Source organism: Aphis gossypii, unplaced genomic scaffold (genome assembly GCF_020184175.1).
Source record: "Aphis gossypii isolate Hap1 unplaced genomic scaffold, ASM2018417v2 Contig00251, whole genome shotgun sequence".
NCBI classification, from domain to species: Eukaryota; Metazoa; Arthropoda; class Insecta; order Hemiptera; family Aphididae; genus Aphis; species Aphis gossypii.
Window position 1 is genome coordinate 155,534 of NW_026083040.1, and position 58,576 is coordinate 214,109.

Below are 58,576 nucleotides of genomic sequence, written 5' to 3' on the forward strand. Positions count from 1 at the left end.
AGACTTACATTAAATCTAAAATTAAACGACATTGAGAACGACCTTTCATAATATCACTTGATGGATGAATAAGATTAATGAATATAATATATATATGTTACCGTCATTGTCGGTAATTCCGGCAATAACGGTAATGCCTAGACAATGTCAGTAATGCCGGTGCATACCAGTCATCGTAGGCAATCGGTGTATATTTCCGTAATTGACTGGTAAGTTTAGTCAATGTTATATTATTGTCATTTATCGTTATTTTCCAAGGTGGTTATCGATTAGTTATCTTGATTTATCGCATTACCTGTTCCCTCTGACAAAATAATCGTACATAATTTTAGTCGTTTAATAGTATCGTACATACTTTCAGTCGTGTTACAGTATCGTTGTGAAGTGTGTGACCTTATAATATTTGATAATGGAGTTAGCCAATATGCGTGAAAAATTTAATAAATCAATTGATTTATTATTGCTTAAAAAGCATGACAACAAATCATTTTTAAGTGTCGAGGAATATAACAAACGGCAGCAAGAAGTAAAACATTCCAAAACTTCATTGAATACACCAGGTTTAAAGAAAATTCCTAAGGATTATAAGAATGTTCGTAAGTACGATGTAATAACAATAAGTGGAAAAGAGTATCTTATTAAAAGTGTAAAAGATACTGCATCTAAGGTAATTAACTATGTAACTAACGAGGATTTATTTGATATTCTAAATACATGTCATACTTCTATTGGTCATGGTGGTCGAGATAGGATGGTATATGAACTTAAACAAAAATATTGTAATATTACAAAAGAAGCCATTATGACGTATTTGAAACTTTGTATCCACTGCGAGAAAAAATCGTCTAATCCAAAAAGAGGACTAGTTTCCAAACCTATATTACATAAAGCATTTAATTCACGTGCGATGATCTCATAGACATGCAGTCACAAAGTTTTAATGATTTTCGTTACATTATGAATGTTTGATTTATTGTGTTTGAGGTATTACATCTTTATATAAACCAGAACCTCTCTTAACCTTTGGGGTTGCAGTAAAATTAAACATTTTTTCATTCTTTGGATCTGTAGTCATAGAACTGTTTGCTGTTGGACGAAATTCAAATGGATCATTTGGTATAGTTGTATTATTATGAATATTACTACGTTTAGTGTTAGATCTAGATAAATGATCGGTAATTTGTGCTAAACTTAATCGAGGATTTCTTGAGTTATTAATTTTATCTATTTCTTCGTTTAATTGCTTTTCCTCATTTTTCATTCTATCGTATAGAGGTTTTACAACATTCGTCCATTTATGAAACTTTGAGGTTTTAGGTTTCCCATCTGCTTTTAAATGAGCTCGTGAAGTTTTTAAAATGTCGTAATAAGATTCCATATCTTGTAGAGTTGTATTTTTTGGTTCTTTCTCACATAGTAAAGACCATAGTCCTTCAGTCCATGGATGGTATTTATTAAATAACTGTAAGTTACCATGACTAAAAGTTACAGAGTAGCCTCCTATTTTATATGAATCACTGGCTTTATCATAATACATACCATATGATTTATCATATCGTTTTGATGTAGGACGTTTATTGAAAAAATTTGAAAATGATGAATTTAATTCGTTATCATTATCATCATCACTAACGTCTGAAGTTTCCGGTTTTATTTCATCAGCCGGTTGTGTATTCTTTTCTGTTGGGTTGCTCAATGGTTCTATTATTGGTTTAAATGCTTCACGAAAATAGTTGTCGGAATCTATGATACCACGTTTCATTTTCATTATTTTTCGTTTTATATTTTTTTTTGAGGTTATTAAATTTTCCAATAAAACTTTTTCTTTAATCATTTCAAATAATAATGTGAATATAACTGTATCGTATGACTATTGACAACACAATGTATATCATTTCAGTTATACTTTATATTTATATTTATACTTACATTTATTTTATTTTAATAAAAGTATGAAAACCACATCTATATCTTCCTTCATTCATTTCCCGAGTTTTATCGATAACCATAAACCTATAATCACTATGATTCCAACATAAATGGGAAATTTTCCGAAATTCAATGAAATCCATATCTGTAGACGAATGATCATTGAATATATGTCGTAAATTTGTATCGTCTTGTTTTAGTATTATTAAAAAAATTGAGTTATCTCTTACTAACTGTTTTGGTATTTTAGAATATGTTTGTGCTAAATAAAATACTGAACTAGCACCTGAATGTCTACAAATTGAGAAATATTCTCTGATTACTGACTGCGGACGACATATAACGTCATCAAAAATTATAATGGAATTTTTTTTAGTTAAGTTTGGTTTTATAACTTTATCAGCACTTGTAAAAATGAAAAAAATAGCACCTTTTATATCATCTATTATTTTTTTTAACAAAACATATTTTTCTTGATTTGAGGTTTTAGAGTATAGATAAATATTTTCAAATCTTAACCCGTTTTCATGGGTAATTAAATTATACATTATATTTGTTTTTCCTGAACCACTAGGACCAACTAATATAGCACGTATGGTATCAGGTAATAATGATCCATGTTTTGATTTTTTTTTTCTATCTGAACATCAACATTTGTAATATCTAATTTATCTTTCTGCTCAATCAAGTTCATTTTTTCGTATAAATACTCATGCATTTTTACTTTATAATCAGTTATAAATGATACGTTCAACTCATAAGTGTAAATCAGGTAAGACTGGTAAAGGATTTGTAAACTCACTTATAAATAGTCATCCGTTTGAAGCTCGTATTTCAAACTATTAGTATTGTTGACATGGTGCAAAATTAAAAAAAGTGACTAGATTGTGTTGATAAAGGAATAAACCCGTTGGATACTGCATGTTACGGTCACGATATTTTGCATGCAACTAGAAAACATTTAGAAGATATACATAAAGTGTTAGAACTTCGGGCTTGGGAAAGATTTAAAGCAAAAGATACACCTAGAAATAGAAAATCGTTGCGTACACCGTAATAAACGCAATGAAAGCTAAAAGAAAAATAGGAATGGGTTGTAAACGTAAACGGAAACGTACTACAAAAATAAAAATAAATGGTATAATGTTAGCGAAGAAAAAAAAACGTTAAAAAAAAAAAATGTTGGTAAAAGGTTGATTTTAACACCAGGTCAGACAGGTGGTGCAATTCCCTTAATACCTATTTTTGCAGGATTATCAGCACTTGGTAGTTTAATGTCTGGAAGTGCCAGTGTGTATAATGCAATACAAAATTCAAAAAGAAAGAAAGGTAATGGATTATATTTAAATAATAATAGATCAAGGAAAAAAAACTGATGAATACGCTACCTAACAGACCACTAACTTCTAGAGATATTATAAAATACGTTACAAAGTTTAATATCAGTCATTTCCGCGGAGTATTTTCACGTGATAACTTACCTAAAAAACCTCTCGCAATCGAATGTGGTATATTAAACTTAGACGTATCTTCCGGTAATGGAAGTCATTGGGTAGCATTTTATAAAATTAAAGATAAGGTTGAATATTTTGATAGCTTCGGTGATTTACCTCCACCGATTGAACTACAAAACTATTTTAAAGGAAACAAAATTAAATATAACTACACAAATTATCAAGATTTTAATTCATTTAATTGTGGACATTTATGTCTTAAATTTTTACAATGCAAGAATCAGTTACTTTAAGTTTATCTGGTAATACAACCACATTATCTGTACATTATTGTCCACCAATTGATGTATACGATGACTCGGAAATTGCTTTGTTAAATTTACAAACATATAATACATTTGCAAACATAAACGAAACTAATAACAACTTCGATATATATTTAGAAAACCCCGATCGTTTACTAAATAATAATAAATTTCCAATCTGTTCTATCACACTGAAAAAGGGGTGTTACGATATTAAGGATATTAAAAATCAAATTTTGACCCAGATAGATGACTTTAATAATGATAACGATTACTTTAGAATAAAATCGACAGAGAAAATGACTTTTGATATCGGGATAGATCAAATAGATTTTAGAACAACCATATTCAGTAATGGTATAATACGTTTTAACGTAAAGAACAGTATAGGACCTTTATTGGGGTTTGAAAAAAAAAGTTATGAACCACACAATATGCACATTGAGGGTCATCGATCACAGAAAGTGACAAATTTAATCAGTGTTAACTCAATAAAAGTAATGTGTAATATAGCTCAAGGTTCATTCAACAACCACATGTCAAGTCATTCAATTTATGAGTTTTCCCCTAGTGAGATCATAGGGTCTAAGCTGATTCAAACACCAAATAACCTAATATATTACAAATTAAATAAAACAAATATCGATTCAATAACTATACAATTAGTTGATCAAGATCATAATCCGAAAAACAATTTAGGTGAGAAATTAATAATCAATCTACATATTAAACGTTACGGATCTTAATATGGGATTAAAATTTAATATAAGCCCATTACATAAAATAAATCTTGTTAGTCAAAAGACTAAAGCGGTACCGGTAACATCGAATAAAGTAAAAAAAATAACAATGAAAAATAAAACAATTTTAAAGGCTTTAGGTTATAAATTAAAGCAGAATGCCTGAAAGTGATATTTTAGATATAAGTTCGCCGTTTGAAACCGATTCTAAAATTACGAAAATCGAATATCATTCATATACACCGTATACAACTTCATTTAATAATAGCGATGAAATACGTATATCAATTCAACAAACAGATGTTTATCCATATCTGAATGAAAGCTTTATATATTTAGAAGGTCAAGTATCAGATGCTGGAAAAGTAAAACTTACTAATAACGGTTTTTCCTATCTCTTTGATCAAATACGACTTGAAATCAATGGAATAGAAGTAGATAGAACACGTGTACTTGGTATTACCAGTTCGTTAAAAGGTTATCTATCAGGTACACCTGATAATTATAATTGTTATGAAAATGCTGGTTGGATTTTTAAAAATAGTTCAAACCCAGCAAATAATAATGGAGAATTTAGTGCATGCATTCCGTTGAAATATTGGTTAGGTCTATTTGAAGACTTTAAAAAGATATTAGTTAATTCTAGATTAGAACTAATATTAACTCGATGTCATAACGATTTAAACGCTCTAAAGGTAATAACCAGTGCAAGTACAAATTCTGGAAAAGTTGATTTGAATAAAATAGTTTGGAAGGTTCCACATATTACTGTTGATGATGAAGAAAGGTTAAAATTATTAAAACTTATTGAAAAATAAAAAAGTTTGTTTATCCCGCTCAGATCTTTTGAAACTTTTGAATATCCTGAACTCGGAACCACAAAAAAAGTAGTGTGGAACTTGAAGACAGCATCAAAATTAGAAAAACCACGATTTATCATAATTGGATTACAAAAAGGACGTAAAAATTCGTTAGAAAAAGATTGTAGTATATTTGATCACTGTAATATAACAAACGTTAAAGTATTTCTTAACTCAATAGCTTATCCATATGATAATTTGAATTTAGATTTTACGAAAAATAATTTCACCTTATTATATGATATGTATACATCGTTTCAAGAATCGTACTATGAAAAAAATATACGAAACCCCTTATTAAGTCCCTCTACTTTTCTATCGAATGCACCAATTGTAGTTATCGATACTTCAAAACAGAACGATTCGGCTACAGCATCATCAGTAGATGTGCAATTGGAAATTGAAGCATCGGAATCTCTTACAGGTGTAACTGCTTATTGTTTATTAATTCATGATCGCATTGTTGAATATGTACCTTTTACTAGAGAAGTAAGAAAACTAGTGTGAATAATATTAAAAAACTGATTTATTTAAAATACTTGATGTTAAATACTATTAATTAATTTAAAATAAATAAACAAAATGATAATAAAATAAATGATTTTATTTATTTCAGAAATTTAAACGAAAATGATTCGTTTAACTAATAACTAATCATGTTTTATTTTCAGTAAAAGTAATAGGGAGATTTTTTATACTGAAAGAAGGACATTCCGCTTTAAACATTTTTTGTGTCCCTATAAAAATGGAGCCAAACGCCTCATGGTTTCCCTGAAACAACGTGGGGCGACTGACTCCATTTTACAGCGGGAATTTCTTACACTGCAAGGGGACCATACCCCCTCAAACTTTTTTCATCTCCGCTGAAAAATGGAGCCAGACGCCCCATATTTATACTACTGCCCATGTTTACAGAGCATGTTTAATGTTTATAGGCAACTGGCTTAAGTAAATTGAATATAATTAACATTAAAATACCACACACATTAATAAATCAAAAAGGTAAATATTTGTTTTAATTTGTTGAGAGTATAGTTGATAGTTAGAATTTTAATACAAAAAAATTATAGGTATTATGCATTTAACTAATCATACTAATACTTAAGAAAAACTAACCAAAATATGCCCTAAAGGTCTACTCAGAGCAGGATATAGTGTCATTAAATCTTGTTTTTTATGATGCCGATATTTAACTGTTTCTACCCAATATGTTTGTAGAGTTTGGCTTGGTTATGTATTATTTTTGAGCCATAGAATTTTATCCTCATAATCTATTAAAATTAATATTAAAAATTACAAAATTTATATAATTCAAAAATGTATTTAAATCAACCTGAATCTATAAAGTTTAAATTATCAACATCAGCAGAATCTGTAGTTACATTGTTGTTTGGGTTAATATTATTTTTTTTTAAGATTGCAATATTTATCATACAATTTTCCTTTCATAGGAATTATATTATTGCCATCCTTATAATATGGTGTGAAATAAGTTTCTTTTATTTCATTTGAAAACAATTTTTCAATACCTATATTATTAAATAAGTAGGTGTAATTAATGATAATACATAAATTAATTTTATATTTAATTTAATTTTAATCCTTAAGATTATGATTATTCAAATGAATACATACACCTTAACTTATTAATTGGAAATATTAATATTGACCAAAAATAGTTATAATACTAAAGTAAAGTAAAGATTTACAATCTTTGGTATTCCTATTAAACTATTTTCAATTTTGTATACCTTCAGCTAAAAGTAAAAACTTATTTTTTTCAATTTTTAAATTATTCTCGCATTTCTGGATTTCATGTTTTATAACTACTGAACTTAGAGTATTTCTCATAGATTGATTAAGAGTACCAACTGCTTCATAATATTTGAGAACCAACTTTCCATCAGAGTAATTGTTTAATATTGTAGTGATATAAATTTTTGATTGTGGATTCTACAATATTTTATTTATAAAAATAAGTAAGTATTAACATAAAATTACTACAACAGCGTTGATAAGCAACCAGTGGCTCGCAAGTTTATTTCAGTTTTATATAAAGTTAATTTAAAATTTAATGATTTAAAAATTGAACATAGATCTGTGATTTTAAAACGATTGCCAGCCACTATTTTACTTACAAATTATATTAGAAAAAATATTATTGACTACATACTAGCCCAAATCAGTGTATGACATGAAAAAGTAACAGGAATACAGGATGGACATAATTGAATACAAAATAAAGCTGATTATGACCTGTATACCTATATCAAACTATTGGAAGTGTTAAAATCTGTTAAATGGTTAAATGTTATAATTATTATGTTTAAGACTAGGAGTAACCCTTCTTTAGGGAACACCTATAATAATAATAAGTATAACATTGAATATTGTAGTGTAATGAATAATGATTGTCCATCAGATGCTACCTGGTAAGACTGGTAGCTCACATAAAGTGTAAGTTACAATAATTTAAAAAATAATTAGTATTCAATTTCCCTATGTATCATTTTTCTCAAGTCATGCACCCTTTCATACAAAAGCTATATTAAATTTCTACCTCTTCAGACTAAACCTCGGACTGAACTGTACGTACATAATTTATATTTTTCTCTGTTGAAATGTCTCTTTCTAAATATTAAACAATTTATAAAATTAGGTGATAAATATGTGTTGATAAAATATAAGAAATTGAAAGAATTTAGTGGTATCATATACCAGAGATGTCTGTTATATTATTTATTGAATTTCTTGTCGAATCTAGAATGTTTGATGTTCCTTCAAGAAACAAATTTTCATCAGAAAACAAATCGGCACTTGCAATAGGCTCTTGAATTTCAATTAGCATCTGATTTATGTCTTCATTGTAAGTTACTAAACATTTGTACAAAGTTAATTTAAAAAATAAAATTCTAATTTGAAGATTTAATAAAACTAAACACCATCCTGTTGATGTAATGTAGGAATGTATATTAACTCTTCGGAAATTCCCTAATGTAGATATAACAGTAAGTACCATGTAGAATACAGTTTGTAAATATAAGAATTTTATCATTAATAAATTTAGGCACTTGTTATTATTGAAATTACAATCAAATTAATACCTATATAATACAACAGATATTTAACCAAAATTAATCAACTCACTTGAGTTGTCCTTTTATACTCCTTCAATTTAGTAAAAAATTTTGATCTTTTTCCAATTTTAGGGAAAAGTTCTTTGATCATGTCTTCAGTTAAATTAAATAATTCAGTCTTACCAATTTCTTCATCTGGTACACGTGTCGTATGCTATCTACCGGCATATGCTATCTACAAAAAATTAACACTTGTGTCGTATGCTATCTACAAAAAAATAATACTAGTGTCGTATAGTATATTACTATCTACGTGAAAAAATGTATTCTCACCTTGCTTGTATAGTTTTACAGTTGTCAATGCAATTATAATAGGTTTATAAAAATGTATTTTTTATGTCTCTCAAAAAACTTTCGAAAGTATTGGTTGGATTGACTGAACGCCACCATTCTTCTTGTAATTGCCTGTCGAGTAGTTTTGTTGCACCACGTGATCTTATATTGTAGTTGACCTTTAGGTGTCTCCATAAACACTCAATTGTTTGAGTTTGAGCACCTGTATGCGGATTTATAAAGTTCTTACTATGATTAACAGTTTGGTGAAGAAAACCATAATTTTTTAAAGTGCTATAGGCTCTCCACTCATCTGAATGAACTGTTGATCCTGGTTCTATTTCTTGAATTATTATTGGTAATAATGTGTCTCGATCCCTCTTATTGACAATAAAAAAACGGTGTTCCAAAATTCCATCTTCACGTAAACAGCACATGCCAAACACCCAAGGTCCTTGAACTCGGCTACCATAATTTTTATTTTTATCGTTTTGATTTTCTTTGTTAGAATTATCCTCGGAAGAATCAGTAGTATTACCATCAGTATCTTCATTATCAACAGGTTTACAATCTCCAAGGCGAAGTCTTCCTCTGTTGTACTTACGTTTCCCTTGAAAAATAGATTCGTCTATTTGTACTATTAATCCTTTTCCACCCATTTTTCCACGTTTATTAAACTGTTCTGCCACCACGTCTCGACATAAATTGAACCAATCCGAGACTGTATGATGACCTCTGCCAGTTATTTTTTCGGTTTGTGCGACTTTAAATTTATTTACCCAGCACCAAACAAGTTCAATGATTTCACACAAACTCAAACCACTTTTATTTTTTCCATTTTTATCCATGTAGGTAAAAAATGGATTTTGAGAACGTATAGATTGCCATTTTTGACATCCTCTTGTTTGGCATCGCATGTATTTGGTTTTAACTAATTGGCCGTTTGCATCTCGTTTTCGACTATTTTTTAATGTTTCTTTCATGTCACCACCACACACTTCACCCGTAGCATTTAATTTAGTAGGTACATACATTTGAATTCGGTAATAACCCACGTTCTTTTAAAAATTTGACACAAGATTCGTCGTTAAAAATAATATTTCTGTAGGTATAAATCACCTAAATTACTCATTTTCATAAAACTCAAATAAATACAAAAATATAAATACGAACACGTTTATCGTTTATCAAGCACCAAACACATACTAGACGACACAATATATAAGGAATACAAACGTTTCGTAGTTGGTAACGTATTAAAAATAGGATGGGAAAATGTGTAGATAACTTTAATAATGTAGATAGCATACGACACCAATAAATCGACCGTAGATAGCATACGACACGTGTACCATTATAAATAATTATAAATAAAAAATAGTGCCATAATAAACTGTTCACATGTTTATGTATAATATATTGTTAAATAAATGTCCATATAGTATAAAATAATTTTATATACCTATATGTATAATGTGTATAGTACATTGTTATGTAAGACTTTATATTATATTAGGTTACTTATAATTGAGGGTTTTTCCGGTGATCGGTCTTATCGGCGACAAGCGTACGAACACTGTAACAGTGTCACTGTGTAGTGTGTTTTACTGTTTTAAATGTTTTAATATTTTAGTTGTCAGTTGTATTGTACGCATCTGGCAATCTGGCATCCCGACTAGACGACCGCCGTTGTCGCTCTCGTGATGGTAATGAATAATTAAGTTAGACATTAGTCAAAAAATCCAATCGTATTTTTTTATTAAACAGTGTCACTGCAGTTATAATATTAATAATAATATTATTATTAGTTATTTCTCAATGCTGTGTTTTCCATTATACACATAATAAAATTTGTATGGTTCCGTTTTGTAAATGTAGACTAAAGAAGCTTATTGTATATATATACAAAAAAAATCAAAAAAATTTACCATCCCCAAAAATATTGCGCCCGGGGCAAATGCCCTATTTGCCCCCCTCCCCTTTAATGCGCCCCTGACTTCACTGAATGTTTGTCGTGTATTCGGAAATCGACAGTCGACACTCGTGTACAATACAAATATTAACATAAAATAATATTTCTAATTTTACATAAATATTTAATATACTATTGTAGATATTATAAAATATAAATAGTTAACAACGATATGACATTATTAGTTTTATAATTTCTACCCGCAGCAAATTATTGTCAAAACGTATCTCGTATAACTTATTTTGATACGAGACATAAAGTTGAAGTACTGGACTCATGGACCATGGTCAATGTCAACGATTATTAAACTAATTGTAATTTATAAATATGATTCTAACAAATTCTATTTTTAAATCTTATAATAATATTATAATTTTATAAATAAAATAAACTGGTTTATTGATAACAGACATCTAAATTTAGAAATGGTCAATGATTAATTTTTAAAACGCGTCACAATGATACAAACAAATACCATAACGGGCATAACGTCTTCGACTCTCGACGACACTTGTGAGCACATTTAACATTTATAGTTTATACGATTTTATAAGTTCTATGCTTGTACAGACGATTTTTAAAGTATGGAACACGATGGTTATATTTATGATAATTTAGGTACCAAAAAAGGAATAACGTGAGTATATTTAAAAGCTTACCTATTTAAATATTTATGTATTTGTATTTAAGTCTTAAGAATAATTTTTTGTGAATATTCAACATTAATTTCCGATTCAAGTATCGAAACGGGCTTGTATTTGAAAAATAGAAAGCAGTTATGTAATGTTCCATAATTTCATAATACTGTGTTGAGGGTCTAAAATTGTGTGTAGGTACCTAGCGTAGTACCACAGACCACTTACCTAGTGGCTAGTACAGAATTATATACTTTAGTTAGTTTTTTTATGTGTAGGTAAATCCCCATTATTACATAGATAACTAATAATTACTTATTGTTCATTTTTTTTATTAAAGATATTACAGATGTGCAAGACGTGGTGGAAATTTTTGTTCAGGGTCATTGAAAAAATTGGCAGATGGCACAATTATTAATACTAAACCACATAATGGCCACCAAACTCGGAATGCTAATGAAACATTGGTCAGAGCATTCAGGGAAGTGCTTAAAAGAAGGGCTTCATCTGAAAATGCGACATTGAGGCATATTTATGATGAAGAAGCTAGAAGGTAAGTACATAATTTGGTAACTGTACAATAGGTACACAAACTAAAAATATTTTTTTTAGTCCACTTATGGGTACTTACCAATAACTTATAAATAAGTATGTGGGAGTTATGGGACTAAACACTAAAATCATAAGTATAAAAATATTAAAATTGTAAGTCGCAAAAAGTTTTTTTCAAAATAAAGCATGATATAGACAACATGACTCTTAATTTAATAGTTAAATATATTTATTTTTAAAAATGGCGCATCTTCTCTATATTAGATCAATAGTAAAAGGAAAAATGGTGGATATACTGCAGTGACCAAAACTATCTTGTTTTAAATTGGTTCTTTGTATGTCCATTACCCAAAATTTTACTTATTGTTTAACCTAATATGTAAAACATTAATAATTATTATTCATCTCGTACATTTTCAAGTATAAAATAAATTAGTAATACTCTTGTCTTTTTACTTATGAAAACAAGTACAGTGAAAACTGTATAACGAATGAAAGGACCAAGATATTTTTCTTTTGTTGAAGAAAGTTTTCGTAGTAGAGAGGGTTTAAAATAACAAAATTTTTGATAAAAATTACGTCAATAATAAAATGAACTTATTCAATATTGATAATAGTGGTATTATTCGGATATTAAGAGTAGATAATGAAAAAATGTAATCATTCTTAGAAATTTTAGCATTTTTGCCAATTACTATTTAAAATACTATAAAAGGTAAATTGTTTTATGAAACATAAAATATTGTTTCATTATTGAGAATGACTATACGTTATAAAAAATTAATTGACTTATGGATTATAATAAAGCAAACCAACCATTATTATGTAATGTTCACGTTATATAGAATTTTTTGTTGTAAAGAGTTTCGTTATAATGCATTTTCACTGTAAATAAATTTTAAAATATAAACAAACATTGATATTTTAAAAATTATAAGAAATCTTTATAAACACTATTTTATTTTTATAGAAATCCTGAAGCTTCTAACATTTATCCTTATTCGACTGCTGAAAGTATCATGCGAGTAGCCAGAAGATCTTCTCTGCCATCTCTACCCCATTCTCTGGCTGATTTGGCAAGTATTTTTGATGATGGACGTTTAAATCGGTACTCTTGCTGTGGCGAGATCATGTTTAAAAGTTGTTTACATGATGTTGATGGCCGAGCAAGCATGGTTTTTTCATGCACGTCATTATTGCAATTAGTTTTGGCTAATAATATTGAAGAAGTCCATGTAGATGCCACTTTTAAGGTTGTTCCGTTTAATATGGGAAGTCAGTTGTTAACTGTTCATTGTATGATTGACAATTACGTATGTATAATTTTAATATTATTGAAATTTTGTATTTTATAATCAAAATTACTAGGTAACTCAAAAATAAGAAACTATTTAAAATATGTATTACAATTATTCTGAATCTTTTTATTGCTAATATAATAAAATTACCATTTAAGTTATCCTTGTGTAAAATTATAAAATATATCATATAATAACCATAAAATATTACATTATCCTTTATATAGGCACCAAGACAGTAAAACTTGATACATTTTGTGTTTAGTCTATACCTATAGTATACTGCCTTATGGAATGTAAAACAAGAAACAGCTACAACTGCCTTTTCAACTTTTTAAAGACTAATCTGTTGGTCAACCTTAATCCATCTGTCATAATAACGGATTATGAAACAGCTCTAAGAGATACCCTCTCATTTATATTTCCAACTGCACGAATCACAGGTTGTTGGTTTCACCACAACCAAGTAAGTTCATTAATAATGTTATAATGAAGTAAAATAATATTTTGTAAAGACAAAAAAAAACTTAACTTAGTTTACTAATTTAAAAAAAAAAAACCATTTAAAGGCAGTTTGGCGAAATATGAAAAAAAGAGGGTTTTTAAGATTGGTTAATACAAATGAATTTGCTTCAAAAGCCCTACGGATGTTATTTGCATTACCATTGCTACCGCCTGGTGATATTCAACGAGCATTTGACACAGTAAGAATGTTTGCTGAGAATCATGAAATACCGATGGCAAGCTTATTTGATTACTATGAAAAGTAAGAATAAGTATATTTATAATATGTTGAAATTTGTAAAAATCTTAAACTAGATTCTTCATTTGAAAATATTTTATTTTGAAGTTTCTATTGTTATAGTAAACTAAAAAAATAGTAAATTACTACTATTTTATTATTATTGATACCTACTAATCAATTAAATACTTATTTTTAGCTATTGGCTCAGACAAGTGGGATCGAACGTTGTTTCAGTCAATGGATTACCTAGACGAACAAACAATCACCTTGAAAGTTTTCACAATACTCTGCGGAACAAATTCGCTGTAGCACACCCTAATTTATGGATATTTTTAGGTAAGCATATATATATTTTTACTGATAATATTGGATTAATGGTTATATTACAGATCACCTCTCTCACCTAAGTATGAGCTTCCACACAATTATGAATCAACTTAATAATAATTTACGGCCAACAAGAAACCATAGAATTAATTATAGAAATTTAAATTCTATTCAACATGCTTGCCAACAATATGCTCTTGGGCTGATATCTTTATGGCAGTTTCTTGAAAGAATGTCACATGCTACAACAGCATATGAACAGCAGCAACGAAATTGGGCGCTACATGTTGATAATGAACTGCCATTACTGCCAATAGTTCAACCAGCAGCACCAGTAGTCGCTGATCTAGTACCAGTAGCTGTTGATTTAGCACCAGTAGCCGCTGATCTAGTACCAGTAGCTGCTGATTTAGCACCAGTGGCCGCTGATCTAGTACCAATACCTGCTGATCTAGTACCAGTAGCCGCTGATCTAGTACCAGTAGCCGCCAATCTAGTACCAGTACCTGCTGATCTAGTACCAGTAGCCGCTGATCTAGTACCAGTAGCCGCCAATCTAGTACCAGTTGCCCCAGCAGAAGCAATTGTGTTAGCACCACTATTACATCAGAGGCTTCATGTTGAACTGCCTGACAATGAAAGGCAAATCGTTCGTGGTCATCCTTACCACCTACAAGGTAGCAATATAACTAAAAAAAATCATAATTAATACAATTTAAAAATTAAAATAGTACTTTCATTAAAAGACTTATTATTTATAAATATATTGAATTATGTCTGTATACTGTATAGTGTATGTATAGGAGCAATAAAGGAAGCTATATGGTATTTAGCACCCGCAAAAAGCACCATACATTTTTTATAGTACATATCAACTGAATGCTTGATATTTTATTATAGTGATGTTTAACATTAAAATTTTATTTAAAAATTATATAACAATAAATAAATAATCAATAAATAATAATAATAAATAATTTATGTGTAGAGAATGGGAGGCATAGACACCGGAGTCCAAGAGTAGAAAGACGTGGTAGAAGACAAAATGATATAATCCAAGCTTTTTATGCAGAACTCGAAAATGATGTAGAGCTACAACAAGAAAATGAAAGTATGATAAATTAAATTAATTTTTATTACGTATGGCATTTTTATAAATATTTGTTAACTTAAAACATTCTTTTTCAGTTCTTGAAATATGCATAATTTGCTATAATGGCATTTCCACTACTACAATAGTGCCCTGCCAACACCATTTCTGTAGGGTATGCATTGAAAGGTGGATGCGAGAAGGTAGAAGATGTTGTCCGCTATGTAGAACTGACATCATTATGCTACAATAGTAATTATTTAATTTGTTTAATTTTTATCATAACTATTTTTAATATATTGTGTTTTTTTTTTAAATAGTTTATCTCAAGAATAATAGTCAATCAGTACCCAAGAGTGCCCACCAGGTCAAAAAAATTGTTCATTTTATTTACTAAGATTGTAATGATTATTTATAATAAATTATAAGTTAACACTCAATCACTGGTTGTTTTCATGTTATAATACAATAACTAGATAGTTAAAAGAATTAAAGATAAAACGATATTTTTTGAGCATAATTATTTTTACTGTATAAAAAAAAAATATAATAAAACAAATAAAATTATTATTACCAATGTTTGAATATTTGATAGATTAGATACAGGTAAATAAAACAAGAGATAAAATGTTGGGTAAAAAATCTTAAAATTAAATAAAAGTCTCCTTATATACTGTTTTAACGGTAGATGAAAAATATTAAAACTGTAGTCAGAATATTTTTACTAAAAATGACGAAAATTTGCAAATTATTTTGAGTTAGAAATTATAGAAAAATCTTTAAATGTTTTTAACAGTAATATAGAAAATAATCACTTACAAGTTGTGGTTACACATTTCATGTATAATATATGATGTAAATAGTAATAAAAACATTATTTTTAGAATAATGAATCATATTTATATAAACTAAAATGAAAAAAATCAATCAATGTATGGTACATTTCAAAAAATTTTTAACACAATTAGATAAACTAGGTAGGTATTATAGATGGTATAGGGCAACTTTAAAAGTAATTTATTAATTTCTTATTTTAGTTATAAAGTAACTTAACTACCTACATTTAAGTTTAAGTTTACATTTCAGAAAAGTACCTAATAAGTAATTGTAATTTTATTACTTTTGAAGTATTTTGCTCAAGATTTGCTAGGTCTACACATTAATTTATTCAAGGTATAAATTGAAATTAATTAAAATACCTATATAATTTAGAAAACAAATGATAAACTGTGTACACCAAAAAAGTTTAATTTTTATATCTTTAGGTAATGGAAGTTTCTACTAAAACTGTATAAAAATAAACATTAAACAGCCACTAAAAATTTTCTTCAAAACAAATTTATTGTGAGCTTAAAAGTGAACAAACATTTTATAATATTAATATTGTATAGATAACTATGATATTACTTTAAATTTATACAAATTGATAAATATTGATTTCATAATAATACACTTAACAAATTTAATAATTTATTGTATTTGCTTAGTTATTTGAAATTAACTGTAAAAACATAAAAATAAAATATATTTACCTGTGGAATGAAATATCAGTTCTCCCTTCATGTTTCGATTTTGCAGAATAATTAACGCAAGTAGATACCGCGCAACCCGTATAATCTAATAACCTTGCAACCACAATACAATCTGTGGTACAACCGTAATCACTAATCTACCCCTATCTTTCTGGTGTTTTATGTTCTACTTTCTTTCTATTTTATAATTGTATATAATTTTCGGTAACCGGACATTTTCCCCCCGAAAAATGTTCCGATGCAGACATTTCCCCCCCATTTTTTTTTAGTTTATTATTTAGTAAGAAATTGATTTTTTTCATAAATATAATCAATTTATTATACTACAATTAACTTTATATATTTATACTATAAATTACATTTTTTTTTTTTCATAAATATAATAAAACGTTAAAAAAATTATATAAGTATAAAAGGTTAAAAATATCTATGAAATATAGTCTAAAAATTTCTACAAAAATGATATATTTTGTAAAAAACATTTAATTTCTGATACTTTTTTTATATCTAAGCACATATTTTGTAATCGTCTTTCATATTTATTTATTTATTTTTTTGTTAAAAAACCCGTACCAGTTTTAGTTTTTAATAGTTTATTAATTTTAGATACTAGCGAATAATGCAATATGCTAGTACTATTACTTTTTTATTTAGACAATCTTTTAAATATAATAGGTACTACTATTATTTTTATTGTTTCAAGTAGTTGAATTGGATCAAAAATATACATCTACTATAATAAGTAATTATAGTATAATTGATTATATTTATAAAAATAAAAATTATATTTTACTGGAAAAAAATAATTTCTAATTAAATACTAAATAATAAACTTAAAAAACAAATGGGGGGAAAATGTCCGCATCGAAAATATGTTGGGGGGAAAATGTTCTACTACGCCAAAAACAGTCGGGGGGAAATTGTCCGCCATTCATAATTTTCAGGTAAAATATTTTATACAAACATTTTTATGGATCATACCGTTCTTTAAAATTGTGTTCTATTATATTCCATTCTGGAATTATACACCCAGCGGAATTTCTGCAATATTATTTGCTGGATTTTTTCGTTCTACTGATATACATTCTTATCATTTTACATTCTATAACATTTATTTTTGATAATTTTATTTTCTGTTATAATATTTTCTGGGACTTTTACATTCTGGTAATTTTAAATTCTGCATTTTTATTTTCTGTAATTAAACACTCTGTCAATTTATATTCTGGCGGTTTTTTTTCTGGAACATTATATGCATCCAATGTTATAGTACCTACCTGTTCTTATTATACGTTGACTAGTTGGTTGTGAATGAGTTGCTGGTTGCAGCAGGCAGATATGTTAGCCAGCATAACGTATGCAGACATGCACCAATAAATAAGTCCATTTTTTTAAATCTGCTTCATCGGGGTTATAGAACCTGAAAATCTAGGTGAATTATGTTAATTAGTAAATTAAAGTAATTAGTTAGTCCAAGACAAATGTATCAACAATTGTAACTCGCAATGTATACCAATAAAGTTCTCACCAAAAAGAGTATAACAGTGTTAATAATACTTACCTATACATTGTGCTATTTCAATTATTGCATTGAAATGTCTTGTCTATAGTAAAGTTGTCCATACTCACATCGGTTGGAGTTGGAAATTCATTGGTCAAAATATATTCTATTCTGACAAAACAATTTCAATGAAAAAAATTAAATAAATCACACGTGCAGGCTACAATTAATATTCAACTCACAACCAGAAACCACTATTAAACTAATAAAACTTAAAAAAGTAAACATACCTTGACAAAACGAGAGAAACTCATTTTATTGGGCTTCGAATGCAAACAGTTTCGTTGATAAATTAAACTAATCACTACCTAGGTTATTCGATTACATTATATGCAATATGCAGGCATTAATATTACACTTAATATTCACCTATAACGAATAAGAATATAAAAAAGTCGGATCCTCTCGCGTTATCAGTGTCATTCATGATTTAAGATCTTAAATCATGGTGTCATCACATAGCTCTATCATACGTCGTTCACGTGGTTTCGAAGAAAAATATGGCACTAATTATTTAAACTATTATTCACAGCGCATCGTAATAATTTACATGGCAATATAATAATGTATAGCCGCACATTTTTATCCAACATTCAATACCAAAAAACCAAAGATAGCATGAAAAGATTCAAGCTGTAAGCACAAAATTAAGTAAATCTAGAAGCACAGATATATTGAATAATTATATTTATTCCATTCATTGATGTCTAATGTAGTAATGTCTATAAGTTTAAATATACCCATAGACTTATAATATAATATTATAAGTCTATGAATATACCATTACAATTTACAATTATGAATTAATTAAATGTTTTGATAATCACAATATAGGTACACTATACACATTACACGTCATTATACTATATACACCTATAATACAGTATACACTGTAATATACTTATATTATAACCATAAGCCGTAAAGGTTATTACTAATTTCAAATATCTATAAAAATAATTTGAGCATAGCGACTGTCAGTGAAATATCACGTATAAATGTATAATATAACGTGATTTTCGAAAATTTTAAATTACATATGGGTACCACTGTATAGATTATAATGTTCAGACACTGAGATAGATAAGAATATACTTATCTATCTCAGTGTGTTTAGACCATGAACTAAGATACTATGGACTGGAAACGACATGGTAATCGGTTGATAGGAGTGCGGCCAGTTTTTGTTACGGACATTTTATGGTGGGGGAAATTAACCGACTCTGCTGTACTCTGGTGGTGAATACCATGAACTTTAGATATACTTATTATAAACCTAAAAATAATCTAAACATAAATCTTGTTCTAACATGTAACATCATGCTAATACAATTAACACAATACATCAAGTATGTATTAGAATTTGATTCATTATATTTCACTCACCTTGCACAGTTGCATAATACGCAAGTCATACAATCGTAGGTACTAGGTACATAGGCAATTTACTACTTACATTTTTAAAATGTCAAGAAAATGTTCAATTATTAATTGCAAGAGTTTTGAAGGCGAATGTGCATTTTTTGGGGTTCCTAAAGCATCTGTAGATACTTGGACTAAGATTGTATCAACAATCAATGGTCATGACACTAAAATTAAATTTGTTTGTGAAAAACATTTTCTTCCTAAAGATATAATAAAAAATTATACTGCCGAAGTTAAAGTATGTATACATTTAATAATTGGGTTTTAAAAATTTCTTCAATTAAAAGAAATATAAACTATAAATTTAATAAATTTAGGACATAAATTTTCCAAATAGAGCTAGATTTAGTTTAGTTAAAGGTGCTATTCCTCAACTTCTTCAGCAAAATGTTGAAAAACATAATGAAAGTGATTTTTTTGTAACTGAGGTAAGCTACGACATGAATTAAAAATAGTAGTATTCAGCAATTGAATTATATAATATGATTTAAAAGGGTACCGCTAACCCACTGTGCAATTTAAGTTTTTAAACATCCTTAAAATGTTAATTTTAAGTTACAATAATAACATAATTTTATAACGTTTATTTTATATAATATATTTGTTAAAAAAAAACATCAATATTTATTACACGAAATAAACATTCAACGAATGTATGTATTTCCAAATATAAATACATCAAATAAACATAGCAGTAGAACGTTGTAAGAATATTTGATAATAATAAAAACGCCACCTATTTTAGAATATAATATATTATATCAATTTTATGTTCTTTTGATGTTGATAGCAATCCAAAAATATATTAAATTATTATGTACTCCGCCATAGATATGGGTTTTATTTTTAATTTATAAATAGCGGCTGAAAATAGTTTTATTATTATAAATTATCAACAATACCCAGAAAAACCACCGATAACCGTCGTCACTCGTGACTCGTCAGTCGTACGTTAATTATTATTTTTCTACAGCAGATATAACAGTAAATGTGTTTTTTTGATTGTGGACGAATGTTCACATTTCTCGTGACTCTTGTTTTCTACTTGCAATAGTACGACAATACAGCAGTAGATACATGATACATGTATCACGTATCCAGCTGATTAGTATCCTGTCATCGTTTTTAGATCGTTTTAAGACTTAAAGTGTATCATGGCAACTAGAAAGGTAAGATTCATTACTGTATACAATACCTACTTAGTAGTATATTATAACTATTATTAAAGTCAAAATGTGCATTTTCGGGCCATGCCCTTGTAGCACTGTCATCCGATATTTCTACCTCCATAATATGTATCTATATGGCTACATATTGATACTCGATATGTCAATATGTGACAACATACATGTGCATTAACCATTGATTATGTTTTAAGTTTTTATTTCGAACAATCAACAAATACAGTTCATGAATAACCAAGATGATAGTGATTATTTAGTTATGATTTTTTCCCCTATTTGTCCTAATGATTAAGTATATTATGTTCAAAGTTTCCTTCCAAAAACATTCCATTAAAAAAAATTCTTTCTGTCGTACCTATAATTTATTTTTATAACATATTTTTATTTATTATATATAATAGTTTAATTTATTTATTCTTTATTAAATTTAAATTTCTCATTAATTGTATTGCTTATTTTAGTTATAAATAGGGCTAGGATTTATATGCATTTGCATGTTTTTTTCCTTAAGTCCAAATTTAATGGTTGTCAGATTTGTCCACGATTTGGCTAATTCTCGTTTAAATAGAACCAATTTATTTTTGCATATTTTTGCATATTTTGAACACAATGCATATAATTGCATATTTATAGATTTTTGGAATTTTGACTTTTTTTAACTTAAATTTTCAAATTTTTATAATTTATTGTTAATTTTAAATGGTGTTTTTTTCATAAAATCGATAATTTTTGGTTTATCCGTCGAATTATTGTAAATATAAAGTATAAATATTATCTATCTAAGAAATCGATATTGATTAACTCCAGGATAAATCGCATTATTTAAAATATGCACCAATAACCTCGTGTGATGTGGAAAGGAGTTTTAGTCAGTATAAATCTATTTGACGTTCAAATCGCTGGATGTTTGTATTTGAAAATTATTGAAACAACACATTATAGTAGCATGTAATAATGATATAATATAAACTAATATTCAATATTTTAATGTAATAATAATACAATTTTGAATTATGATAAATAATAATACTCTAGAAATAATAAAAATTTGTTTTTGCATATTTTTGCATATTTTACAATTTTTTATTGCATATAAATCCTAGCCCTAGTTATAAATAATACAATTTTTTACCAGAAAATGTGTGTAATTGTTTCTATCTGATTCCTCTTCCATAACTTATAAATATCTATATTATTTCAGTAAATCAGAAAAACTAAAGTAACAATCATCCATCTAAACTCAATATTATTACAATAATGTTACAAAGAAAGTACCCATTTCTTTAAGATTGGAAAAATAAATATGCACCTAGCTATCAGTGGCATAGCCAGTTTCATATTTTTGCCTATAACAGTAGATATTACCTACCTAATAGGTGCCTTTAATTTTTTATCAAGTTTAGTCATTAGGTATTGCTACTATATTTCAGATTTCTAGTGCATAATAACTAAGGTAGTTGATACTCAACTAAAAAATAAATGTTGAATGTTTTTCCATTTTAGATTAAAGTTAGTTGGGTTATTGTGGTATTTGTGGATTCGAAGGATTACAGTGTAGTACCAACAAAGTGGCTAGTTCAAAATGACACAAATAATCTAGAAAATAGTAATGTAAGGTTATGTAAATGGCCACTTGGTCGAGTAACCAGTACTGACATTCATGACGCCCTAGATCCAGATCCAACTTGGTTTGAGTATGGTATTAAAATAGTTGGTGGCAATAAAACATATGGTATGTAAAATAAAATCTATTTAATAGTTTACAAAGTTTATATTTATTATTATTTTAAGTATGTAGTATGGAACCTGTATGTTATATTTTAAAAAATGTAAACACTTATTTTAAAAATTAAATTTATTTAATAATTATTTTGTTTTGTTATAATTTGTTCTAATCTAAAATTTACCAACATTTTAGATAATTTTAAAAAAGCTTGGCATGTAAGAGTTGAAAAAGAATCGGAAAATGAGGAGGTTCATTTGATGACCAAATGTAAACGTGCATCAACGATATTTGATGTATCAAGCAGTAGCAGTGATGAAGGTAATTAATAACCTCAATCTATCCTAATTATTACAGTAAGGTACCTAAAGGCTTAGTAAACTATGGGTTGTAATATGTGTAAGACTAAACATGTTGAAATTATTGTGTACAGATCATTCTGGGTACTGTATAATACCTGAATCTACTTCTGCATTTAAGTTGCCCAATAATGAAGAGCCTGTACACTATACAGAACTACAACCAGTGAATAGTCCACCCTTACTGAAACCATGCACAATGCAACCAAATGAAACATTCCCATCATTATTATCACATCAAATGAGTAAGCAATCATCTTCAGTGGGTCAACTACCATGCGTTCAATCAAGTTCAGTTTACCAACCACCTCAAGATGAACAAGTAATTTTAATTTTTTATAATTTAAGAGTATACCCTTAACTTAATACATTAAAGTTTAATATTTATAATTGATTTTACACATTTCATACAAATGGTCTATTAAACAATTAAAAATGTTGCTTTTAAATATCTATATATTATACTTAAATTTATACAGTATACAAGTGCACAGAATACACAGCAATTATATACCACTCCAAACACCAATACTTACGGTAACATTATTAAACTTAAAATCAAATGTTATGTAAATAAGAATAATTTTAATATTTCTGTTCATGCCTATTATTATTATCGGATCAGGGTTTTATGAAGATAAATTAGATACATTAAACAATAATATCTTACAAGGTCAAACTGCTACAAATTTGATGTTGAATCGCATATTTGCAAAAATTGAAGTAATAGAAGCCAATTTAAAAAATACTTCTCAAAGCATTGTTCCAACTGTGTACATTGATCCAATTTTTTTGAGTTACTTTCCTCTTAAAAATGCAGATGAGTTATTATCAATTGAAAATCTTATAAAAAATGAAACTGAGTTTGTTCTCAAACTGGTAATATAAAATCTTTTAATACCAAATCAATAACATATTATAACTGTTAGTTTTATTGTTAATAGGAATCGTTTATAAAAAGCATAGGTGGTAATTGTGCTGCAAATCATATTAAAAGAGTCATGAGCAAATTGTTCACTGATGAATACTGTATATATATTTCATGGACTGGACGTGGGTGGGCGAAGAATATGACTAAATTAAAAGAAACTGAACTTATCAAAATAGTGAAAAGTAATGATTAATTATAAATGTTTAATGATCTATGTGACTATGCGAGCAATATACCTTCCTAAACTCAAACTAAACCTCAATTTGAAAGTATTAAGTAATCATTAATGTACAAGTGTATATTATATTTTTACTCTTTATTAATAATATTAATTTAATAACCTATGTAGATAATCAACTGAATTCATGTTGAAAATGTAATATTCATCCAAGGTATATTAGTTGCCAAAAATAATTGTGTATTGAAGATTAATTAATTATAAATACACATTTTTCTTAATTTTTAGAGGTTATCCAACAATGTTCTTCGACGCTATTTAATGACTCACAGTTTGAAAAAGAAATAACTGAAAGACTTAGAACTGCAAACACCAGATTTAAAAGTACCCAAAATAGAACTCTTAATAAATAAGTTTTATTAATTATACATTATTTACATATTTTCAAAAATAAAATAAAGATTTTTTCATTTAAATTTTAATTGAGACAGTAAATTTTCTTCTATTAGTTTTTATTTAAACAAAAGTAATTTGATGATGGTATAGTGAACACTTGTATACATATAATTTTAAATGTAATTCAATATTTAAATTGTTTTATAAAAATTTAATTTAATGTATTTTTATGACTCACGGTTTTTGTTAAAGCTAATTTTAAATTTATAGAAATACCAACAATATATTATATTATGTGTTTATTAAATACAAAAACCCTTTAAAATGTGTATATATATTTATATTTCCTTTATCTGTTTTTTTTTGGGGTTTCAGACCAAATGCCAGAAATTAGGATCAATATCTTCTAGACATTTCAGAAGAATTGTAAAGTCGGCAAAGGAAAAATGTATTGCGTCTAAAACACCATTACTGCGAACCAGTTTAATAGCATCGGTAGTAAATATAAATTCCATTGATACAACTGAAACAATATTACCATCTATAAATGCTGCAGTTCCTTATTGTGATTATAACAGTAGTGTTGAAAATATCAATAATCATATTGAGAACGCAAGTCATCATCTTCCCGATATACCAAATTTAATAGTTTCTAATCTGTTATTGCCACATTTAGATGAAACTTTAATTGATAATAATAATAGTATTTGTAACAAACTACGTAATTGGATACTTCATTTTAAAATTTCTCATAATGCTGCTAACTCACTTTTAACTATATTGCGCAGTGAAGGCATGACAGTTCCTAAAGATGTTAGAACTTTAATGCACACTCCTAAAACTAAAGAAATTATTAATGTATTAAATGGTACTTATATACATTTAGGATTAAAAAATATGTTATTACCACTTTTAGAAATAAATAATTTTAATAAACATACAAACGATAATATAATAAATATAGGAATTGATGGTCTACCAATAGCTAAGAGTAGTAAAAGTCAACTATGGCCTATATTGGTTTCTATCTTAAATTTTAAAGGATTAACCAACAATGTACTTCCCATTGGTATATTTCATGGATTTAAAAAACCACATTCGATTGAAGAGTTTTTAAACCCATTTATTGCTGACACCTTAGAAGTATTAAGAAATGGTTTGATTGTAAATGGAACATTAATAAGTGTTAACATTTCTAATATAGTTTGTGATGCCCCTGCTAAGAGCTTTTTACTTAACGTTAAAAATTTTAATGCCTATTTTGGGTGTACTTCTTGCATTGAAGAAGGAGATTATATAGAAAACCGAGTTGCTTTAATTGGAACAAATGCTCCATTAAGAACAAACGAAACTTTTAGAAATCAATCGAATGAAGAATATCATAAAGGTGATTCCCCCTTACTCAAATTACCAATTAATATAACCAATGTTGTTTGCTTAGACTACATGCATTGTGTGTGTCTCGGGGTCACTAAACGTTTAATAGAATTTTGGATTAAAGGGAAAAGGGATATAAGATTGACAGATGAAAGTAGAGAAGGAATAAATAATGATTTAAAAATGTTAAGGCCATATGTGCCATCAGAGTTTTGTCGATTACCACGACCAATAGATGATATAGAGTACTGGAAGGCTACTGAATTGCGTAGTTTTGTTTTGTATTCAGGAGCAATTGTTTTAAAAGGCAAATTAAATCCTGAACTTTACAAACATTTTTTGTTATTGGTATTTGCAACTAGAATTTTAGTTTCCCCAGATACTTGTTATAAATATAATTCTAAAGCGTCAGAATTATTAGTACAATTTGTGAATAGCTATGGCTTTTTATATGGCCATCATTATATAAGTTATAATGTCCATAGTTTAATTCATTTACCCTTCTTTACATTACTGCATGGGCCACTTGATAACTTTAGTTCATTTAGGTACGAAAACTATTTACAATATATAAAAAAGTCTGTTAAATGCATAAAATACCCTTTGCAAGAAGTGTATAATCGAATAAATGAAAAACAACAATTAATCAATACAAATTTGCATTTAATTTCACTTTCTCCAATATTATACAAAGAAATTGACCATCAAAGCCTTCCATTTATAGCCATCTCAGATAAACTTTATCAAAAATGTATTTTCGAATCTACTAAGACCACCCTAGATGTTGCAAAAGAAAAAGACCATTATTTTTTGTGCCAAGATGGTTCATTAATTACAATACAGTATATAATAAAACCTAAGGACAAACCAATAAAATTAATGGTAAAAAAATTTCTAAATGTTTCAGAATTCTGTAATAAACCTTTCTCATCATTTGTAGTTGGAATGTTTGTAGTTAATACCAATGATTTATGTAATTTGTATTCAATTTGTGAGAATGATTTAAAATTTAAATGTTTTTTAATTAAATTATCAAATAGTAAGGCAATTGCATTATCATTATGTCATGAAATATTGTAAGCACAGTGGAACTTCAACTACTTATTATATGTTATACCAAAAAATGTTTAGTCCATAATTATCTATATTTCTTTCTTATATCTATATTTTATATTGATTTAATATCATAATAAATGCTTAGTTGAAGTCTAATTGGTTTTCTGTTTTTTGTTAATCTGCATTTTAAGTACCTACCTATCTATTTTATTTAATAGGACTTACGAATAACATTAGTAGGTAAGTAATCAAGAGTCGAGACACATTAAAGGTATATTTTAATAATGATAGCATACTGAAAAATTTAATTGATGTTCACAGATATAATATAGATAATTAATTAGTATGATTTATATCTATATCTGTTATGACTATTATAGCCATTTATAAATGCATGGTAGGTATGTAAAATATGAGATACATCCGATATATCTTATTGCTGTTAAATAATCATATAATATTTATGTTATATTTTAGTATTTAAAAACTTTCTTAGAACATAAATAAGCAGTTTTATTATAATGTTTTTCGTCTGTTTCGATAAAACACATATTTTATGTTTAATAAAACATAGTTTTAACATAAATTTCATGTTTGGTGAAACAGAATTTTAACATAATTTTAACATCAAATTGACGTTTACTATTTTGTTATATTTATGTAAATATTACATAATTATCAAGTAAATTTTCGCGGACATTTGCAGTTCGTATAATGTTAAATTTACGTAAGTTTTACAATAATTTTTAACGTTTTAAGTAAACTTAAAACATTTATAAAACATAAATATTACAAATTTTTGCACAGTGGGAAGAGAACTAATGAAGATATAACTCATACTCAAAAAACTTTTAAATGTAGGAAGCAATTGATCTGGTCCCCTGAAAAGGAAAGTTCTTCTTTTATGCAAATAAGTACTTCTTATCAAGATACTGAAGCTTCTCCTATTAATTTAAATAGTTATCAGCAGGTAAATTAAAAGTTTACTCTTTCAAAAAGTTTTACTATATTTTATACATACATATATATGTATATAAATTAAGATATCAAGATACAGCATATAAAAAAATTATATTTATATTTAAAAATCTTGATCACATTTTTCCAACATTATAAAACACTAAAATAGCATAGTCACATATATTTAATTATTTGTTTGTTTATAATGGTTAAATTTAATTGAATAGAATTTATCTGCAAATTTGAAAAATATTCAAGATAATATCATTTTACCAAAAGGGTGGTATATACATGATGATGAAGTTGTTTTAACACATCTTAAAGTAAAATATGAGAGGACTGAGGAATCTGTTATAATAGAAAAACAAATTGTAATTACTGAAGATCAAAAAATTATGTATTTTGTAAAAGATAACAAAATTACAGAACAATGTTTAGGAATAAAAAATGTAACAAATTCAATAAATGAGAAAATACAATGTTCAATTGATCTATTTGATTCTAAGTCTCTCTGTTCAGGAGGTCCGAGTATAATAGATTATCCAGGTATTAATGGTTAATGGTGTAGATAAAATTTTAAGTTAGAAAATTTAATTTTATGAATATAAATAATTATTTAAGGTATAACAGCTAAGCATGCCATCAAAGATAAAAATAACATCTGGAGGCACAAAAAATGTTCCCATATACTACATCAGTCAAATAAAAAAAGGTAAAATAAAATTATTAATACAAATCCCATATACTTATCTGTTTTTTAAATGTTTTGCTTAAGGTGTAATTGGTGTGAAAGACTATGTAGTATTCATAGAGTTTTTGTATATCGTCAAAAACAAAGGTTGAGAACTAATCTAAAAAAACAAATACGACCAACATTAACACCGATTCGTGCTAAAATATTTTACAATCTTAATAGGGCAAAATATCTAACACGAAAATCAAATTTAAGGTAAGGTTTTACTATGACTGAAGACTATAAATATATATTCTTATTTACCTACATTTTAATTACACATTTATAGATATTAGATAAAAATTGAACAATTAAATAACAAATTAAAAAATATACAAAATGAAATGAAAAAATCATCAGAAAATTCGATTAATGAGGTGCTTACAAACAGTACTATGGGTGAGTCACAACAGATATTGATACGTGAAATTTTAAGCACCAGCAAATATATGCCTAAAAATAAACGGTACTCAGAAAATTGTATGCTTTTATGTATATTGCTTCATATAAGGTATAATTTCATGTTAATCTATTATATTACATTGACACTTACGTGCATTAATATAAATTGGATCTAATTTTTTATTAATTAAGGTCATCATCAACCTACAATTTTTTAAGAGAGCAGGAGATATTACCACTTCCTTGCTCAAGAACCATACGTAAATATTTGACTATGGTAAAATGTGATTGTGGTTTTGATGAACATTTTTTCAAGTTATTTAAAAAAAAGATAGGTCTTTTAAAAGACAATGAGAAACATGGGGTGATTCTCTTTGACGAATTTTTCTTACGGGAAAGTATAAATGTGGATACAAGAAATCTTACGTACTCTGGCTTGGAAAATTTCGGCAAAGATGAATCCTCCTTAAATTCTGATCAGAAAGCTGATCATGGACTTGTCCTAATGTTCCAAAGCCTAGGCTCCAACATTACTCAACCAATTGGAGTCTTTGCTTCTAAGGGATCTGTCAAAGGTAATTATGGAAAAAAATCATTAGACATGTATAATAATAAAATTATTTCAGGTGTTGTACTCACTCAATTGATTATTAAAGCAATATCTCTATTGGAAACGTCAGGAGTCAAGGTTGATGGAATTGTTAGTGATGCAGGATCTACCAACAGAAAATTATGGCGTGAATTAGGTATTTGTGGTAAATTTGATAATTTAAAAAATTACATTGTACATCCAATGGATGAAAAACGTCGTATATATTTTTTTACTGATGCACCACACTTAATAAAAACTGTTAGAAACAGATTACATAATAATAAAACATTAAAGGTAATTTTTTATATTTATACAATAAAATTAAAATTATAATCTAACTTACAATAACTTACTCAAACTAGATATCCCCAGAAAAGGAATCTATTAATTGGGAACATTATATTACATTGCATAGTAATGATTTAAAAAATATATCGAAAAGAGTTTGCCCTAAAATTACCAACAGGCATTTATTTTTGGACAGTTTTTCTAAAATGAATGTGAAGCTAGCCACTCAGGTAAATTCAATGTTAAATAAGTATTGCTTTTTAAAACATAATAAGAAATATCGTTCTATGAAATGTAGGTGTTTAGCAATTCAGTTTCAGTTGGATTAAAATACTATAGGGAAATTGTTCAAGTAAAAAGTCTTGAAAATTCCCAGGAAACAGAGTATTTCACTAAATTATTTAATGATATCTTTGATGTTTTAAATAGAAAATTTCCTGCAGAAGGAATAAGAAAAAATTCTAAAGATTTTGAAGTAAAAATTTATTTTTATTAATCCTATTTTTTATTAAAAAAATTAAAACATATTTTAATATTAGATATTAGAAAATGCACTTATATATCTTGATAATTGAGAACATAATTTATTGAAAAAAAAGATTAACGAGTCAGAGTTTTTAACTAAACAGACTGTAGAAGGTCTCCGAGTTACAATTAAATCGACAATAGAGTTGTCTAACTATTTATTAGATATCGGGTTTCATTATGTTTTATCCAATAAGATGAACCAAGATAAACTAGAGGTAATAACCAAAGTAAATTTTAACAAGTGATAATTACCAAATTTTATTATAATAAGTATTTATACTAGCATGGTTAACTTAACAATTAACACTGAGCTATACTTTATTTTAATTACAAGAGTATAAGCTATTTTTAAGAGATGGTAATCGCGTTGAGTGAATAAAATAGCTATATTCTTATATAATGATAAAAATGTTTTGTTTTATTAATATTAGCAATTTTTTGGGATAATTCGTCAATCTACTGGACCAAACGATGCGCCAAAAACTCTCCGACATTTTTACAAGCATATAAAATTTTATCAGCTTACTCAATTTTAAAACCGCCCAAGTCGGGGAATTGTACTATATTAGAAACTAACCCTACCTCAAATCTAAAACTTACTCTAGACGACATTAAACAAGTTTTTGATGCTGATGAGTCGATTAGGTCCATCAAAATTAAAGAGTTGGCTTCTAGATTAGATAAAATTGCTGATATGGGTACATGGGAAGCTGATGAACTTTTGGATCACGATTACTGCCAATCTCCTATAAAAGATTGCATAACATATTATATATGTGGTTATGTAAGCAGACAAATATTAAAACATACAAAATGTACTAGCTGTAAACTAGCTATACAAACAGTTAAATATTACTGTTTAGGTACCTAGTTATTATCTAAATAAAATATTAATAAATGTATAACAATTTTATTTACATGTTCAGCTGGAAATTCGTCAATTGCACCTGAAACAATACTAACAAATTTGAAATCTCGAGGAAATTTAATTCATCCGAACCGGGGATTTTTCAAATTAATTTGTGATTTAGAGAAGTCGTTTGAAAAATATTGCAACACAGAGCATGTATTTCAAGATTGTGTGGATGACTTTTTATCTCAAAGTGACCACTTAATTTCATTCCCATGCTTGGAACACAGAACTGATATACTAACATATATTATAAGTTACTATATTATCATGAGAATGAGGCAACATACTGCTCTCCGCAATAGAGATCTAAAAAAGAAAAGCTCACATTTAAAAAAACATTCTAAATTATTAAAACATTGATTACTTATTTTAAATTAATACAAAATATGACACTAGGTATACTCACCTTATTCTTCTTTATGTTGAGTCTTTATTTGTACAATACCATCTACTATCCTCTCATCTTGATAATATTAGGTATATATAATTCTTACACTTTACATTATTTGAATTCACATTCAATTTACTAATTCAGAAATAAAAACATTAAAATAATTATAATCAATAATTCAAATAAATTAAAAAATTTAAATTGTATTTTGTCGGTTTTTCCATATCTATTTCTGCACATATTTAAAATTACCATAATTTCCAATTATTATTTATATGGTTTTCAGCAATAAAGTACTCATTACAAATTAGTAACCATATATAATAAATAATAATATAACAATATAAATTTAATTTTCAACAATATAACACATGGGTTTTTCAGGTCCTCCATACACATTAATAGCTTATGATAATCACCACCAGACTACAGCACAATCGGTTAATTTCCCCCACCAAAAAAAGTCCGTAACAAAACTGGGCCGCTGTTTTGATTTTCGTTTCCAGTCCATAGTATCTTAGTTCGTGGTTCAGACCACGGCCTTATGAACTAAGCTGATAACATTATCTTACCTATTATGCAGGACTGGTCATGGTATGGTTGGAGGGTGTGGGGGGTCGAAGTGTAATACACCAGGCGGAATGCGGGGGGATACTTTTGGAACTAATAATAATGTCATCTAGTTTCATAAGTATCCACTAAAACAGCGCTAGTAATGCAAAAAGGAAAATATCCCCCCAAATTTCGCCTGTTGTAAAACATTCATAGATATTCTCTAATATCTATGAAAACATTTCGTAACCACAATATTCATCTCGTATAATATGGGTATATATACATTTTATTATTTTACTGTAAAATTATTATATATGTATGTATTATAACCTGTCATTTGTGGTACAATCATTGTACAAATTTTAAAATTTTCAATTACCAATCTAAATAACTGGTGAAATTTTCAAGTATCTACGACTTATACTTTTTGAATTATAACAAATATTTAAATTCGTTTGACTCGTTTGAGGAAAAAATATCGTTAGCGTTACACGATTTCGTAAAAATTTAAAACTCAAACGCTAATAACATTGTAACGTCACAGTATTTTTTGTACCAATATTATTATAATTACAAACATACCTGTACCCATATTGCCACTAATGAGCGTACCTTATTTATACATTATTATGTTTATCGCGCGCTAATGCAGAAATGACCGCAGCGTTATGCAATTAATGTTCCCCGTCCCCCCCTTCACCATGCAGTGTTCGTCGCGACGTGCCGCGGTTGTCTGCCGCCCGTCGCCTCCAGCGCTTTCGTCGCGTCCGCCGGTACGGCCCGCAGGCAACTATACTGTACACCCCGAAATATTGTATCATTCCCACAACACGACGACACTGACCTGCCCCACTAACGACAAAAAGCTCCGCCGCCGGCAACCGGACACCACAGTCGCCGGGTCTCCGCTCAACAAAAATCACTTTTTTCACGGCCTTACACCTGTCTGGTTCACGACGATTCACCTGCCTGGTTGACACCATCCACCCGTCTGTTCGACAAATTCCGTGCACCACTTCATCAAAAGAAAATTGATACGCCACCGTCTGGATCATCACCAACTAAACCCCAGTGTCCAGCCACGATGATGGGCTGAGATCACCCACGAGGGCCCGGGCGGCGGCCGAAAATTGCTCCAGCCACCACAACCATGCAGCCACGTCAAAATTCAATGTCGTAATATGTTTTTATTTCCCCTGTCCCCCCTTTTACCAGCACGCTTTCCCGGTAACCCTGCGAGGGCACGCCATGATTGACATGGCGTGTGGCCTCCTGTGGGCCGGGAAAGTATACATCCTATTGTTATTATTTTATAACTGCCGTGTGCCATCCTATTATTATTATTTTATAACTGCCGTGTGCCATCCTATTATTATTATTTTGTAGCTACCATGCGCCACCTATCATATTGTTTAAAAAAAACTGTCATCTTATTATTTATAATGTTAAATATTACCCTAAAGAGGTCAATCTAATATATCCACGTGATTACCATAATACAAATCTTACTATTTTAATATTATTTTCCCCCTCAATAAATCCTCGGCATTCACTTGCCGTTGCGTGTTTAAAGCCTATGAGCTCCACCGACTTGGCCCTCGGGTCATCACGCGGTGCGGCTCGTAGGTCACCGCAAAAGTGTTCCCCTTTTGTCGTGGGTGGTTTACGGAGCCCTAAAAAGCTCCGGATTCTCACAACATGTTTCCTCTAATTACGCTTCAAGTTTTCTCTATATTTGAAGGAAAACTTGGTGTTTAATTTTTTAATCTTACATATAATAACAAACAATTTAATGAATTTTCAACTCAAAAATAATTTGCAAATATTCATGGTTTTGACGAATTTTTGTCAATATTTGAACTTCAAATGCTAATAAAAAAAATTGTGCCTATGTATTCTTATAATTTTTTAATCACTATAAGAATAACTTATAAGGAACTTTGTATTACATTTTCAAGTATTTTGATAGGGCCAAAAAAATTTTATCGACACTTCAAAAATATTTTTTTAGAAAAATTGAAAATTTCAGTTGTCTATAAATACTTCAAAAAAATTCAAAATATTTTAAAAATTAAATCACGTAAAGAAAACGCGAATCTTAATAACTGGTAAAATTTTCAAGTATCTACGACTTATACTTTTTGAATAATAACAAATATCAAAAATCGTTTGAGGCTAAACCGTTATTTAACGCGGTTTTGTAAAAATTTAAATTTCAAACACTCATAAAAATTTTTTGTCTGAATCCAGTAGTTTTTTTTACAGATATTTGAAGAAAAATTTATGGAGAACCTTGTACCAAATTTTCAAAACTTAGTTATAAAAGAAAAAAATTTTATGATTTTTCAACTTCAAAATTACTTGCAAATTTTCGCGTTTTCGACAGATTTCGTAAAAATTTGAACTATAAACTCTTATAAAAAAAAAATTGTGACTAACGATTTTTAATTTTTTTTAGCTACAATAAAAACAACTCATAAGGAACCTTGTATTAAATTTTCAAAACTTTTTGGTCATCCAAAAATTTTTTATCGACAAAAAAATTTCTCAAAAAAATCGAAAATTTCAGTGGTCTATAAATAACTCAAAAAAAGTCAAAATTTTTTGAAAATTTAACTATATACGGATACTACTGACATTAACATTTGGTGAAAATTTCAAGTATTTTCAGTGATTAGTTTTTGAATTACAACCATAAAAAAAAATCGATTTGGTCGAAAACTGGTTTTGCGTAAAAATTGCCGTTTTTCCGTCATTTTTTTTTTTTGTTTTTCTCGATTTTTTTGAAAACTGTTGGAAAATGTTAACTTTTTACCTCTATAATACACCAAGGATATTCACTTTTACATCGGAAACCACCCCCATAGTTTGAAATTGGAGCATTATTTCGACTAGTTATGCTGTACACAGACACACAAAAAAAAAAAACACACATCATTGTAAAATCAATACATTCATCACTTCGTTCAGAATCTAAAACGTTAAATTATTTCTTAACTCAATAGCTTATCCATATGATAACTTGAATTTAGATTTTACGAAAAATAATTTCATCTTATTATATGATATGTATACATCGTTTCAAGAATCGTACTATGAAACAAATATACGAAACCCCATATTAAGTCCCTCTACTTTTCTATCGGACGCTCCAATTGTAGTTATCGATACTTCAAAACAGAACGATTCGGCTACAGCATCATCAGTAGATGTTCAATTGGAAATTGAAGCATCGGAATCTCTTACAGGTGTAACTGCTTATTGTTTATTAATTCATGATCGCATTGTTGAATATGTACCTTTTACTAGAGAAGTAAGAAAACTAGTGTGAATAATATTAAAAAACTGATTTATTTAAAATACTTGATGTTAAATACTATTAATTAATTTAAAATAAATAAACAAAATGATAATAGAAAAAAAATGTTTTTATTTATTTCAGAAATTTAAACGAAAATGATTCGTTTAACTAATAACTAATCATGTTTTATTTTCAGTAAAAGTAATAGGGAGATTTTTTATACTGAAAGAAGGACATTCCGCTTTAAACATTTTTCGTGTCCCTATAAAAATGGAGCCAAACGCCTCATGGTTTCCCTGAAACAACGTGGTGCGTCTGACTCCATTTTACAGCGGGAATTTCTTATACTGCAAGGGGACAATACCCACTCAAACTTTTTTCATCTCCGCTGAAAAATGGAGCCAGACGCCCCATATTTATACTACTTCTGGAGTCTTCATTATTAGCTTTAGCATACCTCATACTTACTTGTGTCAAACCGCCTCGAATTCCTATAAAAAATTTATATATTATATATGTAAATTTTTATATATAATTATTAAAATTACCCTTTTCAATCATCAACAGCATATCATACTCTGTGAGTAACTCTAATTTGACTCTGGTATATTTTAACATACAATCAAAGGAGAATCCTGGTGCTGTATAGTAAAAAGATGGGTCCAAACAGTATGTGGTTAAATATAGGTCTCTGAAGTTCTCAAACACGTCAGCCAACAATAAAACATCAATTTTCAGATATAGATCACTGTATTCACCCAAAGTCTTGCATCCAAAGTGACTCCAAACAGTTTTTGCATGTTCATAATCTTCTTCTTGTATATTTGATTCTGTTAGTGTACTGTAGAAATCTGCTTTCTCTGGTAAATTGGTTTGCTCCAACTTGTTCCAACCATCCGTATACTCATAAGGGTAAACACCTTTACGAGTAACAAGTGGCAAGTCTGCGGTATTAAAATGTTTAGCTGTTTCTCTAAACTTTTCAAACCCTGGTGTTAATAAATTTTCCGAGAGTGTTGATAAACTTGAAGCCATAAATCTTAATGTGTCGATGAACCGTATTGAAAAGTTGTTGGAAACGTGTTTTGAAAATGAGATGAACTTTTCTTCACTGTTTGGTATTACAGAAATTTTTTTCCCATTGAGACCGAGTTCAGTTACAATAAAATGTGCATCATAATTCGATAAATTGTGAAAAAAACATGGTACAAAATTTGGTGTTTGAAGCTTGAGGTTGCAGGTATTACACAATGTTTGTCGAAATTTACCCGATAAGTGACAGTGATCAGCAACTTTATGGTTTCCCACAGAGAAACCGTTTTTACATAAATTACATGTCTTACATAAATTATGTGCTTGTTGTTGTTCTGTAGTAAAGGTTATTGGTATGTTGGTTTGTAGTAATTTTTCAATGTTTTCAGCTATTTCAACGATACTCTTCACAAAATGTTCACCCACATTCTGATTATCTTCATCGCCACGAAAAATTAAAGGTGAAGTTGGAATATTAAATTGTTCAAGCAGTTCTGCGGGAACGTCGTTATTTGCTTTAACCATAAAACTATAACTCATGGCCTCGTGTTTTTGAATAGCTTTTGTATTGTTCCCACATTTTTCATCGGATTTTCTTAGTAGTGCTTCAAAATCAGCATATATAACTATCGGATGTCGCTGAGTTTTTTTCCATGCGTCGAATTCTAACATCGATCCGGGAGCAGGCATTCGAGGTAAAATTGGTTTGTGTGTTCCGCATATTAACTTGTGTTCTTCAAATCGTATGTGTTCATTTAATTCATATTTATTAATATTTAGAGGTTCGAACGATGTAAAGCACCGTTTACAAAATACAGCACTTGCTTTATGTCGGGTTTTCTGTGATCGTACAAGTCGGGAAAAATTAGAGATGTAGGTAAAATGAGAATTTTCATCATCGGTTATTAGTAACAAGTCGAAATGATCTGTTTTTTCTTCATCTACCACCTTCAATGGAAACACTTCATATTTTGGAAATTTTTGCGGTGGTTGGAAATGTTTTTCGAGTCCGTAAACATTGACAGTTACGTTAGGATTATTTTTTTCGAAAATGTTAACCTGATGTAGTTTTGTCGGGAACGTGAGACCGGAAAAATTATATTTTTCTTCGTGTGTTGTATAATTTTCTATACGTTGTTTATTTGAACCTGTAATGTGTTTTGCTAATATAGCCCACTTGAAACACTGTTGGTCTGAGTTTTGCGGGTTGATTACAGCTTTTTTCTTTTCGATGAAGTCCGGTAACGGAATATAAGATGAAGCGCTCATATTCGTATATTGATAAACACCTAATAATAATCCGTCAATACACTGTAGCGTATAACCACTTCCCTTGCTAGAATATTCGTCTTGCTCAGCCATTAATTTTATAATACCTTCTTTAACAATTTCCCGTACACCAGTTTCCGAAAAAATTGGTCTAGCTTAGGTCTTAAATGAACGGTTCTCTGTTGAATTATCAACATTCGGAATATTGTATGTAGCTTCCAGCTTTAAATTAAACTTGATTGGATGTTTAGACGCTTGTGATTTAAGTAACTCGACTAATTCTGATTTAATCGAATTAAAAAATTCAACATAGTTTTGAATGTTTTCGATATTTTTTGCGTAATACCATACGACTTTTCTATTTGCAGAAGACGAAATTTCGATAAAGCCGGAAAACTGTACAAGAAGTAAACGTGCTTTTTTAGCTTTGATAGCAGACGTAGTGTTTGCGGAAGAAGCACGTTTCCCGTTATCGGTTGTAGTGTAAGAATCTTAAAAAAATAAAAACCCTAATTAATATCTAAAAATGTGTTGTCGAAAATGTCGCGAGTGATAAAATATATTTAACTTACCTGTATTAGCGTCTAGCATTTCATATGCATCCATTGCAATCATACAAATATCGTCATCAGATAACATGTTTGAACCACCAGCTGGTATATCTGGAATAGTTATTTGCTGTGCTATCTGTATATCTTCACGTGCGGCGGGTTGGCGATGTGCAGGCACGTTAATGATACCTTGAAAAAATTATTATAAATTAATATCATGAATGATGAAAAATAATATTATATAAATACATACCATGAAGATTTTTTTGGTGTCTATTAAGATCTGATTTGTATTTAAATGTCGTAGGGCAAATAGTGCATGGGAATCGAATTCCGAGATGAGTTTTTATATGAGTCGAGAAATTACGCTTCGCGTTAAAAACCGATGGACACTTATCGCATTTAAACATGTTTAAATAAAATGTTTAAACACTTGGAAAAATTAACACTGAGAAAAATTGTTAACACTGTTGTGTAACGACTGTGAAAACGCGGTGATAATACGTACGAAATGGTTGTCTAGAACAGACTGAACGTACATCGACGGGTAACGGAGCAAGTGTCTTAGCATTTGCGGTGATGAAGACAAATTAAGCCAGGGTTAGGTAAAATATTATTTGGGAATTAGGTATATCACTATAGATTTTTAACTATTTTGGGTATCATTGTATTGAACAGAGCATCGATAAAATTCCTGAAACTGACCTGCACGTGTCGAGAATTGACCGGTTGGGACAGGGCATTTTCGATAACAATAGAATACTTATACATGTAGTGTTTTTCGATCAACTAGTCTCGTAATACCCAACGACGTATTGTTTAATTTGTAACACATTTTATATATGATTTATATTACTCAGCTAAATATAAAAAAACTATAAAGGTACTTACGTGTCATGAGATCCATATTTAAAAGAAAAAAAATGTAAAGAAAATGTATGTAGAAATGTGATGTTGCTTGTTGATCGATAAAAATACAACTAATTTCGAAAACTCTGGTTTTCGAAATCTTAGGATACATTGGACCTAAAAACTAAATTTAGGGTTTATTTTCCCATACATTGATCTGTCTATAGATTTAAAGGAAAGATATTTTAGAAAGAAGGGATTTATTTTAGTGAGCTGTGTATTCAGACACGAACGTTTTAATTTAAATGTGGGAGAATAGAAGCGTGACAATACGCGGTGACGATCTATGGTGGTCATCGAGGGATGAGGTATTGCAGGTAGATGAAATATACATTTTGTTTTGATTATACAAATATATTTAGTATAACTACAATATTCTAAATACATCTTATAGAATTATTTCTAAACTCAAATCTATGAATAATACTATTGTTTGTAATGCGAACAAGACTCTACATGCTTGTTATACTATAATTTTTCAAATGGTAATATGCCGGTAATATGTGATAACAACAGGGATAGATAGCGTTATCTATTGAATATGTGTGTACGGCACGGCCTTAGACTATTAGGTCTGGTGACTCTTGAACTAATAATGTGCCTTTAGTGTCCAGGACCCCGTCGAGTGGCGCGCTCTATTTGTGAAACTTGATGGTTTATTTAGGAGATAAAATTAAAATTGTCGATGCCAAAACGGCTCCAAATTGTATTACCTAATGATAGAGACATTGAGTGTTAAATAGAAAAAAAGGACAACTATAACCATATAAAATTAGTTAAATAGTTAAAAAAAAAGGTGGGTCAAGGGGGGAGAAAATTCTGAGATATATCTGTCTCTGCAATAAGTGCAATATATACTATTGAGGCTTGAGTAGTGAGTACATTAATCAAGTTTCTAGACAATTAATCGAGCCATCCATTATTTTATACCTTCATACATAATTATTTTTTTTACTGTGATCATAAACTTATAAGTTGTAACAATGCCAAAACGATGTTCATTTTGCGATTGTTCTACTTTGAATGTACCTACATTTCGTGTCACTAAAAATCGCATTGAAAGTTGGACATCAAAAACAAACAAAAAATTATTTATTGGTGACAGAGTATGCCAATCCCATTTTCCCCAAGAGGTTTTAAAAACTCATGTTATTAGTAACTTACAAGATAGTAGTTTAAGTTCTAGAGTAAATATTTATGACAATGATTAAAAAAAATCATGTCATAAATTAAAAGATATTTCTTCTTGCAGACAATTTTAAAGGAAGGAGCTACTCCTCTACTAGTCTAGAGACCTACTAGTATCGATGATAGTATTGATGAAATTATGGCCTTGCCTCTTATACAAAATTCACCTGATTATCTAGAATTAAAATCTGATAGTTTTGAACTGGTAAATATTAATAAAACTGTTGCAAAAATATTCTAAATACACATAACTACATAAGGATACTTTTTAAAAATAGTACTTAACTTGTATAAGTATATTATATTATTTAAGAAGGTACCTATATTAAAGAAAAAACAAATTTTGATTATACTATTAAGTAGGTACCTACATAAATAATTTAATCAGAAATAAATTATAGAAAAACAGTATTGTAAAATAATAATAAATATATTATTTAAGATAAAAAAAAAACAATTAAAATTGCCTGTAAAATTTTATTTTTGATTGCTTTATTTAGTATTTTATAACAACATTGAATTATTAACATTTAACACAAACTTAAATATAATAATAAACATGGTATTAATTTTTTTTTTTAATAATTGACATTATTTTAGAAACAGTACACTAACAAAAGAGTAGCTACAAGAATAGTTGTGCATCAAGCAAAAAAAAATTGCCAAGAACTATTTTCACCAGTTGAAAATATTGATGATATAAATACAATTTATAAACAAATTTATTTTGATTCTAAATCTATTAATTTTCCTCCAAATTGGCAAAGAATAACTCCTGCAAACAAAAAAAGTGTAATGTTTTGTAAAATTTTATTAAAAGACGATTTAACACCATACTTTGAAAAGGCAGTTATTATTGATGAGCAGGCCACAGTTAAACTGTTTTTATTCAATAGTATCCAAGTTAACATTGAGAAACTTGAATTCACATCAAACATAATTTTAGATCTTCATGAAGTAGAAGATATTATTTTAAAATTTTCCAAAGCTACTATTTGTACTGGCACTTTTATTCCTTCAGAATTGTTGAAGTATAAACCTAATACAGCTGGGCATTTTGATAATGATGAAAAGTTTCATCATTCAAAATGCTTACTAATTAGTTTACCATCAAGTTTCCATGATAATTCTTTGAATACTCCTACACAAACAACAAAATGTAAGTTCTGTTTTTCTATATCAGATTCTATTAAGAAAAGAAAAAAAAGGGAAACAAATACAAGAAAATGTAAACAAATATGTATTAAGACAACACCTAATAAACATAGTAAATTAAAACTTTTAAGGAAAAATATAAAGAATATTAGACAAATAAAACAAAGAACAAAAACCCAGCTTCAAAAATTAAAATTACAAGTACAAAATTACCAAAAAGAATTTGAAAATTTAGATGGTTCTGTTTTAATAAAAAATGTTGAGTCCAAAATTCCACAAAACCAAATTTTAATAATTAAAGAAATGTTTGCATCATCTAATAGAAAAAATCCAAAAGGAAATCGCTACACCGAAGATTGGATCATGCTGTGTATGTTATTGCATATACGATCACCAGCAGGTTATGCATTTTTAAAAAATAATCAATTGTTACCATTACCTTGTGTCAGGACAATAAGAAAATATTTAGCACAAATTCCCACAACGTGTGGATTTGATAAATGTTTTTTTGAATTGTTTAAGAAACATTTGTCTGCTAAAAATAATTTTCAAAAACATGGACTTCTCATCTTTGATGAAATATCATTGAGGGAAAGCATTTCTGTCAATTCTAAGACATTGAGTTATACAGGTTTAATCGATTTTGGCAAAGACAGTGAAGAATTGGATAATCTTCCAACAGCAGTAGATATCAATTCAAAAGCTACTCATGGATTAGTCTTCATGTTCCAACCTCTTGCTGATTCGTATACACAACCAATTGGAGTATTTGCATCGAGAGGACCTGTAAATGGATTAACACTTGTAAAATTAATAATTAAAGCCGTATTATTGTTAGAAAAGTCAGGTGCTTACGTCCATGGTTTTGTATCGGATGGAGCTCAAACAAACAGACGTGTATGGACAGAACTTGGTGTTAGTGGAAAATTAAACTCTTCTACTTTTTATACAGAACACTTTGTAGATGAAAACAGAAAGTTCTTTGCTTTTTCAGACACTCCACATTTAATCAAATGTGTGAGAAATAGATTATACAACAACAAAAAACTAAAAGTACCTATGCCAAAATAATTTATATTTTAGTAGTGTTAAATAATTCATTTTGTGTAATAAATATAAAAATTTCAGATTAATCCAAATGAAAATTATGTTAAGTGGGAGCATTTTGTGACTTTACATGAACAAGACAAAAAAAATTGTAGCAGTCAATTAAGGGTTTGTCCGAAGATTACAGCTAATCATATCAGTTTAAATAATTCTTGTTTAAAAATAAGAGTTCGCTTAGCTACACAAGTTAGAAAATTACCTTCACAATTTTTCTTTAAAGTTATCATCCAATATTTATAATAAAATTATATTTTAGATTCTTAGCAAATCAGTAGCTGATGGTTTATCATTTTATAGGAAACATAAAATTCCAGAAATGCAAAATTGTGATGCAACAATCAATTTTTGTCTTGTTTTTAATGATATGTTTGATGCCCTCAATGCTAAAGTTCCTTGTCAGGGAGTCATCAAGTAACTAAGAGATCAAGTTGCATAAAATGTAAATCAGCATTTACTGTGGTATCAAATTTTAAACCAGAAGCTGATCTTACAAATATTAAAAGCAGAGGATGGTTAAAACACCCAAACCCATATTTGTACAACTTAATAAGTGCTATTGAAGATGAATTTATGAAACATGTGAATAGCAATACAGTTATTGATGACATTATTGAAGGTTTGATTGCTCAGTATGGTTCTTTCACATTTCCATGTATTGAACATAAAGACTATATAATATCGTTTACAATAAAATATTATATAAATATGCGTTTAAGACAATATACAAGACAATCCAATCAAGAAAAAGTGAAAGAAAATGCTAAAAAAAAAATTATCCAAATTTTGTACTTCTTAGAACTTTTAAACTATATATAATAATAAATTAAAATATGCTATGAATTTTAAAAGAAATAGAACTCTTTTAATAATGTTGTGTTTATTTAATTTAATTATTTTCTTCTCTGAGTTACCTAGGTACTGGCTTCGTTGAAAAACTTATTTCCTCAATTAATTGTTGTTATATATTACTTATTCTTTGAAACGATCTAGTTCTTGTTATTTTCTCTTCACGTATTAATACTTACAAAATACTTTAGTCTTTATACATTATACGGTGTATAAAGTATTTGGTATATAATGTAATAAAATGAGAATGACATTTATTATGATAGACGATAGTAATATTATAAAATATAAAATATAAATTTAAAATTATAATATAGGTAATATGGTTCCACTTCCACATTATTTTTTTTTTATCAATCACAAACTTTAACAAGTAGAGCGCGCCACCTGACCGGGTCCCGGACATTAACGGCACATTTATTATCGTGTTATAAGACGAGAGTTGCATAGGGCTGGTGTACGGTAAAATAGTTCTGCGCATATGCATGATAACTGTTGAATATACATTAATATGTGTGCACTGTAATATAGTACGTGTACGGTAATATAGTACGGTAACCTGGCGTATGTACAATAATATGATAACCACAGTGGCTGGCGATGGATGGGGGGGGCGGCGGGGTTACACGGATACGGATCCGGTGGCGGTGGTGGAGACGGAGGCGGTGGCGGGGACGGTGGAGGGGGACGGGTGTGGTGGTGCTCAGCGGCTCAGCTACGGTGGCGGCGGCGGCGGCGGCGTCTCATCTACGACGGCGGCTCGGCAAGGCTCAGCGGCTCAGAAGCTCAGGTTCCAGAAGCCCCATTTTACACCTACTAAAATGCATTATGCAAGAGACACATAAAATTGCGCGAGATAACTTGATAAAGAAAAAAGAAACGAATAAAACATATTACGATAAAACCGCGAATACAATTAACTTGCATGTAGGAGACAAAGTATTAATTAAAGAACAAAATAAAAAGAATACTTTGAGCATGAATTGGTAAGGGCCATTTGAAATATTAATGGTACACGATAACGAAAATATTACAATACAAAAAGGGCGACGCGAGTACCGCATACATAAAAATAACGTTAAACACTACTATGACGGTAACGAATCTAACGAATAAAATTGGCCGCGGGAAATAAACATTCAAAAAAATAAAAATAAAATAATAATATATATATACATAATAATAAATAAAAGTTATAACAATAAAACGTAGAATAAGAATACTAACAATATAATTACAACCAATTTTCTTTATTATCTTTTTAGAGACAAAAAACGAAACTTCATTAAGTCTCTTAAAATGTCGTTACTAACGCAAAATCACAACACGACGGGTTTAAATCCAGAGGAGGTGCCATACTGCCACGTTGCCTCATTCAACACATAGACACGGCAAATAAAAACTTGCTTAACCCATTCAGTAAATTATTTTATACATGACATGACAAAAAGGGTATTAGGGCCAATAAGCAAACCAATGTGCATACATTTATGGGAATACATTGGCATATCACCAGAACCCGAGGACATACTCGTATTAACTTATGAACGTCATCGTAATAATTAATTATTATTAAAAAAAAAAAAAAAAAAAAAAAAAAAAATATATATATAATAAATAAATAATAATAATAATAAGTAATAAATTTATATAGTTATAGTCAAGTATCTTTATATACATTTATAGATAGCATATATTATAGTATTATACTATATTTTTTTTATATACAGTAGGAAACCTAGGTACTCAATTATAGACTTTGAATTTACGAACTTGGGGAAGAATAAACTCATTTTAATATCGGGTGCCATCTCCGGAAGCCGTTTCGGAGAAGAGGTAACAAAGATAGAAGGGAGGTCATTAGTACTCCAGGAAGGACGTACCGTTTCTTCCAAAGAGTGGAAAGCAATGGTATTGCACATTACAAAAATTTTTAAAAATAAACCGAAACTCATGTACCCATTATTAGCGCAAATATATGACTCCCCAGATAGCAAAACCGTAACATTGATATTTTGGAAATATTGTACCTAAGTTAACACTAGAATATTTTATAATTTATTTTATAATTATATTTTAAGAATGTTTTAATCATTATATTTCATTTATAATATTGTAAGTCATGTTAAGATAAATTATAACTATAATATTTTAACTTAAATTTAGTGGGGCTATTCTGAAAATATTTTAATAGGAATTTAAAATAATATTTCATTAAAAAATTATAATAATATTCCAGTATCATCAATTTTAGAACATTTTAATTTTAACTTAATTAGAGTATTCTCAAAATATATAAATTGGAATTTAAAATAATATTGCAATTTACCGATTTCAAAAATATTTCACCAGAATTAATAATTAATTTAATTTAATATATATATATAATTATAATATATATATTATATACTATATATAATTATGTAATATTTTTATTTAGGTATATATTGATTTTACAAAGATCAAAGATCTGTGTTGATTTTGCATTGTCTGTGTGTGTATACAATATATATCAATATAATATGTATGATTGTCGATTAATATAATCAAATAAAATAATTTGATTTTCAACAATTGATTGTTTCTATATTATATATTATATATATTATATATAACTATATATTAGTATATTGATTATTGGTAGTTTTGAAAGGTCAAAATTATAAATTCCCTGCATACAAGTACTGCAGTACTTTTCAAAAGCGTTAGGAAAAACATGCAGAATTGTTATGCAAAACGTTGTTTTTTGTGTAACCGTATAGATATTATACTATACTTGAATTTCTCACCGAATTATGCTTATATTAGCATATTTTTCTGTATATTAAAATGAATATAATATGATAAAAAGTTCAAAATTGATTCATTATACCTATTGACATTATCAATTTTTAATTTTAATTTTTTTGTTTCTTTAAATTTCGCTAAAAAATCATTTGCTTGGTCAAATATTTTGAAAACAGAACACAAGGTTTCTCTAATTAATGTATGTATGTATATCATTAAAATATATCGAAAATATATTATCATAATATATTTGTATAATATACACTGCATTTTCCCCCGCGTATTCCGTCGAAGTCAAAATTCATTGTTTTACATTGAAGTAGCTACTACTGCAAGTAGCTAATAGCTATACACGACGGATGTAATGTGTCACATTTCAATCCGCGGTGGAAAACTCCGGCCAGCTTGCGTTTTAGCTGAAAACGCGTCGGATACGCCTTGTACAGCCGGTGTGTCGGAAAACGCCACGGAATACGCGCACATTATTAAACCACACCACATTATAAATTTATAAAGCTACTATAATAGTAAATAGATATTATTTTGCTATAATTAATTATCTTGAGATAATGATATTGTAATATAATTGTCTACATAATTCAGACGTCATCCCATCCACCTCGCGTCCGGCCCAGGCACTTTCATTATTTATATAACTTTATAAGTTACTCATTATGGGGGGAATGCCACACTCTCGCACGGACAAACTCGTCTACTCAGTTTTCTTATCGCGACGGAACGACCAGCGAAAACAACAATATTTATAAATATCTATTAATTGTTAAATAGATGAAATTATATGGGATGTGATAAAACTATAGAATAGATATGAAGAATTTATTATATTTTATACGACTTTCAAAGTTTCAACAACGAATGATTGTATATGTTAACAAATAACAATACTTATAGGGCGAGTGTTTTATCTCATACCTACTATAATATTATATATTATATACATTTTATTTTTACCATACTCCAATATTTTATTACTAGTTAAAGGAAATATTATCTATATTGGCTATAAATAGGTACAATAATTTATAATATTTACGTCGCCGTCGGTGACGCGCCGACGCTATTGGCTGTCGCTGTTGCAATTCGTAGATAACATAGAGTAATATTACTCTATGGTAGACAATAATCCCATTCCCGTCGCCGTTACAACACTCGAAATTCATGAGCGGTATATTTGTCTGTGGACATAACCACAAAATTATATAAGCATTTGTATTTGGCATTTTGGCCTACGATGAGCCTGCCATGATATTATTCTTGTTAATTTGTTCATAGTGTTCGTGCATAAGTTAATTAAGTTATCAGACATTCGTTTTTCAGCATTCAGTGTGAGTCTTTTACTGTTCTCAGTGTTTTCACGTTTCTGTTATACGTTATTACAGATTACAGTATTTACTGTTTATCCTAGTTGACAGTTAGGCGTTTTGGCGGCGAATTTGTAAGTATCTAACATAATATACCTACATATTTTAAATTTTAAGTTTAGTACCTAGTACCCAATACCTACTTATTATTTTATTGATAGATATTTCTTACGGCCTACATGTTTTAAAAAATAATACCTATTGTACTATTAAGTATAGGTATTATAATAATACATATACCTAGGTACCAAATAGTTAATCATTTTTTATTTTTATATTTCTAATTAGTCAGTAGATTAATTATTTATTTGAAAGTTGAAATCAGTTAAGTAACTAACTCAACAAGAACACAAGATATTCAATTCAATTTAATAATTTAATTTAGGTAGATACCAAAATATATTTACTAGGTATGAGGTATCTAACTACATAGTTATTAATATTTGAACATGCTAATGCCAAGTCTACTCTTTATAATATTAAGTGCAACAAAACTCTCTCCCTAATTTATATGTTATTGGTACAAAAATAATTAGATATTATCATATTATATTATAGGTAGGTAAGAATATAATGGAAATTGGAAGTAGTAAAAATTAAAATATAGCTAGGTAGTAATTTATATAGGTGCAATTAATATTTTTATAATACTTGAGTTATGTATTTCTTTATTATTTTAGGTACCTGCAATATATTATTATATTAGGCAGGCACTCAGAGTTTATTAATGACACCAACTTCATTTTATAATTTATTATTTATACTCCAAGGTCTTAGATTCTTGGTACATTTGTTTTGTTTTATTGATTAAAATTAATTGCTACCTGAATAAATAATTTTTTGAACAAAGTTATGACTTTTTTTTACTTATTTTAATAAACAAATGGCATGCTGAATAGGTATACCTATATTTATTTTGAGCTAATAATATATATAACAGTCCCAGATCTCAGTTTGTTATTTTCTGTTTTATTCAAAAACAAATTTAAATCTATAACTAGATACATAAATAAATAGGTATTATTATTATTATTTTTTTTTAGTTCTTTTAAATTTTCAAAAATTTAAATACTACCTATAAAATGTCAAGCGAACGTTCCAAGAGAAGAAAAATTAAGAATGAACTTGACCTTATCAGTAATATATATTCAAATAATGAACCAGTAATAAGTAGTAGTATTGTTGACGTTAACTGTGAAAAAGAAATTACTAAACTTATTGATTGCCATTCACCAATAACAACAAACTTAAACCCTGATCCTCAAATAGTTAGTTCATTTTATGATAAAACCGTAATGTGTATTCAAGAAAAGCTACCCAACTTACAAGAGGATATTATAGGGGAACAGCATATACCATTATTATCCAATGTAGAAAACTTAATAGAAAATAAGTTAAATAATAATTTTGAGAAAGATCTTGCGACATGGGCAGTAGATTTTAATGTTCCACAATCAACTGTTAACAGTTTATTACAGTTAATGAAAAGGTATGATAATATAGATACAAAAACATTGCCAAGAGATTGCCGTACACTTTTAGTTACACCACGATTTAGTGGAACAAAACTTCGACGTGTTGATCCAGGAGAGTATTATCATTTTGGATTGTCTGCTGGTATACAAAGATTTGCATCAGCTGAACTCAGTGAAATACACATTTTTATAAGTGTAGATGGTTTGCCCTTAACGAAAAACACTAACAGTCAATTTTGGCCTATATTGGCTTACATTGTTGGTACTGGTAAAACTGTTTTCCCAGTAGGCATATATCATGGTTTTACTAAACCCAAAGATAGTGATGTGTTTTTATCAGATTTTATTACTGAAGCTAAAGATTTATTAACTAATGGAATTACAATCAATAGAGTCAATAGAAAAGTATTTATTAAAGGTTTTGTGGTGTGATGCCCCTGCAAAATCATTTATACTCAAAACTAAAGGACATTCAGGATTTTCATCATGCAATCGATGTATTATAGAAGGGGAATATTTTCAAAACAGGGTATGTTTTCCATATTCCAGAAATAAATGTCTTAACAGAACTCATGAATCATATGCAAGACTGATGTATGAAGACTATCATATTGGGGATAGTATTACACGACTCATTGAATTACCTGGATTTAACTTAGTTAACTCATTTAGTCTTGATTATATGCATTTAGTTTTAATTGGAGTTACTCGTAAACTTGTACTGTTGTGGTTGCACAAGGGACCATTACATGTACGCCTACCTAGTCGATCTGTAAATAAATTAACCGCTTCATTACTAGCTCTAAAAAAATACATTCCTTCAGATTTTTCAAGAAAACCCAGGAAAATTCAGGACATAGGTAAGTGGAAAGCAACTGAGTTGAGATTATTTTTATTGTATATTGGACCTGTTGTCCTTGAAGGTATTATTAATAAGGATTGTTACAATCATTTCATGATTCTACATGTTGCCATGATCATACTTTTGAGTCCGAACTGCCAAAGTTATCTAGAATATGCTGAACAACTGCTAGATTACTTTGTAGAGAGATTTGAAAATATTTATGGCCGTCAACATGTATCTCATAACATTCACGGGCTTCTGCACTTATGTGATGATTATCAACATTTTGGCCCACTTGATAACTGCAGCGCCTTTGTTTTTGAAAACTACATGAAATACTTAAAATCTAAAGTCCGAAAAAATGAGAAACCACTAGAACAGCTAATAAACAGATATTCTGAGATATATATTCAACATCCAAATAATATACTAAGTGATACAAATACAAGTACAATATTATCAAAACCTCATAAAAATGGACCATTAATTGGCAATAACAATAGAATTCAGTACAAAAAGTTGACTATAAATAAAATTAAAATAAACATGAATACATCTCAAGATAATTATATATTAACTGAAAGTGGAGAAGTTGTCAATTGTTTAAATGTTGTTAAAAATGAAGATGGTAGTATATCACTTATTGGAAAATGTTTTAAAATAAAACAACAATTTTATAATAATCCTGTTGATTCATCATTATTTGATATATTTCATGTAGATCAACTTGCTGAAGAATTATGCGAATGGAATATAAATAATGTAAAAAAAAAAGTTATGATAGTTACACATAATTCTAAATCAATTGCATTGCCATTAATAAATTCTTGAATTTAATTGTTTTAATAATTGTAAATAATGTAAATAAGATAAAACTTAATATTTAAATAATTTTATTAGGCAACTAAATAATATTATTATTAAAAAAAAAACATATTTATATATACACATAAAAATAAAATAAAAATATATACAAAGGTTTACATGTGGATACATTAGGAAAAGGTTTATGGTTCAACCGGCAGCCGCACAAGTTTGATGACTGGACGTTGGTAGATACCGTCTTGAGTGCGTACTGATACCACGCGAACTGTACCGTCAGATCCTGGATGTAGGTCGGTGATGCGACCAAGACGCCACTCCGTGGGCAGTCTAGACGGGGCTTCGACGATGACCATGTCACCGATGGAAAGATTCGTGGTTGGTTTGAACCATTTATGGCGTTGTTGTAATGTGGATAAGTACTTTTGAGACCATCTTTTCCAATAAGATTGGTGACATTGACGAATAAGCTGCCAACGAGTAATTCTGTTGATCTGGACGTTGATCAGATCAGATTCAGGAATAGCTTGAATGGGCTGCCCGATTAAGAAATGTCCAGGAGTCAACGCACATAAGTCGTGTGGATCGAGAGACAGAGGCGTAATCGGACGAGAATTAAGGATTCCCTCGATGCGAATAGTTAAAGTGTAAAATTTTTCGTATGTCAGTGTTTGATTTCCGATTACGTGTTTGAGATAGAATTTAACACTCTTTATCCCAGCTTCCCAGATCCCGCCAAAGTTTGGTGCCGCGAGTGGATTGAAATGCCAAGTGCAAGATAAATGAGTCGAAATTTTCTGTTGTTCCTTGGCATTACGGAAAAGAGCACTAAGTTGGCGTGCGGTGCCAACGTAATTAGAACCACGATCTGAATAGACATATGACGGTATTCCTCGCCGCGCAACAAAGCGATCTAATGCCGAGAAAAATGCGTCAGTGGTTAAGTCATACACGATTTCCAAGTGCACTGCCTTCACGGACATGCAGATAAATAATGCCAAATACACCTTAGTCGTACGAGAATTGCGACGGCGGTGTTCTTTAACGATAAATGAACCTCCATAATCCATCCCAACATGAGAAAAAGGTCTATCCGATTGCACACGGAAGGCTGGTAAATCGGCCATAAGCGGTTGAGGGCGGACAGACTTGATATGCGTACAAGTCACACATGCAAAAATAACACGTCGGACTGCAGACCAACCAGACAAAATCCAAAATTTTTGATTCAACATAGATAAGATCAACTTTGGTCCGCCATGGGGAAACGATTGGTGGTTATGTCGGATTAACAAGTCGGTAAGATGTGAAGTTCGCGGGAATAGTATCGGATGTTTAGCGTCACAAGACACCGATGCGAAACGAAGTCGACCTCCAACACAAACAACGTTGTTTTTATCAATGTAGGGCGCCAATTGCGCTAAAGAGGGTGGTGTAACATTGGATTGGGACTTTAAGGCCTTGATCAAATCTACAAAGTGATATACTTGAGTGCATTTCACAACGACCGATAACGACTTTTCTTGCTCAGCGAACGTTACTAGACCGTCGCAGACCGAGTTCTGTCGTAAACGGTTGTAGTAACGAAAGATAAACGATAACACGCGTTTCATCTTGTTGAGCGACGAAAAACGCTGTATCAGTTCCAGAGATGGAGGCGACGTGGTAACGGACAAAACCGTGACCACCCTAGGTTTGGTTTCCGGTAACTGATCTGGATTCAACGGCACGAAGTTTGACCTCGGCCATCTATCCTCTGATAATTGTAAGAATTTGGGTCCCTCCCAGTAAACGGTGAACGAGACCATAGCCTTGGGCTTAAGGCCACGTGAAGCTGGATCAGCCGGGTTGTCGGTGGTTGACACGTGACTCCAGTCACAGTTCGGCAACAGTTTATGAATTTTCGTTATCCGGTTGGTAATGAAGATTTTAAAATATTTCTGATCTGAAGTCAGCCAAGATAAAACGATCGAAGAATCAGACCAAGCTCGGATTCGCAATATAGATAGGTTTGATGATTGAACTTGATATGTTTGCTGAAGCGTTCGTGCTAATAACAAAGCGCCACACAGTTCCAAGCGCGGTATTGACAGTGATTCGTCAACAACAGAAGTTTTCAACGGAGCGACTTTTGTTTTGCATGTAACAAAACGAATGGAAACAGCTCCAGTACTGTCTACAATGCGCAACTACACGGTGGCGGCGAACCCTTTAATTGACGCGTCTGCAAAGCCCAACAATTGAATGTCTTGGTAACAGATGACATCAATATGATGTGGTATATTTAAAGAAAATATTGACGGAAGTTCCACGCAAAACTGTTGCCACACGGATAGTAGTTCAGCGGGCAGTGGATCATCCCAATTGAGTTTGTTGCACCACAACTGTTGCATAAACTCTTTTTCCCACAACAACATAGGACCTAAAGCACCGATCGGATCGAACAGACGAGCAATAATTGAAAGCACTTGACGCTTGGTGGATGAGGATTGTTGAGTGTTCGTGTGATAGGCAAAATTGTCGGACTCTGTGTCCCAGTGTAAACCGAGAACTTTAACCGAATGATCATCCTTTGGATCGAACGACACAGATTTAGTTCTATCTTCAAGACGGACGGAATTTAAGGCAATTTTACTATTGCTGGTCCACTTACTCAGTTCACATGCACCACTGCGAAGTAGACCAATGATGTCTTGCTTTTGAAGTAGCATCTGTTCTTCGGTATCATCGCCGAATACGATATCATCCACGTAGGTGGCATGGGTGAGAATGTCCTTTGCCAATGGAAATCGATGACCGTCTTGAGTGTCAAGTTCGTGTAAGCATCGTATTGCAAAATATGGAGCACAATTCAAACCGTATGTGATAGTGCGTAATTGGAATTCTTGCAGTTCATCGTTGGGAGATTCACGACAAAAAATATGTTGAAAGCTACAATCTTCTGGACGGATTAGAATCTGTCGATACATTTTAACAATGTCGGCGGTCATGATATATTTGTGTGTACGACAACGTAGTAAAATGTCGCGTAAATCGGTTTGTAATTTCGGATCCGTGCATAACACTTTGTTTAGCGAACGACCAGACGAGGATATTGCCGACACGTCAAAGACAACACGTATTTTTGACAAATCACCATCAGATTTAAGTACGGCATGATGCGGTTTAAAGTACCTTCCCGCCTCAGCGGCTGGCACCATATGTCCCAATGTTTGAGAGTCTGACATGAATTTTCGATAAGCGGCATATAAATTGGAATCCTTGTTTAAAGGTTTCTCGAGGTTATGAAATCGTTTTAATGCACTGACACGAGAATCTCCGTGACCGTGAAACGAAGTAGAACTGAGTGATCCCGAAGCAGTGAACAAGTCGCGAAAAGGAAGAGCGACGCAAAATCGTCCAGATGAATCGTGCGATGTAGTTTTGGAGAAGTAGTCTTCGCACCACTGATCCTCAGTGGTTGGTACTACCGGAGCGTCAGGTTCTTCAATTGACCAAAACCGTGATAACTGATCGCTGATTGACTGATCTACGACGGTTGTAAGCGAAACTAACGACGTTTTGTTCGATGTAGAAAAGGATCCAAAGATTATCCAACCAATTTTGGTGTCGAGAGCAGATGGAAAACCTGCATTATGTTCAACACCAGCATGTGACCGGACGAGAACAGGAAAAATATCGGCGCCCAAAAGCACGTCGATCCGCGCTGGAGCGTCGAAGTGCTCATCAGCGAGCAACAGATGTTTGTACCGATTGCGTACACTAAAAGGCAAGTGCGTGGTTGGCAAAGGGGCTGTAATTTGAGGTAAAATCACAAAACCAATTGCGGGAAATACGTATCTTGAGTCAAAAAGTGACATCTAGTAACACCTTGAATTTGAGCAATGGGACTCTGAGGGAGACCGACGATGTTGGATTGAAAGCGATTTTTTAATAAACCTAATTGGGCTAAACAATCGTCTGTCATGGCTGAAATCTGAGATCCACTATCGAGAAGTGCACGAACGACATGAGTGCGTCCCCAAGCGTCCGTAATGTGAATGATTGCAGTACCTAATACAACAGTAGAGTCTGTACGGGCTGCACCTGCGAATGATGCAGTACCGTTGTTCACAGATGTTGACTGAACATTCGCATTGGTTTCCACAGACGAAGATTTACTACGAGTAAGATGTAGTAAAGAATTATGGTGTTTACTACTACATGAGCGACAAACATTTTTCGATGAACACGTCTTAACACCGTGAGTTGGGCATAAGCATGCGAAGCATAGTCTTCTTGAAGCAACGATATCACGGCGTTTTTCGACAGTTAAGTCTATAAATTTTGGTCACTGATATATACTGTGATCAGAATTTTTGCAAACTAAACAGTTCTTTGCGGAAGATTTATTTGACGGAGACGTAATCGCAGCAAAGACCGATTTTGTTGGAATAGTTTATCAAGGGATTTATCGACGCGATCGACTTTATTTACCGGTTTAAGATTTTCGACGATTCTACACCGCTGTTGAACGAAGTTCAATAATTCATCAAAATCGGGGATTTTTGATTGAGATATACTAAACTCGAATAATCGTAAAGTGGTTGGATCAAGCACTCGCGATCCCATATGAAATAGTAAAAAACCGGCTAAATCATTGACTCCAGTGGATTTTATTATTGCTACGTTTTCCTTGAAAACGTTTACAAATTCCATTAATACGGGTAGCGATTCTTGAGGTATCGCCTAAAGAAAAAAGTCTGTCCAAGTGTGCCGACGCCAATAATCGTTTATTATCGAAACGATCCGACAGAGCTCCCCACGCGACAGCGTAATTATCTGCGGAGAGCGGCACGCATCTAACAACTGACAAAGCAGAACCGGACAAACACGATAATAGAAAATGAAATCGTTTTGCGTCATCAAGATCACGATTATTATGTACAAGAGACATGTATATATCGCGGAAAAATCGCCAATTTAACAAAGAACCGTCGAATGATGGTAGTTGTATTTTCGGTAACTGAATGGATTGTTGACCGGTGTTTGTATTAGATGGTCGCGACGAACTTTCATTAACGTTGGTTGTCGGACCTCTGAGTGTCATAGATATCCCTATTCGTTGGTTATACTGTAACCGTCTGTCGAGCTCTGGTCTCGGTCTTTCTTATATATGATTTCTTACAAGAGTGGGTGGTGACTCCGTCATACGAGAAGTCCCGGAACGACTGCTTGTATATTCTTACCCATGATTCTTATCGAATCGTTAAGACACCGAGTTTCGACTTTTGTAAAGAGACGTGTGATTTTACTTTAATTGTCAAATTATTATACTAATATAATATTCCACTCTCTCGGGTCCTGTACTCGTGTGCCTGTAGTATTAATTATATAAGTTAAGGAAATTTGACGTTGTATGATCTTATGCATATAAAATAATTGATACGGACAATACAGGTCAGTAACCAGTAGGTACATTAGTAGCTAAATAGTAAATAGGTATTAAAATATATTATGATATATTTATAATTATGATTTATGTTAAAAATAATTAGAATTTAAAGTACTTACTGTTAAATGTTTTTTCCAAATTTGAAGGTGATCTCGTGTCCGCTGTTAGTGATTTTGATCGAATACAATGCAAGCACTTCATATTTTAAAAAGTTAAATGGTCATCTATAATTTTAATAATTTTAAAATGTTCATTGTATAAATTCCATGGCAATCTGTTTTTTCCAACTCTGGCATCTCCATTTATTAAATATTTAATTACGAAAACGAAATTCACTACTAGGCTGTCATGCACTATGCACATTGCACATATTATAATATTAAAATAAGATGGCAAGTGGTAACAAAGTCAAAGCGCGGCGTTTTGTGTACTTGTGTGTAGACGAAATGAGGGATACAGTGGAAAACGTAGGAATAAAGTACAATTTACACGTAATATTATATTAATATCTATTATCTACTATTGCATCGCAGAAAACCCGTAATTGTTATTTGTTTGATAATTTTATAAATTCATAATAGAACGGGAAACCCACCATATTAGTATATTCTATGTTATTAGTTCTAGCCTGAGCAAGAAACAATGGATATATGTATTACATCTGATAAGTCATAATAATATTCAGACATTCAGTATATTTATATTTAATGGGTCTATTCTATATTTAATAATAAAACGAAATAAAACTATAACTATATAGTATATTAGTATATACTAAAACGGGTATTCACGGAGAATCATGATTACATTGTCAACGAAATATTATTTTCATTAATAATGAAATTATCGTGAAAAATAATTTACAAAACGGATTTTATAGTATTTAAATATAAGTATTTTTTTTTTTTTTTTTATTGTATTTAAATACAAGTATTTAATTTTGTTAAAAATACTTTAATTACTTTATTTTTAATAAATAATTTTTTATTTATTTTTTTATTGTATTTAAATACAAGTATTTAAATTTTGTTAAAAATATTCAGAATACTTAGAAAAAATTATATTTGGAATACCATAAAATACTTCAAAAAGTATTTAAATACAATTATCCGAATACTTGACAAGGCTGAATATCTGTATATTATATAATCATATAAACCTAATTCTGATGAGTTTATGTTATCGTTTAGCCATGTTTCATTAAATATAATAATATCGTATAAAGAAAATGGAGATAAAGACTTTAAATGTGTTAATTTGTTGTTAATACTACGTACATTCTGGTAATACATATTTAAAAAACAATTGGAATTTTTTATTAGTTTTTTGGAGTGCTAAAAATATTAGGTATACCTTAAATACATTTAATTATTATGTTGTCTTCACCATTTTTCCTACGGCGTTAGAGTTCATTTCTTAGAGATGTCATGTGTTCGCGATGCTTTAGTGTACGGTCCGAGGCACATCGAATGTTTGTCCAAACGGAAGATGATCGCAGTTTGGCTTGTGATCGTAAAACTGTGAGTGCTTCCTAAGAGTTGAGTAAAATGACTTTAAGTGGACGTGGTTTTGCGCTATCATTTTGATTTAATTTTCCAAGACGAGTGTAAGAGAAGTCCAAAATATTTGCCATCATTATATTATTAAACATGTTTTTGAGTTTGTCGTGGTTCTGTGGTTAATCCTGGTTTGTGCTTTCAGGTAGATTGAAGACAATAATATTATTTACACTTTGTCTATCAATTAATTCTGATATTATGTCTTGTTCAGTTCCAATTGAGGTAGGTGACTTTTCGATTTTCTCTATTTTGTGTTCAAGAGTTCCAATTTTTTCTTTGAGTTTCTTATTTTATTCCGATAGAGTAGAGACTGTATTCAATAAATCGTCAATTTTTTTATTTAAATTACTGAGTTTTTCATTTTGATTGTTTATGCAAGAAATGATTTTATTTTGTTGTGTTTTAACATCATTAAGTGATTTAATGATTTCGGTGTATTTATCATTATTCTCGTCCATAATAGAAAGATTTAAGATAAGAGAGAGAAACAAACGGCACACAACCTTCTCTACGA

The 58,576-nt window shown here is 29.7% G+C and overlaps 6 protein-coding genes, 1 long non-coding RNA gene and 1 pseudogene across 8 annotated transcripts; 3 read left to right on the forward strand and 5 right to left on the reverse strand.

Moving 5' to 3' along the window:
• The first annotated feature begins 409 nt into the window (after positions 1–409).
• On the forward strand, positions 410–919 carry LOC126553482 (KRAB-A domain-containing protein 2-like). Its single transcript, XM_050208638.1, has one exon. The coding sequence runs from the start codon at positions 410–412 to the stop codon at positions 917–919; it is 510 nt and encodes a 169-aa protein (XP_050064595.1).
• A 5,470-nt stretch (positions 920–6,389) lies between these two features.
• On the reverse strand, positions 6,390–8,567 carry LOC126553483 (uncharacterized; annotated as a pseudogene).
• LOC126553461 (uncharacterized) lies at positions 8,565–9,711 on the reverse strand. The gene has a single exon (XM_050208621.1). The coding sequence runs from the start codon at positions 9,679–9,681 to the stop codon at positions 8,743–8,745; it is 939 nt and encodes a 312-aa protein (XP_050064578.1). The 5' UTR covers positions 9,682–9,711; the 3' UTR covers positions 8,565–8,742.
• A 1,940-nt stretch (positions 9,712–11,651) lies between these two features.
• Positions 11,652–15,768, forward strand: LOC126553469 (uncharacterized). The gene is made up of 9 exons (XM_050208627.1): positions 11,652–11,858; positions 12,828–13,170; positions 13,421–13,621; positions 13,725–13,921; positions 14,097–14,236; positions 14,290–14,904; positions 15,216–15,338; positions 15,416–15,569; positions 15,638–15,768. The coding sequence occupies exons 2-9, from the start codon at positions 12,877–12,879 to the stop codon at positions 15,651–15,653; spliced, it is 1,740 nt and encodes a 579-aa protein (XP_050064584.1). The 5' UTR covers positions 11,652–11,858; positions 12,828–12,876; the 3' UTR covers positions 15,654–15,768.
• On the reverse strand, positions 15,208–16,445 carry LOC126553470 (uncharacterized). The gene is made up of 3 exons (XR_007606554.1): positions 16,137–16,445; positions 15,397–15,561; positions 15,208–15,319 (listed from the first exon to the last, which is right to left on the reverse strand). It is a non-coding gene; the product is annotated as an uncharacterized LOC126553470 (long non-coding RNA).
• A 4,063-nt stretch (positions 16,446–20,508) lies between these two features.
• LOC126553468 (uncharacterized) lies at positions 20,509–25,166 on the forward strand. 2 transcript variants are annotated; one of them, XM_050208625.1, is made up of 9 exons: positions 20,509–21,004; positions 22,523–22,751; positions 22,938–23,063; positions 23,176–23,423; positions 23,581–23,638; positions 23,727–23,980; positions 24,046–24,214; positions 24,499–24,594; positions 24,982–25,166. In XM_050208625.1, exons 1-9 carry the CDS (start codon positions 20,990–20,992, stop codon positions 25,014–25,016), a joined length of 1,230 nt encoding a protein of 409 aa, XP_050064582.1. In that variant the 5' UTR covers positions 20,509–20,989; the 3' UTR covers positions 25,017–25,166. The 2 variants fall into 2 exon arrangements, with proteins under 2 accessions (XP_050064582.1, XP_050064583.1); XM_050208626.1 differs by lacking the exons at positions 23,581–23,638; positions 23,727–23,980 and having other exon boundaries at positions 20,513–21,004.
• Positions 25,167–51,254: 26,088 nt separating this feature from the next.
• Positions 51,255–52,877, reverse strand: LOC114122649 (uncharacterized). Its single transcript, XM_027985377.2, has one exon. The coding sequence runs from the start codon at positions 52,875–52,877 to the stop codon at positions 51,255–51,257; it is 1,623 nt and encodes a 540-aa protein (XP_027841178.2).
• A 381-nt stretch (positions 52,878–53,258) lies between these two features.
• On the reverse strand, positions 53,259–54,929 carry LOC114122642 (uncharacterized). Its single transcript, XM_027985365.2, has one exon. The coding sequence runs from the start codon at positions 54,927–54,929 to the stop codon at positions 53,259–53,261; it is 1,671 nt and encodes a 556-aa protein (XP_027841166.2).
• Between the last annotated feature and the right edge of the window lie 3,647 nt (positions 54,930–58,576).

Coding starts and splice junctions, on each gene's coding strand:
- LOC126553482 (XM_050208638.1), top strand. CDS start 410: ATGGAGTTAGCCAATATGCGTGAAAAATTTAATAAATCAATTGATTTA.
- LOC126553461 (XM_050208621.1), bottom strand. CDS start 9,681: ATGAAAGAAACATTAAAAAATAGTCGAAAACGAGATGCAAACGGCCAA.
- LOC126553469 (XM_050208627.1), top strand. CDS start 12,877: ATGCGAGTAGCCAGAAGATCTTCTCTGCCATCTCTACCCCATTCTCTG. Junction 13,171..13,420: donor ATTGTATGATTGACAATTAC/GTATGTATAATT, acceptor TTTTGTGTTTAG/TCTATACCTATAGTATACTG. Junction 15,339..15,415: donor GCTACAACAAGAAAATGAAA/GTATGATAAATT, acceptor ATTCTTTTTCAG/TTCTTGAAATATGCATAATT.
- LOC126553468 (XM_050208625.1), top strand. Junction 24,215..24,498: donor ACTTATCAAAATAGTGAAAA/GTAATGATTAAT, acceptor CTTAATTTTTAG/AGGTTATCCAACAATGTTCT. Junction 24,595..24,981: donor TGCAAACACCAGATTTAAAA/GTACCCAAAATA, acceptor TTGGGGTTTCAG/ACCAAATGCCAGAAATTAGG.
- LOC114122649 (XM_027985377.2), bottom strand. CDS start 52,877: ATGGTCTCGTTCACCGTTTACTGGGAGGGACCCAAATTCTTACAATTA.
- LOC114122642 (XM_027985365.2), bottom strand. CDS start 54,929: ATGTCACTTTTTGACTCAAGATACGTATTTCCCGCAATTGGTTTTGTG.